The 61,058-nt window shown below is 37.9% G+C and overlaps 2 protein-coding genes across 4 annotated transcripts in view; both read left to right on the forward strand.

The window, feature by feature from the left end:
- CLCA2 (chloride channel accessory 2) overlaps positions 1-2,600 on the forward strand; it is a 39,081-nt gene extending 36,481 nt beyond the window's left edge. For all 3 annotated transcript variants that reach the window (XM_021690151.1, XM_021690152.1, XM_021690153.1), the window contains one exon: positions 2,065-2,600. In XM_021690151.1, coding sequence (XP_021545826.1) covers positions 2,065-2,507 — 443 coding nt within the window. In that variant the 3' untranslated portion in view covers positions 2,508-2,600. The remainder of the gene's footprint in view (positions 1-2,064) is intronic.
- Positions 2,601-17,118: 14,518 nt separating this feature from the next.
- Positions 17,119-46,837, forward strand: CLCA1 (chloride channel accessory 1). Its single transcript, XM_021690154.1, has 14 exons — positions 17,119-17,340; positions 22,299-22,439; positions 23,144-23,291; positions 25,683-25,788; positions 29,359-29,536; positions 32,358-32,576; positions 33,145-33,372; positions 36,209-36,383; positions 38,215-38,321; positions 40,289-40,504; positions 41,283-41,544; positions 42,595-42,765; positions 45,089-45,328; positions 46,402-46,837. Exons 1-14 carry the CDS (start codon positions 17,179-17,181, stop codon positions 46,788-46,790), a joined length of 2,742 nt encoding a protein of 913 aa, XP_021545829.1. The 5' UTR covers positions 17,119-17,178; the 3' UTR covers positions 46,791-46,837.
- Positions 46,838-61,058: the final 14,221 nt, after the last annotated feature.

Below are 61,058 nucleotides of genomic sequence, written 5' to 3' on the forward strand. Positions count from 1 at the left end.
TTCTTTCTTTCTTTCTTTCTTTCTTTCTTTCTTTCTTTCTTTCTTTCCTTCCTTCCTTCCTTCCTTCCTTCTTCTTTCTTTTCCCTTCAGAGAGAAAGAGAGAGAGAGCACATGAGAGTGGAGGAAGGGGCAGAGGGAGAAGATAGCCCTATGAGGGACTTGATCCCAGGACCCTGAGATCATGACCTGGGCCAAAGGCAGATGCTCAACTGACTGAGGTAGCCAGGCACCCCGAGAGTTTTGAAATTTTTTAAATACATAGTTTGGTTCACCTTGATTTTGAGGAGGCTTGGTTTTACTTTTGCCTAGGGTTCGTCTATTTCAGTTTTGCTCTTAATCCAGGGCATATCCCTTAATTCTGAAACCCAATCTTTATTCTTAAAGCATGGCTCTTTCAGTGTTTTAGTGGCTATCTTCAGATATTTACCATGATCCTCTAACTTAACAAGACTCACACTCCAAACTCTATACCCTTGGTGAGCATTAGCATAAAACTCTGCTCAGTTTTTCAGCCTTCTAGTTGCTGTTTGTCCCTTAAGCTCTTAATGTTTCACCCATACATGAATAATTAGAAGTCTTCCAATGGTTTGAAAAAAGTTAATGCATAGATTTGGGGTTGGTCCCTCTTTGGCTCCCTCAACTTTTAGCTACTCGGGCAATCCCATACTGTCTTCTGATTTTTCAGATCCAGAAGGTAGTTGGCTTTCCATTCCAGCTATCATATCTGTACAGGAGAGGGAAGTGCTTTAAGAGGAAAAGCTAGGGGCACCTGCGTGGCTCAGTCATTAAGGGTCTGCCTTCAGCTCAGGTCATGATCCCAGGGTCCTGGGATCGAGCCCCACATCGGGTTCCCTGCTCAGTGGAAAGCCTGCTTCTCCCTCTCCCACTCCCCCTGCTTGTGTTCCCTCTCTCACTGTGTCTCTCTCTGTCAAATACATAAATAAAATCTTTAAAAAAAAGTAAGAGGAAAAGCTGTACAAACATGAATCATTCCTACTCTGATTTCCTTCTTTTAAGGATTGTAATGCCTCTGTTTTCTGCCTATTTTTATCTGAATCCAGTGCTTCAATAGCTTTGTGGGTTTTTTGTTGTTTTGTTTTTTGCTTTCTTCGGAGTTCATACATGTTATCTTCTAGAGAGTTAGTCTAAGCCATGTAGCCATTACCAGAACTCAGAACTAAACTTTTACCTTTGACTTAAGTAATGCATATTTTTGTCACTTAACATTTATGCTTATGTCTTACTTAAGAAGCTATTTTCCATGTAGAAGTTTTTCATTTTATGTACTTAAATTTTTTGTTTATGGCTTCTGAATTTTGAGTCTTAATTAGAAGGGCCTTTCCTACTTCAAGGCTATACTGGAATTTATCTATTGTTTCCTACTAAATACTTAATATTTTAATTTTTTACATCAAACTTTTTGATCATTGTGGAGTTTATCTTGAAAAAAATGTTTGTGATATGGATCCAGTTTTATTTTTTACATCATTTTATCCAATTGTCACAACATCATTTATCAAGAAATTTGTATTTTCTCCCATTAATTTTAATTCTACTTCTATCATATACCAAATTCCTGGATGTATTGTGGCCTATTTTTAGGTATTAGTTTATTCATGCACCAGTACTGCAATTTTTAGTTACAGAAGCATTACAGTGTTTTTATATCTGATAGGTTTAGTCCTTCCACATTGCTATTTTTTAGTCTTTATATGGCCAAGCTTGATTATTTATTTTCCATTTAGCTTTACAATAAGCTTGTTAAAATAGAAACTAGAGGCACTTTTAATAGAATTATGTAAAATTTATAAAATAGCTTAGGGAAAAATAACATCTTTATTATGCTGAATCTTCCTATTCAAAAAACAAATAAGTTTTTCCTCTTGTCCAGGTTTCAATATGAGTTCTTACATAGTGTTTTAAAGTTTTGTTCATATGCAATTTTTTGTTATGTTTATTTCTAGGTATTTTGACTTTTTGTTGCTATTCTCATTAGTCATTTCTAATAAACTAGAAAACCTCCCCAAGGGACTTAACCTTTCCATTTATATTTTTTAATTTCAGCTAACAGCTATGAAATAAGAATCAGTAAAAGTTTACAGAATATTCAAGATGACTTTAACAATGCCATTTTAGTGAATGCATCAAAGCTAAATCCTCAGCAAGCTGGCACCAAGGAGGTATTTACATTCTCACCAAGGCTTTTCACAAATGGACCTGACCACCAACCTGATGGAGAGACACAAGAAAGCCACAGAATTTATGTGGCAATACGAGCAATAGATAGGAACTCCTTAAAGTCTGCTGTATCTAACATTGCCCAAGCATCTCTGTTTATTCCCCCAAATTCTGCTCTTATACTTGACAGAGACAATCTTATATTGAAAGGAGTTTTGACAGCAGTGGGTTTGATAGGAATCATTTGCCTCACTATAGTTGTAACACACTGTATTTTAAACAGGAAAAAGAGAGCAGACAAGAAAAAGAATGGAACAAAATTAATATGAACAAATGTACAGGGTACCTTCCTACTTAGATATAAGATCCATGGCCTTTACACTTTACAAAAACATACCAATAAAGTCAAATTAACATCAGAACTATTAAAAATGCTTTGAGTTTTTGTATAAGACAGATCAGATTTTTACATGGTAAACAGACAAAAAAATCTTTTATAATACTCATTTTTGGAAGGAAGTTAGGAAACCCTTAAGCTTTGGTTATGGACAAAATAATAAAAATTATTCTCCAAGATAATTTCTTTAAAAGCAAAGCAAGGGCAAGGGTGAACCAGAGTCAAGAAAAGCTTGTTTTACTGTAGAGGAAAAATAGCCCCAGGTAGAGGAAAGGAGATTGGTATAACTGTCTATATGAAGCAATTGCTTAGTTACTTTGATTAATTTTTATTTCCCCTTATCTTTTCAGAATAGGTTGCTTTCTTATGACTAAAGATCAAGCTGCATTTTATATATGAAGCCCCTATTGTAAAGTTCTTCACCTCTTGCCATTTGGTTAACTATACTACAGATCAAATCCCACTGCTAGTGCTCAAAGAGATCTTTGTTCACTGTAAGAGGTAGCATTAAAATGTGGGTATTATTCTTGTCCCCTGACATTAGTTTTGTAACAGAGGTCTATTGAATTTATTGCATATGCGATTGTATTCTCATCAAAGCAGCTTTCCAAGTTATTGCCTTGGGTGTTATTCAATAAAAATGGTTATAACTCTCCTAAGGCTTTAAGTAAAGAACGAAAGACATAGTTCTGAGCTTATTTTAATATATACACAGGCTATATAGTTTTATTTGATTTCAACCAAAGAAGAGGCCATGGGGGACCCAAGGGGGAGGGAGAAACTGACCTTTGGAAATGATTAACTGATACTATCTTTTGTTTAAAGAAGATTCTGGGAATCCTTTCTCCATCAAAGGTATTTACCTATGGGGGTGGGGGGTGACTAGAGTGAAGCACAGTTCACAAGGAAATAAAAACCATCTTTCATCCAATTTTACTATCCTTATTTTTTAAAGATTATTCAGCAATAGAATAATTTGCCTTGTATATTAGAGAACTTTAAACTTTATTGGATAAATATAAATAATAGTGTGGAATAGAATTTTAAAACCAGGACCAATTAAGAATGAAAATTTGATTAAATTCTGGAGATGCAGGGAGGGAATTGTGGGAAATTGGGACAAGAGGAAAGAGAAAGAAGCATAGAGCTTGAGTCAGAGACTCAGTGCAGTGCTGAGGAGTAAAATGACCAGCAAATCTCTGTACCCAGGGTGCCTCCTTGCAGCTTAGACTACATCCCAGGTCTGACCTGTTATATTCTAAGTCTCACAGTGCCTAAATTTTTGCTGATGCACACTTGAAGTCCCTAGGCAGTCAGTCCCTCCTCCCTCTATTGCCATTATGCCTGCTAGCCTGGGATTTGCTTCTCTGTAGCTTCAGTGAGCTGATACTATATAGTACTGAGATGGGGTGTGGTGGGTTTTAAGCCTTTGAATGTTGTCCTAATTTTATAGATAGGAAAATTAAATGGTTAAGGGAGCAATGCAAAGCACTGTGCTGGTTAACAGCAGAGGTATATAGGAGTAGAGCCAGGTTCTCATACTACTCCTTCACTCCTGTTTATTTAAGAAGGTGTGGGAAGATAGTGGGGATTATGCCTAGAAATATTTAACTCTTTCAAGGCTCACGTCCCCAGACTGAAGTTATGCCCTAGAACAAGAACAAAACTGAAATAGATCGCTCTGACAAAGCCTAAAACCAAGTCTCCACAAAATCAAGATGATTCACCAATAATTAAACTACTGCTAGAACATAACTCAGAAAAAGAAAACATATACAGAGTCTCTACAAAACATCATGCAGTATCTAATAAAAAATCAAAAGACATGCCAACAAGCAGGAAATGTGTCCCATAATTAATAAGAATAAAAATCTGTCAACAGAAGATGCAAAATTGATCCAGATTTGGAATTAGCAGACAATAAGCTGGCAATACTATTATAAATATGGTAAAGAAATTATAGGAAATGGTAGGTATAAGTAACGAATAGAGAAGAAATTTCAAGAAAGATGCCAAAATTCTTTAAAAAGAAGCAAATGAAATTACTAAAACAGAAAAATACAATGTATAAAAGAAGATTTTTGTAATGGATTAACAATAGACTGGTACTACAGAAGAAAGGATCGGATGACTTGAAGACAGGAAAACAGAAATCATGCAAACTGAAGCATTTCATTTTTAAAAAATGAAGAAGTCAAAATGACCTGTGGAACATTATCAAGTAGTTTAACATACATATAAATGAGTCCCAGAAGTAGAAGGAGGAAAAATGAAGCACAAAAATATTCAAAGAAATACTAGTTGAAGTTTTCCTAATTTGACTTAAACTATCAACCCATGGGTCTAAGATGCTCAGTAAACCTAACATAGGATCTGTGCAAAGAAAATAACACCTCAGTATATCATAGGAATAATGACTGATTACTCATCAGAAACAACTGAGGCCTGAAGACAACAAAATGACATCTTTGAGTGCCAAAAGAAAAATCTGTCAATGCATAACTCTATAATGAGCAAAAATACCTTTCAAAATGAAGGCAGAGAAATAAAAGCTGAAATCATGTTCATCAGCAAGAAATACCAAAGTAATTTCTTTAATCTAAAGGAAAATGATATCTGGTGAAAATACAGAGCTACAGTATGGAATGAAGATCACTGGAAATTATAAAATGGTAAATGTAATATATTGTTGGTTTTCTTTACTTTCAATTCCTTTAAAAGCCAATTAATTGTTTAAAGTAAAAATAAAAACAATGTATTATTTTATTAATAACATAATTCAGTAAGATATATGACAGCAAAAGCAGAACAGACAGGTGACAGATGGACTTATACTGTTAAAAGGTACTTACATTACACTTGAAGTTGTATATTCAAGTAGACTGGGATAAATTAAGGATGCATTTATAAACCCCTTGCCACCCATTAATAATAGAGAACTATATATCTAAAAAGCTAATAAATGGGATAAATTGGAGCACTAAAACTAACCAGTTAACACAAAACAGGTAAAGTAGAATAAAGGAACACAGAACAGAGGGAAATAAGAGAAAGCAAATAGGAAGATGGTAGACTTAAAGCCAACTAAATTAATAATTATATTAATATAAGTGGACTAAACACTTCAACTAAAAAGCAGAGATTTTCAGACTTGATTAAAAAAAGCAGACTCAACTATATGGAATTTACAACAGGTGCATTTTATTTATTTATTTTTTTAAAGATTTTATTTATTTATCTGAGAGAGAGAATGGGAGACAGAGAGCATGAGAGGGAGGAGGATCAGAGGGAGAAGCAGACTCCCTGCCGAGCAGGGAGCCCGATGCGGGACTCGATCCCAGGACTCTAGGATCATGACCTGAGCCGAAGGCAGTTGCTTAACCAATTGAGCCACCCAGGCGCCCCTGACCAACTGATTTTAATGACTGTTTTACATTTGGCTTTATATTCCTTTAAAAAAATTCATGAGTTTAAAAACAATTCAACATAATTTGTTAATTAACTTGCAAAAATACAGGTGATATGCTAGTTACGGATATAAAATACCATTTTATCATTTACATACTATGTTGCAAAGTGTAAATCTTGATGTAAGTGCTCTATAAACTCATCAATCCTCATCAACAGCCCTATAATGAGCACTGCACCCATATTATAGAAAAAGAAAACTAGGACACAGAGTGGTTAAGAAACTGGCCCAAGGTCATATATCTAGCAAGTCAGTTCCATACCAAAGTCTACCTTGTTAATTGCTGTGCTATGCTGCCTTTTTACCATTTAAAAACCTTGTAAACAACTATACTAGACTCTGCATGTATGCATACTTACATATGTAACAGTATAATCACACACAAATATGTATATGTATGCATATTAGTCCTTAAAATAACATCTTGAGACAGATACTATCCACATTTTACACATCAGAAAACAGGCAAAGTCACACAGTTACTAGCTGAGATTCAAATTCAAAAAAAGTTTCTATTGTAACTGAATTCCCCACATTGTAATAAGCTGCTCCAAAAGCTGATTTTATAGGTGACATATTTTTTTTTTAATTTTATCTATTTGACAGAGAGAGAGAGACAGCTAGAGAGGGGATAGGGCCAGAGGGAGAAGCAGACTCCCCGCCGAGCAGGGAGCCCGATGTGGGACTCGATCCCAGGACTCCGGGATCATGACCTGAGCTGAAGGCAGTCGCTTAACCAACTGAACCACCCAGGTGCCCAACAGGTGCATTTTAAATATAAAGACATAGAAGTCAAAAATGACACAAGGAAATGGTATATTATGCAAATGCTAAGTATAAGATAGCTGGTGTTAATATATTACTATAAGACAAAACAGGCCTTGAGAAAGGAAAGAGTATTGTTTTATAATGATAAAAAATAAATTCACTAAGAAGATATAGCAATCCTACATGTGCATGTACCTATTAACAGAGCTTCAAAATACCAGAAACAAAAATTGGCAAAACTAAAGGAGAAATAGACAAACCAACAATCAACCTTGGAGATATAAATCTCTCATTGTCAAAAATTGTGGCAACTAGATTGAAAAACTCAAAACGAATGGAACATTATTCAACAATGGAATAAGAATTTGAACAACATTATAAACTAATTTAACCTTGACATTTATAAAACACTGCAACCAACTAGTGCACAGTACACATTCTTTTTAAGTGCTCATGTAACAGTCACCAAATGAGATCATGAGCTAGGCCATAAAACATATCCCAGGATATAGAGTCCAGAAACAGACCTACACACATATGGTCAATAGATTTTCTACAAAGGCATGTGGGGAAGGCAAATGGGGGAAGGCAATTCAATGGATAAAGGAGAGTTCTTTTCAATAAATGATGTTGGAATAACTAAACATATGTTTGGGAAAATAATTTTACTCCTACCTTTTATAAAAATATGAATTCATGATGAATCATAGATATAAAAATGAACTAAGATATAAACTTCTAGAAAAAATATAATGTCTTCACAACTATAATGTAGAAAGATTTCTTAGAACAGAGAAAACACTAAGCATAAAAGAAAAAAATAAGTTGGACTGCATCAAAACTAAATATTTGTGCTCATGAAAGGACACGGTTAATAATAAAAAGGCAAGCTAGAGTGGAAGAAATATTCACAACACATATATCTGACAAAGAAGTCTTATCTAGAATATGTAAGAATTGTTATAAATAAAATACATATTTTATAAATTATAAATAATATATTAAAAATACTGTTATAAATCAGTAATAAAAAGGTAAAGAACCTAATTAAATGGGCAAAAGATTTAAACAGACACTTGACAAAAAGGATATATAAATGGCCAATAAGCACATACATAGAAAGGCTATCAACACCATCAGTTATCAACAAATGAAAATAATAAATATGAAATACCTCTTCATTCACACCAGAACAACTAAAGAATAAAGATTGACAATAAGAAATGTCAACAAAGATATGGAGCAATTGGAAGTTTCCTACACTGGTGAGTATGCAACCACTTTGGAATACTGCTTAGCAGTTTCTTAAAAGTTATGCATGTATCTAACCTTTGACCCAGCAATTCCACTTCCAAAGAGATGAAAAGATGTCCACCAAAAGACTTCCTCAAGAATTTTTATAGCCACTTTAGGGGCGCCTGGGTGACTCAGTCAGTTAGGCATTTGCCTTCGGCTCAGGTCGTGATCCCAGGGTCCTGGGATGGAGCCCCACGTCAGGCTCCCTGCTCATCAGGGAGTCTGCTTCTCTTCCTCCCTCTGCTGCTCCCCCTACTTGTGCTCTCTCTCTGTCAAATAGATAGATAAAGTCTTTAAAAAAAAAAAAAGAATTTTTATAGCCACTTTATTCATAATAACCCCAAACAGGAAACAATCAAGTTTCTATTAATAGAATGGATAAAACAAATGTTGCTATATGCCTGACTTCACAAGGGAATACCATTCAGCAACAAAAAGAAACAAACAACTGATACATGCAACAATGTACATGAATCTCAAAAGCATTATCTTGAGCTAAAGAAGTCAGACTCAAAGGAACACACACTGTATATGATTCCACTTAAAAAAGTTCAAGGACAATAATATTCTCTGTACACTGAAATCTAATAGCGGTTGGTTGTCTCAGAGCAGAAGTGTTGGAGTTGACTGGAAGGGGCACAAGGAGGCTTTCTGAAGCAATGAAATTTTATATACATTGGATTGGGATGGTGGTTTACATGGGTGTATACATTTGTCAGCATTCATTTATCTGTGCACATTTGGTTTCTGCATTTTATTGTATATAAATTTTACCTCAAAAGAAACAACATGAATGAACTTATTACATCCTTACCTTTATAGCAATGGTTCTCAACCAGAGGTGATTTTACCCTTTCAGGGGACATTTGGCAATATCTGTCAACATTTTTTATTTCACAGGCAAGGGACTTCTCTAGTGAGTAGAGGCCAAGGATGTGGCTAAATATCCTACAATGCATAGGACAGCCCCCACAACAAAGAATTACTCAGCCAAAAATGTCAATAGTTCCAAGATTGAGAAACCTTGCTTTATAGAGGGGAAGTGAAAGGGGTCATTTGTAAGGATACACAAAGGGGACACAAAACTGTGAGGCAGATTTAAGTGAGGTTGAGAAGAGAAGAATGAAGAGAAAAAACATTTTAAATAAAATAAAGAGGGTCCATGTTAGAGGATCCAGATTCAAAATGCTGATAGAAAATCTAACTGATGAAAAAATTAAAAAGGGGGAATGAATATAAAGTTGGGGGATGGTGCATTACATATTAAGATCTGTGTGATGATTTATGAATTTAAAATATAGGGAAATGAGGAATAGAAGCAGAGGGAAAGTCAGATGAGAAGTGGGCTCTGACGAAATGAGAATCTGATCTGTGTATCTTAGGATGTAGAAAAAGCACAGATCAGGCACAAAGAGAGAGACAAAATAACATGAAAGTTAAGGGTACTGATTATAGAGTACATGATGATAGAGAAGCACTCAAGGATACAGAAACACGTGCTCATATCCATGGAGGTAATTAGAGACTGACTCCAAAGCTCAAAAGGAATGCCTCCCTCCATAAATCCCTCTTGCACTTAGAAAATCTAACTCTTATCAGCAAGATGGTTCCTGGGTTGGGTGGAGAGTGACCCAGATGGTGGCCAATTTTATTCCCCACTCTCTCTTATCTACAGGCTAAGAGTCTTATCAAAAATGCTGCTTTCTGGGGCGCCTGGGTGGCTCAGTCGTTAAGCATCTGCCTTCGGCTCAGGTCATGATCCCAGGGTCCTGGGATCGAGCCCCACATCGGGGTCCCTGCTCTGCGGGAAGCCTGCTTCTCCCTCTCCCACTCCCCCTGCTTGTGTTCCCTCTCTCGCTGTGTCTCTCTCTGTCAAATAAATAAATAAAATCTTTAAAAAAAAAAATGCTGCTTTCTGAGAACAACTGCCTCAAGGGCACAAGAAAGAGGAAGCTATCCAGGGCAGTGGGCAATTGCTTTCTACCTCCCTGGCTCGAGGTGCAGAAGCAATATAAATTAACAAGCGTCCAAAAGGAACTTTTTTAAAATTGACATGATCTCACTTCACACCAATATAGGAAAGAAGCAAGAACATGGAGAAGATAAAAGGAAAAAAAGAGAGTGGAATAGAAAAATAAAGAAAAAAATGAGAAATTTAGGGTAGAGAAGACAGGACTCTTGTGTCAACATGTTAGGATTTTAAAATAATAGTCTTTAATGCAAAATTTTTATTTTTATGTATAAATTTGTTCCAATTAAAAAAGTAATACATGCTATTATAAAAATACAGATGGTTAAGTAGGATGTGATAAATAAAATAGATGTGAAATAAATAAGCTTATTTATTCCTTTATTAAAGGACATTTGAGTAATTCAGTTTCTTGCTATTATAAAGTAGGCTTTAAGGGACAAATTATATTACCCTTGTACATATAATCTTATGCACCTGTGTGAGTATATCTGTAGGGTAAATTCCTAGGAGTGGAATTGCTATGTTAAAAGACATACACACATAAATTTTGGTGAACATTTCCCTTCAAAGCATTTGTACCAATTTTTCTACCATCAATAGTGTATGAATGCCTGTTTCTTAATGGCCATTACTAAAAGAGGTAATGAACTGGGAGGTGGAAGCAGGAGTCATATTGGGGTACTACATGGCAATAGCTTAAAATTGACTCTGAGGTATCCATGTCTTTAAAACATATCCTAGTCATTCTTCATACAATCTAATATAAAGCCCCAGCTTTCTCCAACTTTTTGGTTTCTCTCCTATCTCTCCCCATAAAGCTAAGGTTTGGGTAAGTGGAAGAGAAGGGGAAGTATATTATTTGTTTGTTAAATAGGGTTTTTTTTATTTATTAAATGTTTGTTTTTGTTTTTATTTTATTTTTTTGTTTATTAAATAAATTCTATGTGCCAGGCATTGTGCTGGCTGGTGTTGTGTTTATTTTGCTTTATTTTTTCAATATTTAAATACCAGTATACCACAGCTAATGTCATATAAAAAGTAGATTTGATGCAAGAAATAATATTAGAGAAAATATAGGTACTTTAGAAAAGACATTTTATAATGACAATGATATAACAATCCTAAATTTGTATTCAGCAAATAACATAGCTTTAAAATACATGAAGCAAAAGTTGACAGAACTAAAAAAATAGAAAGAAGAAAAAAAAGAAATAAACAAATTCACAATCATAGTTGGAGATCTTAGCACAACTCTATCAGTAACTGAAAGAACAAACAGACAAGAAATTGATAAGAATAAAGAAAATCTGAATAATGTGATTAACCAACTTGGCCTAATATATATAGAACACTGTTCTTAACAACTATAGCATGCCCATTTTTCTCAAAAGCACATGGTCTATCAAAATAGATTCAAAAAGCAAGTCTCAACAAATTTCAAAGTATTTAAATTTCAGAGTATGTTTTCTGATTATAGTGAAATTAAACTAGAAATCTATAATAACTTAAAGTACCCCCAAATGTCTGGGAAATTAAGCAACATACTTCTATATGGCTCATATATTAAAAAAAGAACTTGAAAGTTAGAAAATACTTGGAACTGAATGATAATTAAAATGTGACATATCAAAATTTCTTACATGATGAAACTAAAGCAAGAGTCAAAAGGAATTTTAAGAAAGAAGTAATATCTGTTTCAGGCACACTGTTCCAGAGAATAGAAAAAAGAGGAAATTCTTCCAACTCATTTTTTGATACTAAGGATATTACATGAAAGGAAAAGTACAGACCAATCTTTCTCATGAACGTAGATGCAAAAATCCTAAACAAAGTATTAGCAAATTGAAAAGGATACTATATCATGATCAAATAGAATTTATGCTAGAAATGTAATATTGATTTAACATTGAAAAATCAGTGTAAGTCACATTACCAGAACAAAGAAGAAAAATCACACAATCATCTCAAAAAAAAGCATTTGATAAAATTCTGGGACACCTGGGTGTCTTAGTTGGTTAAGCATCTGCCTTTGGCTCACGTCATGATCCCAGGGGATTGAGTCCCCCATCGGGCTCCTTGCTCAGTGGGGAGCCTGCTTCTCCTTCTGCCTGCTCTGCCTTCCACTCTCCCTGCTTGTGCTCTCTCTCCCTCTGACAAATAAATAAAATCTTTAAAAACAAAAAAAATTTTAAAAAGCATTTGATAAAATTCAACACTTATTTATAACTTAAAAAAAGAAAACTCAGAGCAAACTAGGACTAGAAGGAGACTTTCTTAATCTGATAAAAGTATCTACAAAGTATCTCTAGATAATAGTATACTTAATGGTGAAATATAGAATGCTTTTCCACTCAGGATTGGGAACAAGAAAAAAGATATCCATTCTCTCCACCTGTATTCAACATTATACTGGAAATTCTAGCAAGTATAATAAGTGAAAGAAACAAAAGACGTAAGATTGGAAAGGAAGAAGTAAACAGGTTATTATTCACAGATGGCATAATTATATCCATACAAAATCCAAAAGAATCTAGAAACTACTAAAAATAATAGGAATTTAGCAAACTCACTGAATATAAGGTCAATACATAAAAACCTATTACATTTCTATATACCAGCAATAAACAATTAGGAAATAAAAATTTATAAAAATATCATTTATAATAGCACCCCTCCCCCAAAAAACTAGAAGTAAATCTAATGAAAGATCTCTACCCTGAATATGGTAAGACATAGTTGAGATCAATTAAATAAAACCTAAAATGAGATATATCATGTCCATGGATTGAAAGACTCAGTATTATAGAAGTGTCAACTCTCCTCAAACTGATACATAAATTCAATGCAATCCTATCAAACCCAGCAGATTTTTTTTTTTGGTAGAATTGAAAAGCTGATCCTAAATATTGTATTGAAATGCAAAGGACTTAAAATATCCCCAAATAATCTTGAAGAAAAACAAATCTGGAGTGATACCAGATGTCAAGACATACAAACCAGCAATAATTAAGACTCCATGCCACTGAGGTAAGGAGAGTCACACAAACTAATGAAACAGAAAAGAGTCTAGAAACAGACCCGCACATTGCAGCCACCTCATTCACAAAAAAGCACAACTGCAATTCAGTGGGAGAAAGTATGGTCTTTTCAATAAATGGTCTGGGCCTATTGGCCATCCATAAAGGAAAACAAAACAAGCCGACAAAAATCTTGAATCTTACCTTATACTATGTACAAAAACAACTTGAAATAGATCACAGACCTAAATATGAAAGGCAGAACAATACAGCAGAACAGAATACTGTTTATTTTCATGAACTTGAAAAAGCTGTCCTAAATATGATGCAAAAAACACTACCAGTAAAAAAAAAGATTAGACTCCCTCTACCTGCTGCTCCCCCTGCTATGTGCTCTCTCTCTCTCTCTGACAAATAAATAAATAAATAAATAAATAATCTTTTAAAAAAATTAAAATTGGGCAAAAAGATTTGAACAGGCACTTTACAACAGAGGACATCCAAATGACCAAAAGTATATGAAAAGGTGCTTAACAACATTAGTCTCAGGGAACATGCAAATTAAAACCACAGTACAATATGATTACATTCCCACTAGAGTAGCTAAAATCGTAAGGACTGACAGTACCGCATACTGGTAGAAATGTGCAACAACCAGTGAAACCACTTCGAAAAGTGTTTGGCAGATCAACTAAATAAAGCTAGACATATGTATACCCAGTACTCAGCAATTCCACTCTTGGTATACACCCAACTGAAATCAATGCTTATAGTTTTATTTACAATAGTCCCAAACAGGAAATAATCCAAATGTTCATCAACAGCAGCTGGTGAGCAAATTGTGCTATATTCTTAAAATGGAATACAATGGATAAAGAACATATTGCTGCTACATGCAACATGGCTGAATTTCACTCAGCAAATGTTATGTGAAAGTAGCCAGGTACAAGAGGATGTACTCTGTATTTCTATTTATATGAAGTTCAAAAACAGGTATAATTGATCTATGTGGCAATGGAGGTCAAAATAGTGATGACCATTTGGGGATTTCTGACTAGAAGGGAACACAAAAGAGATTTTTGTGATACTGGAAATACTTTACACCTTTGGCAAAAGTTTGCCACTCAGGTGTTAACTCCCTGCACCTCTGATTTGTGTCATCTGGCCCATCTGGGCTGCCTCTGACAAAACCAGATCCCACTTGGTATTGTACAATGCTTTCTCTGAGCCAAAGCCTCTGTGAATCTGTTTAGGCTGAACTTGGACACCAGAGAGAGAGGAGCTGCCACTCCAACTCAGCAGAGGCCATGCTAAACTAGGCCCTCTCTTTGGGGAGGCAGAGAAGACAAGACGAAGATGAGGAGATGAGGCAGTCATGGCAGCAGCTTGGACTCTCCACTGAGCAAGCAGCCAAGGCCCAGTCAGCAAGGAAGGCCAGGCAAATGTGGGGAAGCCCCTAAATTGGGTTGGTCACAGTTTTGTCATAGACAACTGCAGAAGCCACAATCCAAAGGGCAGGGCAGCTAAGGGCTCAGATCCTTCAGGAATGAAGGCTCTGGTTATACCAATAGGTAAACAAACAATACAGATCAGCCAAAATGCTGGCTAAAAGTGAGGGAAATTGGTGATAAAGGAAGGAGATAAATATCTATAATGGCTGTGAAAATTAATATAGGGCAACATCAATAAAGTGGAATCAGGAGGATAGGAGGGGAGGCTAGAAGGGGGAACCATACCATTCAACATCAATTACAGGAAGAATTGTCAGTTAGAGACCCCAACAGAGAATCATCAAAAGGAAAGAATCATCCATTACAGGTCTCAACTGGGAAAGATGTACATGGCATACATGTATGTATGAGAAATCAACTATCCCTACAACTCAGCCAATTTCCCCAATGGATGGACTTTCCTTCAAAACAACTTTTCCCAATTTCCTCAGATAATGTTTCCTTCCTTTTTTTTTTTTTTTTTGAGTTGCCATACCTTGCATGCCCCAAATTATAATTCTCTGTTACTCCTGAATAAACCCATTTTTGTTGGCAAAAGAACTGACTTTTATTTTAGGATTAACATGGTCTTGAGACCAGCTCTAGCAGCAGACTTGAATGTATTTCAGTGAGTCTCTGGCTTTAGGTATTTTGAGATTGCAATTGGCCACCACTTTGAAGGAGATTCTATGAATGACTGAACTTGCACCTTCTTTGAAAGAAAAAGCAAAATAGCTTGTGCTCACACACAAAAAATGTAAACTTTATAATATTGGAGCTAAATATTATGGAAGGACAAGAGTGGATCTGAGCAGTTGAAGGGGTAAATTGTGTTGGATTAATCTTACAGAACCCCCTTAGATTTTCTCAGCCCCATCTATGCACTGGACCCTCAGTTACTCACTCCCCCTCAGTCCCTACCTCCTCCTTGAGGGCCCAAGTGGCTCCACTGCCAGAGGCCAACCATTCACCACTTGAAATGCATCTCCTTCAACACAACACGGCATGGGATCTCTCTTCCCAAGCCGCTGCTAAAGGGGCTGGACAACACAGCCAGGAAGTTCAGGGGAGCTGATCACCTATAGGAGATGAGAAGCCAAACACTTCCCCTTCCTCCCTCCCACAGACTGTTCTAAGGCATGGTTTCTTTCCATAGCCCATTAGTAGACATCCCAAATGTCAGGGCAAATACAGTGGTCAACTTTAATAACATTTCACCTTTCATTGCTTCCCAGCCATCCCTATTTTCCCCTTTCCCTCACTCTCACTGCTCTGGGATTAAATTCTCCAATTATTTGCACATAAGCTTGCCTTAGGCTCTGTTTTTTAGGGAGGCCAGGAAAGACATATATAGTTGGGGGTGTGAGATGTTTTAGACATAAATTTTTATGTATAATAAATGCATACGTTTATTCAATAAACATTGAGTAAGTCATTTTTGTATAAAAGCGTATTTAGATCATCTGAACAACCACTTTATAATTATTTCCACTCTGCTTCAATGCTTCACTTTGGATTAAAGATTATGTACTTAAGCAGTAAGTTCTATTTATTAGCTATAAATACTAATCTAATTTTTATAAGCCAATGTCAAAGAAAGGAGGTGATCAAGGTGAATTGATTACTACAATGTGAAGGCCAAATGAAGTCACAGGATGAAGGGATATTTCAAGTAATCTGAATACAGTAAAATGGTGGGCCGATTTGAGTTTCCATCTGAGGTTCAGCAAACTTAAAAGTGTCTATGCAGTAGCTGGCAATCCATAATTCATGTTCTGAGAGATATGTAGTTTCAATAAAATAATTCAATGTTGTTAATGTTATGTATTGACCAATGGGAGCTATGGAATAGAGAAATAGAAGTCTGATGAGGAAACTGGAGGGAGTTTGCTTTGCATGGTGATATGTAAATTTTATCTTTTCTCTCCATTATAAAATATTCAATAATATTCTATGTTGCTTTCTAACGTTTTTTGGTGCAAGTGGATTCTGTAAGGGAGTACCAAGAGGTGATGAGGCTATGTCAAGATCAACGAGGGTTACAAAAAAAAAAAAAAAGTGGCCACCATGGAAGGATAACTGGATATATGGTTTATACTTAACAAATGCTGACTGAATATGCAGAACAGTCAGGCCTCCATGGGCAGGTGAGGGTTGGAGGGTGGTGTTGGGTGGGTCAGTGTCCCTGGTTGGCAAACATTTGTACTAAGTAAACATCTTTCAATGACCAAGCTGCTTGTCACCTGTGAGTCCCTCCAGGGAACCGGATGTGGGCTCCCCACCCTCATTCCCAGCATCTGGCACAGGTGAAGGCAAGGGTAATAATCCTTTCAAAATGAAATATTTGAAAGTACACAGAATTGGAGACTAAGCCATAGTTCCTTATAAAGGAGACAAATGCAATAGTGAAAGAATTTTGGGTCAAAGGGTTAAATACTTTGATAAACCATCTCTGATAGCTTGGGAAAAATGTGTGTCTATATATTCATGTGTATAAATATATATATATAGAGAGAGAGAGAGAGAGAGGTAAAGAAGACCTCTAAAAGCATCATTCTCCAAAGAGAGAAATCAAAGTGTGATGTACAACAATGGGGTCATTTAAGAGTTCTGTTTTCTTCTTGGTCCTTTATCTCCTGGAAGGGGCCCTGAGCAATTCACTCATTCAGCTGAATAATAATGGCTATGAAGGCATTGTCATTGCAATTGACCCTAATGTGCCAGAAGATGAAACACTCATTCAACATATAAAGGTAAGTTCAAAATGGTAATTATCCATGCTTTAAAAAAAAAAAAATTAAGTGTAATGTTGTGATAGAGCAAACGCGAGTTCTCTAACTCCAGCTGTGTGATACAGGCAAATTATTTTCATATCTGAGCCTGTTTCTTCAGCTGTAAAATGGCAATAATACTACTAAACTACTAGGATTCTTGTGATAATAAATGCAGTGCACATAACTCAGAGTTTGATACATTGTTGATGCTTAATAAATGACTGGTTACAGACGATTTCATTGAAAACTATTTAGTTTCACACTAAGGAAGGACCAGCATCATTTGACAGAGATTGTGAGATACGGGGAGGATAATTCCTTTGCTTCATTTTACCATTGGCTTATATCAGATTCTCCTTTTATGGTCCTAATTGTAACCCCCTTGTCTGTTATCCTAATACAGGAGCCCAGGAGGCAAATCTCTGATTTTAGAACAATCCCGACCCTTCCAATGAGAGGAAACTGCATTTTACCAGCCCCGATGCCAGGAACCCTCTCAGGGCTGCTGGGCAGTCTCACCTCACTCGTTATTTCTCCTATGGGGGAAGGAAAAACTAGGGAAAAAGACTCTTTCTGTTCTGGCAGAGGCATCTAACTGCTGTAAGGTGGAGGGATTAGAGAGGTCGTGTGCAACAGAAAACAGCTAAGAATCAGAAGGAAATGCCTTATAAAAAGGCTGTAGCACATCCAGAGGCACTATTGTATAATGAGCAGAAGTATTAGTCTGTCAAATGGGAATAATAATGAGTACCTTCCTCAAAGGACTTTGTGAGGATTCAATGTAACAATGCGTGAATACAAGGGGAGCGGGGTGAAAAGTATATGGGAACTCTGTACAATTTTTGCATGTCTTCTATAAGCCTAAAATTATCTCAAAAATTAGGGAAAAAAACTTCAAAAACGTATGCATAGTGCCTGGTACATAGTAAGAGCTCAATAAATGGTAGGCACAGTCATCAATCACCAGTCCCACTTTTAATCGATCTAGATCGAGAAAGAGTTCCTCCCTCTTAACCAAGCCAAAGGGACTGAAGCTTTTTTCTAGGCAAAGTTCCTGAATGTGAGCTCAGAAGTTAGTAGTGCAAGGGCTCCAAAGTTCGCCCCCAAACGTTCTTTGCTGTCAGCAGAAGCAAGGCTAGAAAGATGGAGTTTGGAGAGAGAACCATCTCTATCACCAATAGCAGTTTAGGGTTGGAGAAGTGGAGCAGTTGATGGGGTTGCTGGGAGCTTACCTGTTGAACTGGAAGACTATCAGGTTTACCACCAATTGGTGAAAGAGAAATTCACACCCTTTGAAATCTCTCAATATCAGAAACCTTGGGTAAGTTTTTGATTACCTCTAAATTTAAAAATAGCATGAGCAAAAATGAAGTAGCCACTTGGAGCAACAAAGTGTGGAAGAAAAATGGGGCCAGCGATGTTTCTGTCTGTGGCTGGACAGTCACTAGGGCTCAGGAATTGCCAGAAGGAGGACACAGATGCCTTATTTTGAATGACAAAGGTCATTTGTATTTATATGGTGCTTTAGAGCTTTCAAAGTGCTTTCACCTAATATCTTTGGGGGGTTTTCCTCCTGAAAAAAATGTACTTCTCACTACAATTATTAAATCAACTTTCTGGTAGGAGTCCTAAATGTGTTCGCTATAAGATAAGTTGGTTTCCACATCTTCTCTACAAAAGGAACACTTGTAAGGGCAGTAAGTGTGCTCAGTGTCCCTGAGTAGTTAATAAAAGTGGTTTCCTCCCTATTTGATGTTCCAGATCTACAAAGTTGAGGGAGGTCACTGTGGGCTTTGCTGCCGTTCCTGGCCATCCCTCGCTCTGCTTTCTGAGGGGATTTTCTCCCTCCTGCCCTTGTGGGGACAGAAGCCTCTAAGTCAGCTCTTAAATACCAGCTTCAGCTAGCCTTCCCCAACATTTTTCCACCTACAAGACCGGCAGATGGAGCTGCAGCAGTTCTATCCACTGCACCTACACTCTACCCAGTATCAGGGAAGCAATAGGAGCACATTCACAAGATGAGGGAATGAGAGTCAGGGAGAAACTCACTCTCTGTGTGTCTTCTCTCTCTCTCTGTCACACACACACACACACACACACACACAATACACAGTTGTAGTAGTTTGGGGTCTCCTCAATGCATGGGAGCCCAGGTACCTCCTGACTTGGCACTCCTGCACAATTTACAGCTCATCATAACCACTTCATTCATTCATTCATTTGTTCATTCATCCAACAAATATTTACAGAGCATTTACATTATGTTGGCACCAGGAATCCAGTGATGAACAATATGCTATCCTTGTCCTTAAGGAATAACCAGCCCATCCTATAAACTGTTATCCTCAACTTTCTCCAAACCTCAATACTTTAAATGTGTATTTGGATATGAGGTCATCTTCTCAAAACCTAGAACAGATGCTGAAGCGAAGCTCCCTAATTAATGGTTCTATTAAAACATGGAAGGGGTGCCTGGGTGGCTCAGTTGGTTAAGCGACTGCCTTCGGCTCAGGTCATGATCCTGGAGTCCCGGGATCGAGTCCCACGACGGGCTCCCTGCTCAGCAGGGAGTCTGCCTCTCTCTCTGACCCTCCCCCCTCTCATGCTCTCTATCTCATTCTCTCTCTCAAATAAATAAATAAAATCTTTAAAAAAAAAAAAAACATGGAAGACAAGAGCATTTCATGCTGCTTATTCTTCCGGGGGAGACTGAAAATTCACATTTCACAAGTCAAATTGTGATACAATACTTTAATGTCGGAAGGTTTATACCGACTTTTCAACTTTTTTGTGATCTTGACTCAGTGTTTTATTGTAATGGTTATGCAAACCATTACAAGAACTTCTTTAAAAATATCCAGGCAGCCATTATTATTATCTCTATCTGAAAGGAGGGGAAACCGAGGCTCTTAGAGATAAAATAAATTCCCCAAGTTTATCCAGTTAGGAAGTGGCAGAGCAGGAGTCACTCCTGCATCGATGCACGACTACTGCTTCCCCATGTAATGATGAACTGTTTTTGCCCCTCAGGCCAGCCCCATCAGGCACTGGAGTCTATCTAGTCACTCTGGTCCACTCCAGCAAGAACTCTGCTCCAGCAAGAACTTTGCTCCTGCAACAATCCCTTTTTCTCTTACATTATCTGTTTTTTTTCCATTAGCGTATACATATGTTATAATAGTTTCCATTTTTAAAAAACAAATAAACAAAACAAAACCCCCTTGCCCTGGGGGCGCCTGGGTGGCTCAGTTGTTAAGTGTCTGCCTTCGGCTCAGGTCATGATCCCAGGGTCCTAGAATCGAGCCCCACATGGGGTTCCCGGCTCCACAGGAAGCCTGCTTCTCCCTCTCCCACTCCCCCTGCTTGTGTTCCTGCTCTCGCTATCGCTCTCTTTGTCAAATGAATAAGTAAAATCTCTAAAAAAAAACAAAAACCCAAAAAAACAAAAAAACAAAGAAAAACAAAAACCCTTGCCCTGAAGTCCTTCTTCAGCTACTTCTTCATTTCTCCATTCCTCTTTAATTTATAGAAAAACTTCTTGACCTGTTGTCTGTATTCATCACCTCTGCTTCCTCATCTATTCTTTTGGACTCACTCATTTGGAGCTATCATCTCTATTCCACTAAAATGGATCATTCAGGTTGCTAAATCCATTGCTTAGTTCTTAGTCCTCACCATACTTGATTGCTCAGTAGTATTAGACACCGACAAGCACTCTCTCCTTCCCGAAACATTCTCACCCCAGTGCCTTCTGATTTCCTCCCCGTGCACCTGCCGCTCCCTGAGTCTCGTTTGCTGGCTCCTCCTCACCACACCTCTAAATGCTGGGGGCCTCAGGGTTCAGTCTTCAGCCCTCTTTTCTCTTTTATCTATACTTGCTTTGGTGCTTTTCAGTGGTTTTGGTCCTAGTAGACCCAATGCCCCTTTGTATAATAAATCTCTTATAATACCCTCTGTACTGTCTTGTCAGGAAGCAGCTCAGGGAATCTGCAGAGGCATTTACAATTTAACACCAAGGCTCTTTCATTTTAGAGAAATAAAGTTAGGTGTAACTTGAAGATAAATTAATTATGCCACTTCCTTATATTGAACACTTGGTACTATACTAATAATAAATGCTCTCATAACATTTAGTTAACCCCAAAATTATTATAGTGATGTCAGCAGGGCTGAAGTCATACTCATTTTGAGTTTCTCTCCCAGTACTACTTAGTGCGTGACTTTGAGACCTATACTCTCTAATTGTCAGTTTCCCCCTTAAAGGTTTATTGATCCTCAAAAGAGCAAATGAAATGAAACCAATAGCTAACATTTTTTTTTAAGATTTTATTTATTTATTTGACAGAGAGAGAGCCCAAGCAGGGGGGAGCGGCAGGCAGAGGGAGAGGGAGAAGCAAACTCCCTGCCGAGCAGGAAGCCCAATGCAGGGCTTGATTCCAGGACCCTGGGATCATGACCTGAGCCGAAGGCAGCTGCTTAACCAACTGAGCACCCAGACACCCCAATAGCTAACATTTCATAAGCACTTGTGCTAAGTAAACATGGTCCGAAGTGCTTTCTTGACTTCCCTTAATCCTCACAACAACTTTATGAGCTAGTCACTAGAATATTTTCCACTCTATACATGGAAAAACTGAGGTTCAGGAGAGCTTGAGGAAATTGCCTGATGTCCTAATGTAAGTGGTGGATCCAGAATTAGTGTCTGCCTTTGGGGTCTGCATTGTCAACCATTACTCTGTGACACACAGCATGTGGTAAGTGCTCAGAAAAAGTTAACTATTATTATTAATAAAAGGTAATTCAACATTTCCCCTTCCCATCTTAATAAATAACTAGTCTTTGGAAATGTGAAATACAGGTGTAAATTTGAATGATTGGCAACTTTGCCTATTTTCTGTCATAATTGTGCTGGTTATATATGTTTTCTTTTTTCCCAGGACATGGTGACCCAGGCATCTCCATATCTGTTTGAAGCTACAGAAAAAAGATTCTACTTCAAGAATGTTGCCATTTTGATTCCTGAAAAATGGAAGACAAAACCTGAGTATGTGAGACCAAAACTCGAGACCTACAAAAATGTGAGAATATCAAGTTCTTTTTTTCAAATTCAATCTCCTTCTCTGACTCAGATTTTTTTCATCAAAATATTCTAGAATCAAATGAAGTTGTTTCAAAATCCTCCTATGTGAATAAGGTCAATTTATTTGCTGATGTTGATGTGGGAAACAAAGGCAGACGAAAAATTACAATTACTAAATTTCCTTTCTACCTACAGCCCATTGACAAGTCCTTAAAGCAGGCAGAATGACATTCCTCTAGGGATCAACTGCCTCCATGTTGATACTTTGCTAAAGGCAAAAGGCAACCTTAGCCCAACTTCCAGGACCCCCTAAGTCTACTTTAACATATAAAAATTCCTTTGGAAACTTCCTTTATCTCTACCCCCCAAGATACATGTAGGCAATCATCCCCCAAGCATATGACCTACCAATATACATCTGAAGGGTCTCATGATTGAGTTTTTACTAAACAGTAATAAATGACCTTTCCTAACAATAGCTAGCCCCCTCAGGATCCTGGAAACCTTGTTTCCAAAATACTGGGGAGGCTTATACTACCCCTAACCCCCTCCTTCTGCCCATGGGTCCTGTCCCGGTGCTTTAATTAAACTGCCTTTTTGAACCAAAGATGTCTCAACAATTCTTTCTTGACCATTGGCTTCGAAACCTAATGTCTTTCCTACACCAATATTTTGTAATAATGACTTTTTATTAAATTTAAGGCTGATGTTCTAGTTGCTGAACCAAATCCTGCAGGTAATGATGAACCATACACGGAGCAGATGGGAAACTGTGGAGAAAAAGGCGAAAGGATTCATTTCACTCCTGACTTCCTAGCAGGAAAAAAGTCAAATATATACGGATCACAAGGTAGGGGTAGAGATAAAATATTCTGCTATATTTCTCAGAATTTAATAATTTTATGTTCAAAGTAGATCAGCAATCAACATGATCTGAGTAAGCACATATAAGCAAAATAAACTATTGTAACTTTCACTTAAAATAGGGAATCAGAATAGTGCATTTTTCAGTTAAAATTTAATTTCTTCATATTTAGGATACATGTGTAAATGCAGTATTTTTAATTTTTAGAGATTGTTATCGGGTAATATTAGTATGATATAATAACTGTAAGATAGTTTAATATGTATTATTAGGTTTCTATGGATCTGTGGTGGGGGTGGGAAACATCCAAACAAATTAAACCTCCTGCCTGCAATTCAGGTAGTAGCCACCAGATGGCAGAGATGCACAGTGCTAAATGGATTGTTAAACTGCAGATGCTGTTGAGTAGGTGTGGGATGGGACTCAAGAACATGCATTTTTAATAAGCTCCCAGATGATGCTGATACTGTGAGGCCATGCACCCCACTTTGAGTACCAGACAGAATATCTTGGATTTCAGCTCTCAAAAACCCGTGACTAAAGAAAAAGTCCAATTTTCCTTCACAAAATAAACTATCATTCCCATATGAGCTATTTAGAGCAAATTTTGAAGAAAATATTAAAAGAAACAAGCAATGGAGTACACATAATATGTGCTTTCCAAGTATAATCAAATATGATTAGCTTTAGATAATTAACTAATTATCTAATTAACTAATTAACTAATAACTAGCACTAGGTTTCTTCACTATCTTGAAAAGATTAGAACCAGTTTGATTTTCTTCATTTAAATGGGCAAGGCAGAGAAAACAAACAAAAGAGTGCTAGCACCTCCATACCCCACCCCCAAATACACTAGAACACTGACAGACCTTATCAGAAAGAGGTGTCAAACAAATGTACCTCTTTGTTGTTCTTTTACAACACTCCATCTCAACTCCATAACAAATAGAAAATTTCCAACATATGGCTCAATATGTATTGAACTGATTTACCTAACTGCCCCCTCCTACTCCTGAGCCCACCTTAGCCATCATGGTCACCACATAAAATGTCATTCCTTTATAATCTTTCCTTTCTGTATTGTGACTCCATGCCTGCTCCCCAACAACCTACTCTTCCCTTTAAGAGGGCATCAGCTATTCCCCAGCACTGATAGAACAGTCTAAATCTTCAATGTGATATACTAGGTCTTTCTGAGCATGTACCCTCTCATTTAACCTTCCAAATTCAGCCTACCTAGGAATTTACATTCCAGAAAAACTGAGCTGAATATAAGTCACTGAGGTTCATGCAAATTTAACAAATACTCACTGAGTAACTATTAAGTTCTAGGAACTGTTGCCAAGGCAAGACAATGAAGAAGTCATGGTGTCTGTTCTTATGGAGACAAGTGTCTAGTGCAAGAGACTAGCATGTAAGCAGCAATGAAAATATAACATGATAAGTTCAATAATGGAATATAATGAAAGTGCACAGGAGGGGTATTTGGACTAGTTTGAGGATGTCAGAGGCTTCTAGGTGTCTATAAGCCTGATTTTGAAAGAAAAGTAGGACTTATCCAGACAGAGAGAGGGAGAGAGTATTCTGAGCCAGAGGAAAAATACGTGAAAAGAACCAGAGATGAGCAAGAGCATGGTGTGACTCTAGAAAGTAAAAGGAGTTTAGGGATTCACTGTGATTTGGAGTTTTGGAAGTGGCTTAAGAACAGCAAGAAATATGGCTACAGAGAGGAGCAGGGTCTGGATCATCAGGAACCTTGTATGCCACGTTGAGAAATTGGATTTAACCTGAGCACCATAGTGGTGCCACTGAAGACTAGCAATATGGAGGCCAGGGAGTGGCTATTGCAGTGATTCAGGATTAGGAGCAGTAAGACTGGAAAGATGAGACTAGGTCAAAGCAAAAAGGCTGTGGTGTAGTAGGCAGGCCTTGAGAGTTAACCAGATACGAGCCATGAGGGAGAAGGACGTTTTGGGGATGCTGCCCAGGTTGTGAATGCCTCTGGCTCCCACAGCAGCCTGCACTGACTTCCATCATGACACTTACACCACTTGGGATTTAGTTATCTGGTCATCTGTGTCATCTGCTAGACCATGAGCTGTGTAAGGACAAGCCAGTTGTTTCATCTTTGTATGAGTAACTGCCTGGCATTTACTAGCATCTAATTAACATCTGATGAGCCAAAATAAGTAGTTACATTTTAAAGAAATGTGCAGTCGTTATTTAATTTTTTCTAAGGAAATCAAACCTTTAGTTGAAAAAAAATTAACACAGCAAAGCATAATGATGTTCGGAAAAATTACTTTCTCCCAGTGTGAGAAAATAATTTTGCCATTCTTACTGTAATTGGGTGTTTAAAATATTTTCTTACAGAAAGGGTCTTTGTCCATGAATGGGCTCATCTACGATGGGGGGTATATGATGAGTACAGTAATAATGAGAAATTCTATTTATTCAATGGAAGAAGAGAAGCAGTAAGGTATGTATACTTTGATTTAACTTTTCCCAAACTATTTTAAATTGCAACAAATTTTTTCAGGAATTGATGATTTTAAAAATATCAGTTATTTCATCTTATTTTTGATCTCTCATTCTTAGTGCCTTCTTTTTCAGCTTCCCAAAAAACTACTTTTGTTCACTTTATAAGTGCTTCAATTAGTTGAATTCTCTACTCTGCAGCTACAAATCATTTGCCTCTTCGTGTGTTTGTGTGTGTACGTGTGCAACTATAAGAAATCTGCAGGTGCTACGTTGAGTGTCTCCATCTTCCTGCATCAGAATCAGGGACATAAACAAATCTAATGTGATTCTTCAGTGACTTCAGGGCAGAATGATATCTATGTGGATTTCATCAGTATGAATGGGCCTGGGAGGGACTGTAGAACTTAAAAGAATGACAATCCAAATATTAAAACAAAACAGAATTTATCCCAGTTAAAAAAAATTTTTTTTTAATTCAAGAGAGAGAGAGAGTGAGAGCATGAGCAGGGGGGAGGGGCAGAGGCAGAGGGAGAAGCAGACTCTCCACTGAGCAGGGAGCCCGATGCAGGACTCAATCCCAGGACTCCAGGGTCATGACCTGAGCGGAAGGCAGACGCTTAACTGACTGAGTCACCTGGATGTCTCCATCCCAATTTAAATTAAACTTTCTGTGGTGTCAATAGAAAGCAAACTGAATACTTGTAAAGTACTCTTGGCTGCCATCATTTTATGAGTGAGCTCAATTTCAGTGAATATAAACTTCTTTAGCACAAACAGGAAAGACAGGGAACTTCCTAATTTACTTTAAAGAGCTAGCATAACTCAGATACTAAAACCTGACGGGGGGGGCACCTGGTTGACTTTTTAGATGAATGGTAAAGAAAATGTGGTATATATATTATATATTCCATTATACATATAATATATTCATATTCCATTCAAACTTTGTTATATGGAATGGAATCATATATTCCATCATATATAATATAATGTTAATATAATATATATAAAATGGAATATATATATACACACACACACATATACATATAATGGAATACTACTATTCAGCCATAAAAAAGGAAATCTTGTCATTTGCAACCACATGAATGGAGTATAATGCTAAGTGAAATAAGACAGAGAAAGACAAATGCTATATGATTTCATTCATATGTAGAATTTAAAAAACAAAACAAATGAGCAAAGGAGAAAAAAAGAGTGATAGAGAGACAAACCAAGAAAGAGACTCTTAACTAACTAACTAAATTCATGGTTACCAGAGGAGGTGTGGGTGGGGGAATGGGTGAAATAGGTGATGGGGATTAAGAAGTGCATTTGTCATGATAAGCACCAGGTAATTAAAATAAATAAATAAAATTAAATTTAAAAAATTTTAAAGTAGGGGAAACTCTAAGCAATGTGAAAATCAACATGAAGAAAACAATAGAATCCTTCTAAAAGGGTTTAAAGGAATATCAAGATAAATTGGGAGACCTTCAATTCATGGAAGATGTAAATTCAACCCACATTAATATACAGGTTTTATGAAACTATTTAAAATGCTAACAAGATTTTTAAAAAGAATAATAGTAATAATAAAGGGAAATTCTACTTATTGAATTTTAAATATACACTAACACTACATTAATTAAAACAATGCGGACTGACAGACACATATATAATAATTTATTATTTAATACAGCTAGAATTACAAAGCTATGAGGAAAGGCAGAATTTCTTAAGATATCAGGACAATTTTTAAATGTGTGGGGAAAAAATTAATAGACTCTCCTTCAATTGGATAGACTCATTATATATATAGAATAGGAAAAACTAGAAGAATATTAACTCTTTTGTGGTGAAGGTCTTTGTATGCATTCAAGAGTTGGAAAAAGACATAACTAAAAGAATAACAAATTTGGCAACCTAAGAATTAAAATTGTTGTTGTAAACAAATCAAACAAACTAAATAAAAAGGTAAAAACAGAACAAAGTATTAGAAAAATTAAGAAACCAGGCTTTTAAGAGCTGAGTATTGTAACTCGTAATGAACTTTCAAAAACCATAAGGAAAACAGGAACACTCTAACAGAAAAATGGACGCTGGAGAAGAATAAATAATTCACCAAAGAAATAAAAATGGCTGATAAACATATAATAAATGTTCAGACTTACTAGTAATCAAAGAGGCACAAATTTGACAAAGAGGAAAATCTCAGTGGGATGAGCACTCCCACAGATGGCTGTTAGAGGCATGAATTGGCTGTTAGAGGCATGAATTGGCTGTTAGAGGCATGAATTTCCTGGAAAGCAATTTGATGACACATATCAAATCTGTGAAATTTTTCTTATTCTTTGATCCAGTAATTTCATGTTTAAAAATCCATTTTAAGGGGTGCCTGGATGGCTCAGTTGATTAAGCATCTGCCTTCAGGTCAGGTCATGACCCCAGGGTCCCGAGATCAAGTCCGGAGTCAGGCTCTCTGCTCAGCGGGGAGCCTGCTTCTCCCTCTCCCTCTACCTTCTGCTCCCCCTGCTTGTGCTCTCCCTCTCTCTTTCTGTCAAATAAATACATACATACAGACATAATAAAATCTTTTTAAAAATCCATTTTTTTAGTGTATCAACAGACTTTAAAATGTTCAAACTTTTACTCTGGGAATCAATTCTGCAGCAAACTTGGAAACTGTCAAAACTTCATGTGAATTTTTATTTATTCATTGAAGTTTTACTTTTAGTACTGACAAATTGGGGAGAAAGCAAATAAATAAGTTAGACTAGATTTATATTATAGTATCAAAACACACAGCTATTAAAATCACATTTAAAAAAAATATTATGAATTATAATAATATATTAAAATCTTAAATATGCTAATACACCAAGTTTTTTAAAGCAGGAAGCAAAGTTATATGTGCAATGTTATGCTGATACATAGAGAAGAAAATACTTCAACATGTTAACAGTAGCTTATTTCTGATGGTGGGACATGATTTTTTCCTTTTCTTCTTTATACTCTTGCTATTTTACAAATTTCCTATAGTGTTCATATATTGTTTATATACTCAAAAAATAAAATGTTGGGTAAAAGCAGTCCATTTATAATAGACACAAACTCATAAGCATATAAGGAAAAATCTAAAATACCTATGAACATATAAGAACTATGTAAAAATTGTACGATATAAACTAACTGGAAAAGAAAACCAGGGAATGTCTGCAAGCCTTTTAAGGGAAACAAAAGAGAGCTCCTGATTTTCTAGGAATGAGGGTCCTAGATGAGGAGGTGGCTAAGGTCTTGGATCCTTATTAATTCTGATGACAGTCATAAGCCAGACTTAGCTTTTCTGCTGCATAGAAACAAATTTGGATACCGTTTCAGGAACCCTTCAAATACTTTCGGGCAAACAAAAATGACACTGATGTGGATTTAATAATTTTGTCATTTAAGGTGATATATTTGTTCATTGAAATACAAGAGGAAGTTGCAGACATCAGAACAACCTGACCACAGAGTCTAACCCTCTGAAATGATTACAGCACCTAAACATCTAATCTTAATATATTCTCAGATGTTCAACAGGTATTACTGGTAAATATGGAGTACAACACTGTCAGGGAGGCAGCTGTACCACCAGACCATGCAGAATCGACACAGCAACAGGGCTGTACAAAGAAGGGTGTGAGTTCCTACCTTCTAGATACCAGACTGAGAAGGCTTCCATAATGTTTTCGCCAAGTATTGGTTCTGTAAGTACCCTGTTCTTCTTTTTCTTTCTTGGCACTTATGAATTTAGTGAGGTTCTTATCCCTGATTGCTGCAAGAAAGGATCAAATTTTAGGAAATCACCAGTGAGCAGCTGATTCTCTGTGGGACAAGCTGGGAGTACAAAATCAGGGATAAATTCATATCTTCCCCCTCTGCCTTCCTTAGGTCCATTCTTGCAGCTCCATTATCTCCCTCCCACAAGCTTGGAGTTTCAGTGCTTAGAATTACTTCAAATATCCTTAAAGGCAGACAAGCACAAAAATTTTTAGTTAAATAAGAAATATACCCAAGAGGATCAGACACTTCTTTTTATTTCTTAACAAGAACATGATCAGTAGCCTTAAATTTAACTTACAGAGATCTTTTCAGCCTGCATATTTGCTTTTGGTTGGTTAACTGAAATTTTCTATATTTTTAAGAGCATTGGTGAAGGAGCTTGTAAGGAGTCTGTACGTAATTTTAATAGGTTTAAGTAGTTTTAAAATACTTTCTAATGTTTTGGGTTTTTTTTAATGACCAACGGGTCATAAAATAAACTTGACAAATTATCCTTATTAGTGCTAAATATACATTTTGGCAAATCTGCACAAACTAAACCTAAATGCATCAGTTAATCACTGACTAAAGTCAGTGGAGAGACTTTGTGGGGAGTCTCTCATCTTTCAACCTCTTCTATAAAATTATGTTTTCCTTTTGGAATAGAGGGTGAAGTAACTTGTAAGAGTTACTGGTGGCATAAGTTTTTAAAATGTGATGTGCCATGGTTCAAAAGGCCCATCCTTCAGTCTGGCTTTGCAGTCCATTTCTAGACTTAATCAGAAATTATCAAGAGGGGGATGCCTGGGTGGCCCAGTTGATTAAGTGTCTGCATTCTGCTCAGGTCATGATCCCAGCGTCCTGGGATTGAGTCCCGCATCAGACTCCTTGTTCAGTGGGGAGTCTGCTTCTCCCTCTGCCTGCCACTCCCCCTGCTTGTGCTCTCTCTGACAAATAAATAAATAATCTTTTAAAAAATTTTAAAAATAAATGTATTTGTTAAAAAAATAAAAAGAAAGACACTTTCAAGAGGGGGCCCAGATTTTGTGTTTTAAATTAACCACAAAATTAAATTTGATGTACAGTCAGGTTTGGGAACCTCTGCAAGTTTTTCAGATCCCCTGCTAAAATAGAGCCTTATGATATCATGGAAACACAACCAAAATGACCTGGGACATGCAAATAAAGAGGAAAATAAGTGTTTTACAGCTAATGATTACTTTCTAAATTACTAGAATCTTGGATATTTAGTCTTTTTAATTGAATGATAATACTGTGAATAGTAATCTGAGAGGAGGAATGAGGTTATATATTCTTTGCATACTGTGGCTCTTTTTTTAATCCCCCAAATGCTAAGATATAAATGCTTAATGAAAGGGGAGGAAACTATCATTTATCGGCTGTGTTCGTATGGACCCTATTCCATATGTTCTCATGTAATTCTTGCATAATAACTATTGTCCTTCTGTAGATTAAAAAAAAAAAAACCTGACATGCAGATTTTAGGGTTACTTAAAAAACAACAAACTTATATTAATGAGCTTTTATTATGTGTCAGACACTAAACCAAGTTTTGAGGAAGCAAAATTTAATGAGACAATTTTCTGCCATAGATGGGTTTATAGCCCAATAAGTGTACTAACAATGTTAAAGGGGTCTTACTGAAGTATCTCTAGGGTACTGTGAAGCCACAGGGCTGAGTGAAAATTCTTTGGAGGGGTAGGAAATGAGAAAACATTTTGAAAATGACCTTTTGGCTGGAACATGAGGGTAAAGTTCACAATGCAGAAGACAGAGGAAGAGGAATTCCTTGACAAAGTGGGAAACCATGAGCAAAGGCAAGTTTGAGAATTTACGGATTACAGTAGGGGGAAATTAGAGACTTGGAATGTACAGCCAGAGTGAGGCTGGAGAGTGAAGCAAAATCTAAACCATGGAGATTGCTACTTGCTATGTGAAAAAGTCCAGAAATAGTGTGTGAGCAATGAGGAGCCACCAAAGGGTCTTGAGCAAGGGGTAAGAAAGAAGCTGTTCTTGGAAACTATGGAGTGGACCAATTGGAGGGCAAACAAGATGGAAAAGTCAGATAGGAGACCAAAATAGTCTGATACAGGGACCATGAGGATTTGAATGACAGAGATTCCAACGGAGAAGGAGAAAGATGATGAACTGGAGAGATAGTGAAATAGATGGCTCTTGGTTATTTTGTAGAGGGAAGAAGATAGGATTTCCTGATGTAGGTGCCTGGGTGGATAGTGGTGACATCAAGTTAGAAAATACATGAGGAGGAGGAGCAGAGTTAAAGGAAAGGTGGTAAGTTCAATTATGAACACATGAAGGTTGAGGAGCCGGTGGGACATCTTAGTGGAAAGAGCTGGAATGCAGGGTGTTGGTAAGTGAGTGGGAAGTAAGGAAGTGAGTGGGACGTAAAAGGATAGAGAAATAAGATGGTACTAGCAGAGAAATGTTAAGAAGTGGGTGGTTTGAAGACAGTGGCAACAGCTTGAAATGACAAATTTGAGAAGTAGGAAGGAAGCCAGGAGCAGATAAATAGATTGCTGAGTAGTACTAAGGGTCCAATGAGGTTGAAGATGTGGTATGAGATAGGAAGTCTGAATTATGACTGTGAATTTCCCCAGCAGTGCCCTGCAGCGATTGTGGGATTAAGCCAAATTTACAGGTTAGCAGGGCAGACTAGGAAGGAGGACAAGGGATTTAAATATCCTTCTCTACTGTTTATCTCTATAATTTTATTGACAATTTCAGGTGGTTGAATTCTGTACAGAAAAAAACCACAATAAAGATGCCCCAAACCCGCAAAACCAAAAATGCAATCTCCGAAGCACCTGGGAAGTGATTAAGGATTCTGAGGACTTTAAGAAAACCACTCCTATGACAACACAGCCACCTGCACCCACATTCTCATTGCTGCAGATTGGACAAAGAATTGTGTGTTTAGTCCTTGATAAGTCTGGAAGCATGTCGGTACGCTCACTGGGTCTTGGTCGTCAGGATGCTGCTCTCACATTTGTGTATGATAGGATCTGGACCACAATTTGTAACAGGCTGGGAATAAACGCAACCCTGAGTCAGAACAGTCACCACAATGACATTACCACCAGAAACACCCACTTCAACTCTATTCAACAGAAATTCAGCAGCAAGTGTCTCATTTGCCAAATTAAATTAGCTTTCAATTTATGAGCAAGATCTGCTGAAGTACATAGCCTTGACATTTTTTAATGTTTCACTGACAATATGTATGTTTATAGAACTATTATCAAAGCAGTAATAATCTAACTAAAGCCTAATCTGGCTTGATCTTTTAGGGCTATTCAAACAAAGGCCCTAAAATTCTACCCAAAGATGCTACTAATCATAAAGGACAAATTTAATATGGAAATTTAATTTAATATAAAGGCCCTTGAATAAGCTTCTAGTCATTTACTCGAAGTTAAGGCAGCCACTTCCAAATTTCCTCTCTACCCTGTTTTGTTATTAGTCTGCTCATCTAAACTCAACCTGACTGCTTTTCTTCTACTTCTCCATTCAGAATGGTGACCGCCTTAAACGACTGAATCAAGCTGGCAAACTTTTCCTTCTGCAGATAGTTGAGCAAGGGTCCTGGGTTGGGATGGTGACATTTGACAGTGCTGCCTATGTACAAAGTGAACTCGTACAGATAAACAGTGCCGCAGAAAGGGATGCGCTCACCAAAAGCTTACCGACAGTGGCCACAGGAGGAACGTCCATCTGCACCGGGCTTCGATCAGCATTTGCTGTAAGACAAGTTCCCCCGTCATTTGTCAATGTTTACAATTTCTGTTTCCCTAAACTTATCTCCGTTTTCAACAAAATTAAGTCAAGTTTTCTCTAATATTTAAGTTCTTTCATAATAGAGCGCCTACCTACCTTTCTAGGTTCCCGTACCAGGGACTCTCTTCCAGGTGTCCTATGTCTCAGCAACTTGGATCGCTTGTCCTTCGGCGCTTCCACACCTTTGCCAGGCTCCCCACTTAGAATACTTTCTCCTGCCTCTTCTGTCCTTCAAATCACATTGATTCTTCAAAGATTCATCTCAGACATCACCTACTTCTGGACATCTTTCCTGATTCTTTCAACTGTACAGAATCACTCTTTCTACATCCTGTGAACTTTAACAAAAAATTTCTTATGACTTCTAGGCTCTTATGTATGATTTTCTAATCACACGCTTCACTCAAGCAAAATTTCATTAGGGATAGGATTTATCTCTTTACCTCCCAGGCTGCTGCACAGTATCTTTTATACGGAAGGTTCTCAATAAAATTGAATTATTTGAAAGCACCTGATGCTTATTTGCTCCAAATACATAATCCAATATTCCATAGTTATTTAGAAGATATTTACCCCATGAAAAAAGAATAAGAGACTGAAAAAAACTGGCTGATTAAGGTCTCAGAATCTCTGTGGCATCTTGGGCAGGTCAGCCTTCTGCCTGATAGGGGGCACAACACGTCCATGCGGCTGTTCCAGATTCCCAAGCAGCAGCAGGAACATTTAGTTTCCAGCTCACACTATTGCATGTGGACAACAGACAACCATTTCCTCAAATTCAGTTTGTCCCCTGAGACCTTTTATTCCACCTTGAAATTCAGTTCCCTAAAATTGATTTCCACTGTATGCACAGTCGGCTGCAGAACCCTTGTCCAGATGCCTGTGTGCATCTGGATTCTCTTGCCTCTGCCACTTGCCCAAGCTTTGATTAAAGAAGCAAATGAGGGAGGGAAACGGACAGTGAAATCGCTGACATGTTATACTAAATTCCTGCTAAGCAAAACCTTAGGGGAGATGAGTAATGCCAGATGGCCTGGTGGTGAAGAGAGAACTTCTGGTTCTGCATTTTCCACTTAGATGGGTGAGAGACAGTGTGAGAGATACAACTGGAATTTAGATGCTCCTCCTGCCCAACGGAGTCCAGATGTGGGATGGGAGGAGCTTGTGTGTGATGAGGGAAAAGAGCCTTGAGTACTAAACTGTCTCAAGTTCTCCGCTGGTTCCTGCTGCAGAGCCCCTGTCAGGTCTGTTCTGGGCTCCTGTGTCTGCTGAGGGGCCCACTGGACTTTGTTCTCTGGGCTTGATCAGGGCCCAGTCCTCTTTCCTGGCTGACTCAGCCCCACCCTGGCTCTCACTATTGGAGCAGAGCCCAAACACTCCCTTGTCCTCCATCCAGCCCCTGAGCAGACTGAACACCCCTTAGCCTGTATAGTGAGATGACCTGTTCTCTTGTCTGCGGACTTCTGTCTTTCCTGTGGGATATGTGGGAATTTCTACACATTTTCTACAACACATAGCAGTGATCGGGAGTAGGACAACGGAATCCAAATTAAGCCCTTTCCCTGGCCTCTCAGCTTGGTCAGATCAAGGCCATGGCCATGGTTGAGAGGATCCTGGGCTCTGGGCTCTTCAGTCTCTTCCCTTATGTGGCAGCCCCTCTCAGAGTTCAAATAGAGTGCAGCACAAGTCCCCTATGCTCTTAGCTTTCCTTTCAACCTACTTAAGATGCTTTCCTTTTCTGACAGTCTGGTCCAGAGAAGAGAGGTTACTTAGGCTTGATTGCTAGTTTTCCCTTCTTCTGGGTCTCTCTTTCTACTCTTTTTAGGGGAAGAGTGGACTCTTGCCTTCCACTTCTGAAACGAGTAACACTATTTTTTGAATCTAATTTTCCTTCTATCATAATCTTATCCAACATTGGTAAAAGGTGTGTGCTTTCTACACAATGTAAAAAACTATAATCTGTGTTAATCAGGAATAGTTGAAACATAGATGTCATAGGACAATAGGGGCTGGGGTTAATAGGAACAAAATTATTTGTTAATCAGAGGGAATATTAAAAATTTTAATATCTCATGTGACCTAGGTACTTACCGGTCAGAACCAATGCCAACCATAAACAACTGGTATGGTCAGATGGTGAATATCAAATGGTGAATATCATATAAGCTAAATCTACCCTGCGTCTAATATCTCCCAAATATTATACCTATTCAATGAGGGTGGTTTCTGAAGGCATCTGGGAACCTCCAAAATCCTGTCAAGGAGAGAACATATGAAGAAAACTAGAAAAACCTCCTTTGCTGCTTCCCCAGTGCTGTCTATCCCTGGAACTACCCTGTATCCTTCTTTACAGAGCCCGCTCTGCAGTAGGGTAACCAAGAGAAAAGACTACTGTCAAGTTCCATGAATGTTGCTGATTTAAAATTTTATCATTTCGGGCGCCTGGGTGGCTCAGTTGGTTAAGCGACTGCCTTCGGCTCAGATCATGATCCTGGAGTCCCAGGATCGAGTCCCGCATCGGGCTCCCTGCTTGGCGGGGAGTCTGCTTCTCCCTCTGAGCCTCCTCCCTCTCATGCTCTCTGTCTCTCATTCTCTCTCTCTCTCAAATAAATAAGTAAAATCTTTTAAAAAAATAAAAATAAATAAATAAAATTTTATCATTTCAAGACAGAGAGATATTTGACCATTCTCAGGCACTTTTGTTCATTCCCTCTGGGATTTCTCTTCTCATTCCCTTTAAATGCAGTTCTCCCAAACCCCTTGGCCACCCTGATAACTCATGCCCTGCATTATGTTCTTAGGTTATTAGGAAGAAATTCTCAACAGATGGATCTGAAATCGTGCTGCTGACCGATGGGGAGGACAACACTATAAGCTCGTGCTTCAACGAGGTGAAACAAAGTGGAGCTGTCATCCACACGGTTGCCCTGGGACCCTCTGCAGCAAAAGAACTAGAGGAGCTGTCTAAAATGACAGGTGAAAGGTGGTCTGCTGCTGTTGTGTCCCACTGAATTATCTCTTCCACTGGACTGTGAGCTCCAGTGAACTGGGGAGAAGGGGAAGGGTGGGACATATAGAGAGAGGGGTAATCTTATTAACCAACTACCTGCCTTTATCTCTAAATGACCATTAGAATTGACTCTACCCATTTCTTTTAAGGCCTCCATTCTAAGATTATGGCAGTCTGAAGGAAGATGGGATCAGCACAGCACTCTAGTTAGGACTCAGGTCTCTCTTCCCAGACACTTTGTAAGGACTGCAAAGAATCTAACAGGTTAGCCAGGAACCGCTCTCTTGCAGTTGGCAGCTGGCTTAGAGACCCAGGGAGACAGGTGACAAGCCACTAACTATATAACACCACGATACAAGTGCTCTATTAACAGTAGAAAGCACAGCAGAATAGAAAGTCTTTGACTTTATTAAGGGGAGGAGAAGGTCCAGAAAGGTGACATCTAAGTCGACACTTTAATAAGGAGTAGCAGGGGAAGAGCAAAGGGCCTGCTGAACCACACACAAGGTCACTCTGAAAATGTAGAAAACAATGCAGTTTCTCCATAAAACATTAATATATTAAGCTTCTAACTATCATACACAAATGGTTAAAATAGATTCCATATGTGCCTGGCTTCTTTAGCAGAGTAGGTGGGCACAATTTTTTTTAACTTAGGGCCAGTATTATGGATATAAATTATTATGCTGAGTTGCCTCCTGAGGCAGCTAAAATGACAGGACTGCTTGTTTCTAATACTACCTGCTTTAGGCTGGGTTTCCTAGAAGTAGAGCCTGAGACAGGGATTTGGGCGCATGTGATTTATAGAGGGAGAGCTCTCAGGAGAACAGGAGAAAGGGAAGTAGGACAAGACAGGGGAAGGACCCAAGCACAGAAGTGGACTTAGAGTCTAGCTGAAGCCTACCCCTACAGGGGGCTCTCAATCTGGAACTGCATCACACACCTGGTACAATCTTGAGGCAAAAGGGCTGACCTTTTGTACCACTGTGTCTTTCAGTCAGTGGCTGTGGACAGTCAAGGCAAGGTGGAGGTGAGGGAGCATGTTATTTCTCCAGCAAGCATAGCCTCTTTTGGTAAGGCAATTCTCCGGGAAAAGGGGCAGTTATACGCCATTAGCAGCTAACACTTAGAGCAGCTGGGGAGAGATTCTCTTGCTTAGGTAAGGGTAGCTGGGTGGGGCCCCAAGAGAATTACCAAAGTACTTACCTTAAACTTTGGATGGCATTAATAGTTTAAAAGTGCTTTCACATCAACTATCTTAGTTACACATGTTCTAAATAGCCCGAGACTGAGAGACCTGGTGTATAATCTATTTTTTACTACATATTATACTTTTCTATAACTGTCCCTTGTCAGCTGTTATTTCTTGCTGTTGTTACATACACATGTTTTATGATTTAGGAGAAAACCCAAAAGTCAAGCTTGTTAAGATTATGTCTAAAATAAGAATAAATCAATAGGCTTGGAATAAGGCTTAATGAATTCTCTTTCTGAAGTGTATGACCTTTAAAACATGAAATTTTATGCTATTAGTTTTGACTAATCAGAGATTCATGGCTGCTTTGCAGATAATTGACATAGCTGGGCAACTGAGATGTTGTTGAAGCTATTATTTAGTAGGATTAAAAACTTAGTATCGACTTCTGAATTAATCTGGATGCCTATTTGATGTTGATTGATACTTTTAAAATGCAATAGAATATTTATGTCACATATTCTGCTATCTTAACAATAGCTAAAATGGTGCAAATACTTGATTTCTAGAAAATAACTTCTGATAATATAATTGCATTTCAGGAGGTTTACAGACATATGCTTCAGATCAGGTTCAGAACAATGGCCTCATTGACGCTTTTGGGGCCCTTTCATCTGGGAATGGAGCTGTCTCCCAGCGTGCTATCCAGGTCAGAATTTTTACTCTTTGGTTTTTCATGTTTATAAATAATCATAACCAAGAGGGAGAGTTTAATGGTTAAAATTTTTAAGTACTACATTCTTCCAGTAGTAAGTTAAAACTAAAAATAGAAGTTTCAGTCTGATATTGGACAGTATTCCTAGAATGCAACACTACTGTTTTAAGCAAAGCAATTAGTGTTTACTTGTTTGAAAACAATACTGTCTTCTCCACAGAAACCAGCAATATACAATATTGGGTCCAAAAATTCTTTTTTAACATCTGTTAACAAGCACCCATAGCAATATAATTGGCTCAAAATTTTCTTCACAGTAGATCATCTTAACACAAATTTTCTGGGACAAGTAAGCGTTCAGGGATTACTTGCTCTATTTTTCTATTACCTCAAATGTCTGATATTTGTCAAGATTTCCTTATAATGGATGAAAAGTGTTTTGCTCTGTGAAAAGCCCATGATGTCAGTCAAGACACCTGGGCCTAAAAAAAAAGACACCTGGGCCTGCCATTAACTCTAACTGTGGGTTAAGAACTTCACCTTTCTGGGCCTTGGTTTCTCAGCCAGATATGAACCAGAAAACATCCATGGATTCTTCTGGTTCTAAAATTTCAAGAAAACCAAATTTTCTTTCAAAAATCTTGGGACTATTCATTAAGAAAAGGACAAATGTATTTTAAATGTTCTTCTTGAAGTTTCAAAAGCTACTCATATGAATTTTTAAGCTAGAGAGTAAACAATCAGAACTCACATCTGTGTGAATTATGATTTTTATTGTGATAACTTTATTGTGAAAGTTTGGCTGAAAATAAAAGAACAATGTCATGTCAAAGAAAATAATGACAGATTTGGAAACAATAGTTTTCTGATCTACCTGTTTAGCATTTATTCAATCAAAGAAGACGGCAGTTTTACTCATTTGGGTTACCCTAGCTCAGATTTAGAAAATTAAACTCAAGAGTCCAGTCTGGAAATTGGAGGAATGTGTCTGAAAAAAAGTGATTAAACTGATGAAAGGAAAAGTTCACAGTCAGGCAGTTTCTGCCCATTACTTTTGTATTTAAGAAGCCTAACAGTGAGAGACAGAAATGAGCAGAACTCATTGACCCACCCACCTTAGGAATCAGATATAAGAGCTCTTCACTTGTTCCACATCCAAGATCAAATCTACCTATGAAATTAGAAAATCTGATTCTATGACCCAGCCACCCTATCTTCTCTTAGGTATCAGTTTAAGGACAAGAAATAATTACCTAGTAGACAATCCCCACGGTCACATTCTCTGTAAAATTCCTGTTAACCCTTCCCCACCTCAGTCGCTGCTCTAACCACTCCTTCATTCTGCTCCAAACAACAAATCAGCCTTAGTCCTTGACTTACTTCATTTATTTTCACGGGGACTACAATAACACTTGACCTAGCATTGGTTATTTGCAAAAAGTCCCAGTCAGACCCCTTAAGAGTTTATAGTCTAGTAAACAGGATGAGGTATAAACACTACTAGGTATAAAGCAAAACACACTGTGAGAATATCAAAGGAGTGACAGAATCACGATTCTGTGGGAACTCACAGGAGGGAGAGATTATTCTCAGTCAGTAAGTGAGATGGACATTAGAGCAAGTGCCATTTGAACCGAATATTGAAGGATTGGTAAGGCTTAGACAAATGGAGATGACTGTATAGACTTTCAGGAAAAGCAGAGAGTATGATAGAGCCAGGGATTCATGACTGTCATTTGGGGAAGTGGTCTGGTTTGGGTGTCGGAATAAACATTGTGGAAGCTAAGGCTGGAAGAAAGGTAATTTAGAACTGGATAATGATAAGACCTAAATACCAAACCAAGGACTCAGGCATCACTGAAGGCTTTTAACGGGGCAACTAAGAATTGGAGGCAGAATGGAAGAGACTGTGTGATGGGGGCTGTATTCTCCAGAATGTAAAGAGTTGTTTTTCTTCACAGCTTGAGAGTAGAGGCTTAACCCTCCAGAACAATCAGTGGATGAATGGCACAGTGCTTGTGGACAGCACTGTGGGAAATGACACTTTATTTCTCATCACTTGGACAACACAGCAGCCCCAAATCCTTCTCCACGATCCTAGTGGAAAGAAACAAGATGGCTTTATAGTGGACACAAACACCAAAATGGCCTACCTCCAAATCCCAGGCACTGCAAAGGTATGGGCTCAGATTTTATCTTTCCCACAATTTGACAAGATAAATTAAAGTTTTTACAAAATAATCATAGCTTTTTAAATGTGGGTGGTTGCTAAAAGGAGAGTTAGTATTGAATGAAAGAAAGAACAAGGAAAATTCTCCATCCAATTCTCTATCTCATTAGTATGACAGTAAGTCAAGGGAAAGGAAATTGGTGGTATTTTCTCCAGGTACTAAAGGGAGAACTTTCAAATTACATAGAAGTCAAGATGCAAAATGGTCCTTGAAACTTCGGGATCATGAAAAGTATTTCCTCTACCTCAGGAACCCATTGATTTGATACTGCTTTTTAGAAACCAAGGAAATAATAAGGACACAGCTTCCTGACCTCATTTTCCCCAATTAGGATTTTCTTTTTTTTATTTTTAAAGATTTTATTTATTTGACAGAGAGAGCACAAGCAGAGGGAGAGAGAGGGAGAAGCAGGCTCCCCGCTGAGCAAGGAGCCCGATGTGGGACTTGATCCTAGGACCCTGGGATCATGACCCGGGCCGAAGGCAGCCGCTTAACCGACTGAGCCACCCAGGCGTCCCCCCAATTAGGATTTTCTTGACAGTAAGAACCATGTAGTTAATCCAAATGTACCAAAATTTCCCTTGGCTGACAGAATATAAGAGATCTTCTTAGATATGCTTGTAACATACTTGTATCAGATAAGCCCTTCCTATAGATGGTATTAAAGTCAGGTCTGTCTCACCTCCAGTTATTAATTGGAAATGACTCCATTTGTTTTGGTCAGGTTGGCACTTGGAGTTACAGTCTGCAAGCAAGCTCACAAACCCTGACTCTGACTGTCACCTCCCGTGCTTCAAGTGCTACTTTGCCTCCAATAACAGTGACCTCTAAAATGAACAAAGACACAGGCAAATTCCCTAGCCCTATGGCAGTTTATGCAAAGATTCATCAAGGATCCTCACCAATCCTCAGGGCCACTGTCACAGCTGTAATAGAATCAGTGAATGGTAAAACAGTTACCCTGGAATTATTGGACTATGGAGCAGGTAACCATTCAAAAAATTGGAAAACACATCTTTCTTTTCCAAAAAGCAACCAAGGAACAGAAGGAGGGCATGATCTGGTGAGGACGTTAGAATCAGGGAGTCCACTACTGGGGGTCTGGTTGGGAGAGCTCCCTGCTTCCCCACAATTCCTATATTTTAAAAATGTTGGAAAACATGAATAAGGGCCTACCTTTAGCTTCTGCAAAGACCAAACACATTAGTGGCTCAAGTTCAATACACTCAGATACTCCAGGGAGTTGTCAGAGGGTATTCCACTCTCCCCAAAAAGGGAAGGAGGAAAATTAATAACTATCTTATGTTATCTTCATTTTTATCTTTACCACACACTTTTGAGATATTATTATCCCCACATTACAGATGAAGAAACTGAGGCTTTCACATTTAGAAAGCAGCAGAGATAAATTCAAATGCAGTTATATATGCCTGCTATATGTATGTAGACTCTGTATTATCTTGCCCCCAAAATGAAAATCCTGCCCATTATTTTTAAAATAAATCTAACAGGGAGCGAGAGAAAGAGAATTCTACATTTCTTTTTAGAAGGAACATGACTGTTTACTCTGATGCAAGTAACTTTATTAGAACAAATTCTGTAAATGAATTTCCTACCCAAATCTACCCTGGTGAGAAGTCATAAGTTTAAAAAAAATAATCATATAACATTTTTTCTCCATAGTAATGTACAACAATTCAACTCAGTTAAACAGATATTTAATGAATAGTTACCTTGCGCTATGTTGGATATAGCAGACATGTGGCATGACCTCTGATTTCAAAAAGAAAGACAACAATTCAGGAAGATAAAATATACACATATGAAGCTAAACACACACAGAGACATATACACATGTGTGCGTGTGCACATAAGAGAAAAAGTAGATTTCATCTTTAACACAAATCCTAAACTATCTTAGAGATAGCGCAAGATTATCTTTGCTTCGAAAATTTTTAACCCAAATATGAGTTAGAAATATACAAATGCCCATCTGCCTTTCAGATATTCATTAATTCCTTCATTTTCCTGTCAAGGTGCTGATGCTACTAAGGATGATGGTATCTATTCAAGGTATTTTACGGCTTATGATACAAATGGCAGATACAGTGTGAAAGTGTGGGCTCTGGGAGGAATAAATGCAGCCGGACAGAGGGTGACACCCCAGCAGAATGGAGCCATGTACGTGCCTGGCTGGATTGAGAATGGTAAGTAATCTGTAATAACACACCTGGCTTGAGTAAAAGGTTTGGGATCAAGAGAAAACCAATAAGCCTGTGGGGAGAATGGTGTGATTTAATATCAGGGTTTCTCTGCCTGAACACTACTGACATTGTGGGCCACATAATTCTTTGTTGTGGGGGCTGTCCTGTGCATTGTAGGATGTTTACTAGCATTCCTGGCCTCTACTCACTAGTTATCAGAAGCATCCCCCACAGTCATGACAATCAAAAATGTCTCCAGACATCATCCACTGTCCTCTAGGAGGCAAAATAACCCTCAGTTGAAAACCAGTAGATTGAAAGTAGCTTTCTACTGCCTGGGTTCACATTCCAGCCCTCTACCAAAGTATTTTAGGTAATCTCTTTGTGCTTCACTTTCCTCAGTTGTAAAATAGGAATAATAATGGTAACTACCTAATAAGATAGTTATGAGGAATGAACAAGGAAATACATCTAATAAGCTGTTGCTGGTAAACAGTAATGTTCAATAAATGTTTGCTATTATTTTTAATAAATTTTAAAATATTTTGTAATAAAGCTCTTTCCACTGATAGTGGCATTTCCATAGAATAAGGGAATTCAGGGCTTATTATATACATCAGTATCACAAGCCCCACTGTCTCCTTTCTCTTGCTCAGAGCAGGGAGAATAGTAGATGAACCTAATACCAGCCAGTACACTGAGCCCACATGTAAGCATGTGGGAAAATTGTGCTCCAAGAAATAGGCAGTCCTATACCACTCTTGGTCATAAACACTTGCCCTGGATTAGAGTTGGAATTGGGACCAGGACTAGTCCTGATGGGTTCCAGGACTTGTTTTCCATCAATCTCTACTGTCTTGGGTAGGTCTTTTCCTAGCACCTGGTGTATTGTAAGAACAGCTCCTCCAAGAAGCTTCCCACTGTCCTATTTACTTGGGTGTGTGCCCAGTAAAAGGAGGATTCTAGGACATGTGGTGTTTCATGCAAAGGCGATCACGGGAAAAAAATGCTTTAAAGACATTGCTTCCAAAGCTCTTTCACGTATTTCAGCTTAGTTTATCTTCATTTGTTCTTTCTGAGTTAGGGGGAAAAGGCAGGAGTTTAGCCTTCTTGGTTTAGCGGCCATATCTAGCCTCATGCACAGTGTTTTACTCACATTAGGACATTACATTCTTCTAATTATCCCATTTTACAGACAGAGAAACAGAGGCTAGAGAGGTTTTTGGTCTAACTGTGATAGGACTAACCATGATAGGACCTGGCTTGGCATTAGAGAACCATGTTTTTTCCCCTCTATCCCTTGATGAGCCTGAATACCAAGAGAGATGGTCTCTATTGCTGAATTGAATACTAACTCTGAACCTGCTACAGTATCCACTTTATCTTTGCCCAAGACCAGATTGATGGGTATGAAGATCAATCTGTCTTTATAGACAAAAATTTTAAAGGCTAAAGAAGTAGAGTTTATGAGAGAGTAAATTATGTGTAATGCCATATTAGGGTATTATGGAATATTTTTATTGAAATGAGAGTCTGAGAACCCTACTGATTGAGCAGGCCAGGGTATTTTTTGAATTCCAGGATTACTTTTATACAACCTTTCAGCAAGAATGTGAAGAAAATTGAGATTGCTACAAGCACTAAGTTCCTATGCATTCAATGAGAAAATCAGAAGTCTTCCAAAAGCATAAAATTTTAGAACCCCTAACACAAAACAGTTTATGAGAAGCTGCAATCTAATAAGAAAGATAAAACACAAACATAGAGAAAGAGGGGGGAAAATGCATGGAAGGAATAATTAAGGTAATTCTTGATGGTCCAGATGATTAATTACCAAATAAATAGGAAAAATAATAAAACCAACAGTATTATCTAGGTGAAAGAGATTTCTTGAGGCAGTCTAAGAAGGCTTAAAACAGAGGCAGGATTTAAGCTGAAAAATCAGGATAGGCAAAAAGATGGGAAGAGAAACAATTCTAGGACAAATGTCACGAAAATAAATTATGAGAATTGTTATTCCAGAAAACATCCAGAAAATATCTGTAAGATAAAAAACTGTGATTCTCTCTTTGTTTTTTTTCCTCTGATGCAACCTGATTTGGGATCTTTACACCAAATAGTTAAAATTAATTTTTTGTGTGGGAGGAAAGAAGGCAAAGGCGAGAGCAGGAAGAGGGCAATCTGATAACAAAACAGAAGGAAGTATACTCATATAGTTGCTTACAATGTAATGAAATGTAATGTAATGCAATGCAAGGTAATATAATGTAATGTAATGTAATATAATGTGATGTGATGTGATGTGATGTGATGTGATGTGATGCAGGTGAAATAAAATGGAATCCACCAAGACCTGAAATTAGTAAGAATGATCTTCAAGGCAACCAAGTGTGTTTCAGCAGAACATCCTCGGGAGGTTCATTTGTGGCCTCTGGTGTCCCACAGGCTCCCATACCTGATCTCTTCCCACCTTGTCAAATCACTGACCTTAAGGCAAAAATCCGTGGGGACAAATTTATTAATCTGACTTGGACAGCTCCTGGGGATGATTATGATCACGGAAGAGGTAAGCTGAATGTGGTGTGGACCCTGTAAAGGAGTTTACCAGCCAACAGAGGTGCAGAAGGAGGTGAGGCAGGCAGGCATGTTGTGATGCATGGGGAAGGCAGAAGGCAAGAGGGATCTTGAATGTCCTCTGAAATAAAAGGTTAGAATTTTTAAATAGGAGAGGTTTAGAACCTGAAAAACTGGCCCACTTTAAGTTTTAAGAGGTTTCAACCAGTAACAGGCAATCTAGGTTTTTTTGAAATCTTGCCAAGCTGTCCTTTAATAAACCCCATTTTTAGCAATGACTCCTGGAAAGGATTGGGAATAGAGCATAGATATCTATGGAGTAGAGCTGACTTTTGGAAGAAACCTCAGGTCCTACTAGATTTTTGTCTCAAAGTATAGTCTTCAGATTGCAGCATGGGCATCACATGAATGCTTGTTAGAAATGTAGAACCCCAGTCGCCAACCAGATCTACCAAAACAAGAATCTGTATTTTAAGATCCCTGGGTATTTTGTATGCACATGAAAGTTTGAGAAGCACTGGTACCCAAAACTCCTCTATAAATAATAAAGCAATAAGCAGTAATTTAAAGGCTTCCTCTCTCAGCCAGATGCATGCAAAAAATACTGACCAAGGCTTTAGGTCATGCCTGCACAGTTTTTTATTTATTTATTTATTTTATTTTTTTGAGAGAGAGAGCATATGCATGCACATGAAGGGGAAGGGTGGGGGCGGGTTAAGGGGTGGGGAGAGAGGGAGAGGGAGAGAGAATCTTAAGCCGGCTCTATGCCCAGAGTGGAGCCCGACACAGGGCTCAATCTCACCACCCTGAGATCATGACCTGAGCTGAAATCAAGAGTCGGATGCTTAACCAACTGAGCCACCCAGGCACCCCCTGATCCAGTTTTATATTCATCACTCTGTTTAGATACACAAATAAGAATGTAAAAAGAATACTAATAAATATGGACCATCAATTACATTTATTCACTGGAAATTTATGGAATGGTGATATAGTTTCTAATAGACTTTAAAACTTCTTTAACACTTGAGAATTACAATCACAACTTTTTTTTTTCCTTTTTAGCTCACAAGTATATCATTAGAATAAGTACAAGTGTTCTTGATCTCAGAGACAAGTTCAATGAATCACTTCAAGTGAACACATCTGATCTCTTCCCGAAGGAGGCCAACTCTAAGGAAGTCTTTGTGTTTACACCAGAAAACATCCCTTTTGAAAATGGCACGGATCTCTTCATTGCAGTTCAGGCTGTTGATAAGTCCAACCTAAAGTCAGAAATCTCTAATATTGTAGGAGTGTCTCTATTTATTCCCCCAGAGGCTCCTCCAGAGATACCTACTCCTTCTCCTCCTTGTCCTGATATTAATGTCAACAGCACCATTCCTGGCCTTCACATTTTAAAAATTATGTGGAAGTGGCTAGGGGAATTGCAGCTGTCAGTAGCCTTGGGCTGAGTTTTCATGAGATGAATAAATCATCTATCCTTCTTTTGATTATAAAATTCTCCAAAATATATTTTAAACTTCCCTGTAGAGGGCGATATAATGAAATAAAATGCTAAACAACTGGCTACATATGTATAAAGACTATCATTGAAATACAAGAGTTTAATCATCGCACAGGCATTTATTAATGATTTTTTTTATTTTTTTAAAGATTTTATTTATTTATTTGCGAGAGAGAATGAGAGACAGAGAGCACGAGAGGGAGGAGGGTCAGAGGGAGAAGCAGACTCCCCGCTGAGCAGGGAGCCCGATGCGGGACTCGATCCCGGGACTCCAGGATCATGACCTGAGCCGAAGGCAGTCGCTTAACCGACTGAGCCACCCAGGCGCCCTATTAATGATTTTTAAAGAAGAGGTGCTTGCATTGATAAATGAAAGTATGTTTTAATTCCTTTTAAGGAGCTTTGCCAATTAAAAAGAACATGTAATTGCATGTGAAAGGTGCCAGATGCCCAACTAGGTCAAACTATTTAAATATAAAAGGCATGGCTTGTTATTTGTATCAACATTACCAGGAGTATGGATTCTCTTCTCTAAATTTGCAAGGATTATGCATTTCAGGAAGAGATTGCATTGCAGAAAGAAACAGTAGCATGAAGTCTCCTTAGGCATAGAAATGTATGTTATGTGCATAAAATTACAAGTCAGTGATGCTTAAAGCCACAGTGGTGGGAGATGAGGTGGGAAAGGTAGGTTCAAGCCAGATGTGAAGGGGAAGTGATTGAGAAATAAACGTTTTTTGTGTACTTTGTGCTAAATGCTCTACTAATGCCTTATGTGCATTATCTTATGTAATACAATTCAGTTCATTCAACAAATGTTCATCAGCTGCCTATTATATTCCAGGCCCATGGTAGGTCCTGAGTACGAAAAGGTAAGAGTTGGCCTTTCTCCTGTAGGCAATAAAGAATATCCGAGGATTTTTTTTTTTTAATCAAGAGATAGATCTTATCAGAGCTGTGCTTCAGAAGAGATGCTTCGAGGACCACGTGAAGAACTGAATAAAGGTGGGAGAGGTGTGACAGATTAAAGGAGAAGGAGAAGAAAAGGAAAAAAGGAGCCAAATAAACTTAGCAGTATGGCAGTCCCCAAAGGGACTAATCACAAATTGCAGGGCCTCCCAGGAGAAGTATTCCTGTAAAAGATGTTTCAAGTTCTCAGTTCATTAGCATAATGAGTTCAAGATGTGAGTGGCTCTCTGACTGAAAATAAACTATTTTCAATAAGAGATTTTTCTACATAGGCCCCAAATTTATTTCTACATAGATCTTCCTTATTTCAAAACAGGATTTCAGGTACCTTAGAGATACATTTAATAAACACAATAAAAAAATTAAGAAAATTTAAAAATGAAGTGAAATAAGTATGTACTAAAAATAAAAGGAAGGTTCAATACATCCAATGCCTTATAATATAATGTTCTGTACAGTTGCTACAGCCCAGTCACACATTTCATTTTGAGCTTCCAAGCAGGCAGAAGAAAGACATACAGAGTAACAAAATTAACAGAGTCTACAGTGAATAACACACCAGAGGCTCAGGAGGAGCCATGTGAAGTTTTATCCATGGATCCTTAATAAATTAGGGTACTGTGATATTAAGGGCTGCAGCCTCAGTGGCATCCACATAATAATCACAACAGCAAGTTTAACATAGTGCTGATCACCACATCACTTCACTGTGATGTTACGATGGAGTGATATCCCAGCATTGTTTAGGAAAGACAATTATACAGGGGAAAGTCAAGCTCTTGAGTTTGCTCTAAAGATAAATTTTGGAGTAATGGATTGCCTGTCCTTCAGCACATTTTCTATGCCAAACTTCCATTATAGCAAGTTTGTTATAATAATTGAACGGGCAGAGAGTTCTGAGGCTAGGAAAACACTGATGTTCTAAAATTCAGTATTTCTTATTAAGGACATATCCAGGTACTCTGCCAACCAAATGGACAGAAGGTCAAATCGAAGTCTTCTGAAAGTTACAAAACCAAACTGAGGCACATGCATGACCAGAGGGCCACTCACAGAGCCATGTGGAAAAATGGACCTGAGGTCTCCAATTCAGCCCCATAGAACATGTCTGCTATGGGTTTCACTTGGAAAATGTCTAAATCACTCACTGAGATTTTAATTTCCCATTTGGGCAAACTCAGTGGAATGTACCATGGGATAAAGGCAGGAACTGCATAGGGATGTATAGTGTTAGTTCAGAGAAAAGATAAATGTCAGCATGTAAATAAGAAAGTAGAGAATGGCAAAGAAAAACATTTTTATGTACTCTGGGATGTAGAGAAGCTTGTTGCAAAATGAATCTGGAGTCATACGTGGTAAAAAAAAAACAAACAAACAAAAAAAAACTTTTGCCTTATGCCATTACTACCCCACAACAACCTTAGTTTTTTTAGTTTCTCCTAAGCCACTTAAGTGAGTGGGTAAATCTTGTGAATATATCTAAGACATTAGTAACTCAAGACTTTCAAATAAAGGCCTATGTCCTATGTGTTGTTTTTTTTTTTATAAAGCCTTTATCCTATATCACTGATCTATGTCATCCTCCATCTGTTCTCTTCACTGTCATCTACCAATCTCACCTAAGACGGGCACCTGGGTAACAATGTTTGCCCCTTGCCTCCTAAAATCACTCTGCCTAGTATCAGAATCTATATGAATGAGTCCATCAATATCTTAGCCTCAAAATTCTTTAATCTTCACCCCATCTCCACTAAACTTTAGCAAACTATTGGACTGAATCATGAAAGTGCCTTTATATATATATATATATGTACATATAATATATATGTAATGTAATATTATATAAATATATAATATATATATTAAGATTTAATTTATTTATTTGACAGAGAGAGAGACAGCGAGAGAGGGAACACAAGCAGGGGGCGTGGGAGAGGGAGAAGCAGGCTCCCAGCTGATCAGGGAGCCCAATGTGGGGCTCGATCCCAGGACCCCAGGATCATGACCTGAGCCGAAGGCAGACGTTTAACGACTGAGCCACCCAAGTGCCCCAAAAGTGCCTTTTTATAAGTAAAAAAAAAAGAGAGAATATTGGCAATTCCACATGGTTTGACCTAATACTTCTTTTTTTTTTAAAGATTTTATTTATTTATTTGAGAGAGCGTGCACACATGAGTGTGGGGTGGGGGGAGGAGCAGAGGGAGAGGGAGAAGCAGGATCTCCACTGAGCAGGAACAGGATGCAGGACTCGATCCCCTAATACTTCTAAGGCTCAATCTGGACCTAATAATGGTATAGAATGACCTCACCTATGAAACCTTAAAATCCAATAGCCTATTCTGGCCACAACCTCTTAACCTCTGAGTTGTTCACTTCCTAACCCACTAAACTGGCTTTGCAATTTTATGATGACCTCTCATCACTTGATTGCCTCTATTGCCCAGCCCATTCTCTCTTCTGCTGTACGCCTGATATGTTGTATCACTTCAAGTCCTCCCTTGACAACCCCTTCAATTCCCTCATCTACTTCTACTTAACTTGTTACCACACCTTCCCTGAAAGTCCCTAGCTTTGCATTAAGGGCATTGTCTGTGTGCTAGAGGCATTCATTTATCCATTCAACATTTTTTTTTTTTTTTAAATACCGACATTGTGTCCCAAGTACTGTGTTAGATGCCGAGGATACAATAGGTGAACAAGTCAGGTATGGTTTCTGCTCTCAAGGAGTTTATAGCCAGCTGGCAATAAACAAGCAAGCAGGCAAGTAACAATGCACCATATGTAGGTGCTATTTTGGGGGAAGCATCTATTTTAAGAACCCATGATTTGGTAGCCAGTCCACATGTGGTGTCTGCCAAAGGAAGTGATACTTAATGTCATAATGTCTGGCTATAAGTATAAAAACTAAGAGAAGGAAAAGAAGCAAAATGATCCTAATCAAACTTCTATTTCTCCAAATATTACTACATCTTTCCAGTTGGGCAAAATCTACTGCCAGATGCAAGCTGGAGTGACTCTGAGATCAAGTTCTTTTCATCCAGTCAATGATTATCTGGTGAGCAACATCAGCAAAAGAATGAGAAAGAAAATATAAGCCATGTTTTTAAAATTATACTTTTAAAAACTACCTGCATGTGAACCCAATGAATTCTACATGCTCCCAAATAATTCTACACGGTTTCAGACTTTTGAAAAAAATGTCAAAATCTTTCCAAAGAACATGCTGTCTAACTATGTTAGAGTGATTCATTAAAACAGAAGACAAATCAATGAAACAGTGTTCAAGGAAGCTTACAGTAAAATTTCACCAAAATAGCCAAAGATAACAATCCAGGTAAGAACTAAATAATGAGGGCAGGAAATTCATTGAATTAGAAAGCCTAAGCAGTGCATAGTTATTGTAACTGAGAAAAATCTATTTAACCCAGTCCGGGCACCCAGTGTGAAAACGCAAACATGTTAAATCGTTCTTCTTAGCCTATTTAATTGTTACTAAAGATAAATCTTTTCCTAAATATCAAAAGTAATCCCAAATCCATTAGAAAAAACAACAACAACAACAAAACATAGGTGATGAGCTGCAGAATGGATAGCACAATACATACTGTAGAGGGCATAGCAAGCTCATGCATGATTCCAGCAGGAACAGGACTGTAGCTAATCCTACTCACAGGGCATAGCTGTGAGACCCAGAGCAATGCTTTAAGGAACCAGACAACCAGTCTACTTAGAGGAAGGCTTATTTAGTATCTGGGGGGTTGGAAAGCACAATACTACCGTGACCACCATCACCCCACTTACTTAGGGGTGGGGAAGAGGTGTTGGTGGAGGGAGAGGTGAGCAGGGTTTCAGGGCCTTAACTACAAGAAGAGAAAGGTGTTACATTATCATCATCATTTGCTATGTTACCTGATATTGATAACAGCCATCATTTACTGGGATTTTACTAAGTGCTAGGCACTAAGTGCTTTTCATACTCACATCCAGGCCCTCCCCTAATATTTGAGGGGCCTGGGGCAAAAGTACAAAAGGGGAACCACCTAAAATATGTCTAAATATGCAAACATTATAAATCAGGCTAACAAGCTGTTAAAAATGTGTTTATCTCCTATCTTCACAAATATACCTTCACTATGACTTGGAAACCCAGATTCAAATTTAAAATTCTTGGACTTCTCTATGGGGCACTTGGGTGGCTCAGTCAGTTAAGCATTCAACTCTTGATCTCAGCTCAGGTCTCAGGATCATGAGTTCAAGCCCCATGCTGGGGTTTGAAAAATAAAAATAAAATAAAATCCTTGGACCCCTCTCAATGTCATGCTGGAATATAGCAGGTCAGGAACAGATGGGCCATGGAGCACCCTCTTTTCTTCCTACTCTTCCCAACTCCAGTCCTCACTCTGAGGGACCTCATATTCATGGGCGTGGCCCCTTCAAGCCAACGTACAAATCAACAGCTGCCCTTTGTCCATTTCTCCAGCCTGGAAATGCACACACCTCTGATGCAATCTCTGCCCTAGGGAGAACTGATCCTGGCACCCAAATCAGTTCTGGGCCATATAGACCATGGTAGGAGGGTCATTAACTAATCAGGGAATTTCAGGTTTCAGGCATGAGTTGTGTGTTCTAGAAGTGGGGAGGAGGGTCATTCACTGGAAGGGTATAATTCCTTAGCCCTCTGGACTCCTTACCCCATAGAAATAGGATAGGGCCAGTTACATAATGATGGGAACCTAGCACAAAATGAAAATGCAGGACCCCTTGTTCAAGCAGCAGTAAATAATGTTATTAAAGCTACTAAAATACAAAGCTCTTTCCTTTCTTCTGTGGTCTTTCTCAGCTTGTCCTGGTGTTTTCATTATTTAAAGTTGTTCTAAAAAAAGATAAATTACAATTTTAAAGTGCTTATATGACTTTACTATTCATCTTTATATGTACAATGGGAGTCCTAAATGCAAATGTAAGAACACCTAGCTTGTATGTGGAACACACGATCTGTATTTTGTAGCTTATACATGCATGTATATTTCATTCTTGCCAGCATGAAACACAGTGTGCAAAACCAACCAAGTTTTTTTATTTCACATCTTGTTATGTGTTTTCTACATTTGGCTTCCCTGTGAGTAAGGAGGACTGAAAGAAAAAGGGTGGCCCTATTTTTCCCTTTCCTTCTATATCACCATTTTCAACATAAGTAGTTGGCTAACAAAGGGAAGTAACAAAAATAAGAAAAAATACAATAAAATTTCTTGGTTGTTTGTATTTCATAGAATATCATTGCCTTCTTTCTTGTTCAAAGAAAGTTCTGGGTTGAACTGAAAGCTCGGCCTCCCAGAGCTGTCAGGGAGACACCTACTCAATTGTAGACATAACATGTTCACCTGGTACTCACTTTGAGTCTCACTGAACTCCAATGCATTGTGGGTCCACCCGAATTCTGTGCTTATGGGACATCATGAATGCTTTATGCAAACGGAGTTGCAAGGAATGGCGGATGCACATACTACATGTATTTCCTCTACTTAAATGCATGACTTCATTTACAAAACACAAGCTCAAAGACAAAATTAATAAGAATTCCAAGACAACTACAGCAAAACATTAAACCAAGCACAGGACATTTCTGAGTAGAGGGTCATATGTGACTACACAGATCACATCTGTGAAGCCAGACCTGGGAAAACACAAACATCAAAGAACCAGAGCAGGGCCTTCTAAAGGAAAAAAATGTCATGCCAAAAGGCATATAGGGGCGCCTGAGTGGCTCAGTCAGTTGGGCATCTGATTCTTGATTCCAGCTCGGGTCATGATCTCAGGGTCATGATACAGAGCTCTGTGTTGGGCTCCATGCTGGGGATGCTTAAGATTCTCTCTCTCCCTTTTCCTCTACCCCTCTTCCCTCCACCCCACTCACACACTCTCTCTCTTAAAAAAAAAAGAAAGACAGAATAAAGAAAAGCTATATGGATGGGCAAATAAGGCTTGGAGTTAAGTAAGTTGCCTGCAACAATTGGTAAGTGACTTCGGTAGTACTTAAGCTCAGTTAGTTGAAATCTGGACACCAACCTCTTTAATTAATTTACCTTAGTCCCTCATGAAACAGAAGCTTAGTTGTGTGAACTGGATCAACACTGTACAAGCCTCATATTTTCAGATGTTCTTTTCCCCATAGCCAAGAACTTCCAGGCTGATTCATTGGCAGACTGGCTCCAGCAACATAGTTGCCATGATACTACTGCTGTGCATCAAACATTAGCTTGATGAAGAGAGAGGAGGCAAGTGACTTCTTAGTAGTAATAATTAGAATACACAGAATAATAAAAATAACAAGAATACTTATTATTATTTATTAGTAATAAGGAGAATAGCAAACATTTATTTAGCACTTACTATGTGCCAGGTACCGTTCTAAGAGCTTCTGCTCTGTTATCTCATTGTTCTTCGCAGAAACTTCATGAGGTTGGTAATATTATTATCCACACTCTACAAATGAGGACGCAGAGGCAAAGAGTGCTCCAACAAATTGAGTATGGTCACACAGCTAGTTAGTGACAAAGTGGGCATTTTGAACCCAGGCAGTTCTGCTACTTTGAATCATCTTTCTCTTTTCATAGATCCATCTCTATATTAGTGAAGTCTGTTTGCAGACAGGTGTAACTAAAGCAACTGACCCAGACAAGATGATCAGTAAATATTTCTAGAATAATAGTACAATGAACTTTAACAGCCTTTTATCTGACATAACTAAAATCTCATGTTAAGCAGTTTTTCATGCATTTTATTTTTCAGAAAATAATTTTTAACTGTTTCCTTTATAGACCTAATTTTTTAATCATGTAGCCAAGGCTCCATAAGGAAACACATTTTATTTTTAATTCAATGTCCTGTGTACCTTCCTTATCTATACTTACATTATATCCAGGAACCAGAAAATAAGAGGAAAACCCTGCAGACTCACAGAACTATTACAAGAAACTGTTCTCAACATAGCTATTAACTTTAGAATTGAGTGTCAATCAAATTTGCTAACTTAACGTACAGAGGTCATTGCCTATGTTGTTTCTTTGTTTTGTTTTTCTGTTTTAACACTGGTTAGTATGTGGATCAAATTTTCTAATATAACACAACCTAGTTACTGTCCAGTAGTTTGTACTATTGCTCTGTTTTACTACAGGACAGGACTGGGTATATGTGGGAACTCATGTATCAAATGTGCATATCTGGTCCTGAGCTGGCAGTTCTGAATAATGAGCTGTGACAAAGGTAACCAAGAATAACAAAGGTCCTAAGCACCAGGATTGATTGTTTTATTCAATTTCCTCAACTGGAAATAAGGGTATGTTCTAGCCCTAATTTTCTGTGTGCTATGAGTAAACCCATTGATTGGTAACAACAAAATCCATACTACTAAATTAAAAATATATATGTAACACTATTTTTACTTTTCAAACTAACAAGATATCTTTAAATGTTAATATTTATAAAGTGCAATGAGGTGTATACTCTCACATACTATCCTGTGAATTTTAAGTTATAAATGGGCACTGTCTTTCTAGAAAGCAATTAGCAATGTCAAAGGCCATAATTATCTTCACCCCTTGACACATCAGTTTATGTCCAGATATCTATCATGAGGAAATAACTAAAATTGCCAACAAAGATGTTTATAGCAGCATTATCTGAATGATACCCAAATTGGAAAACAATTCCAATGTCTAACAATAATAATAAAGTATGATGTATTCATGTGGTGAAATTCTACTCATTTTAAGTGAGATTTATAAAATATTTTATTGACATAAGAAAATGAATGGCAATTTAAATATATGTATATAACCACTCACTAGTTATGGAATATTGGGCAAGTTACTTATCTCTCTGTACTATAGCTTCTTTATCTGTAATGTGGGAATAATAAGTCCTATCACAGGATTGGTGTGAAGATTAATTGAACAAATATAAGTAGAGTGGGTAGACCAGGGCCTGGCACAGAGGAATCACTAAGTCAATATTAGTTACCTCATCACCTCCATCATCGTCTTCATCCTCATTCCAAATACCACCAGCATTTTTCATAGAGCTAGAACAAACAATTCTAAAATTTGTATGGAACCACAAAAGACCCTGAATAGACAAAGCAATCCTGAAAAAGAAAAGCAAAGCTGGAAGCATCATGATTCCAGACTTTAAGCTGTATTACAGAGCTGTAGGCATCAAGACAGTATGGTATTGACAAAAACAGACACATAGATCAATGGAACAGAATAGAAAACCCAAAATAATCTTTTGGTAGAATGCTTATAGTATGTTGTTTTTAAATGTTTACAAAATTGAATATACAGTATAGTCTTAATAGTTTAACAAAAAAAGTGTATAGGTATATATAAAATAGTAGATAATTAAAATTTCCTTCTTTAAGCCTTGTAATTTTTTCCAATTTTTTAATAATAAATATTTATAATCAGAACAAAGATTTTACACATAAAAAAGAAACAACCTACATAGTACAAAAGCCAAAACATGTTGAGAAACAAAAAACAGAATTCTGAGTGATCCCAGAAATTCAAAATGGCAACAAAGAATGAGCACTGGGAAGACAGAACAAAACCAGAAATGAGGAAAATGGAGAATTTACAGCTCTGCAGCATAAGGACAACATCTCAGCAGTGCCTTCAGGGCCACTGTTCCATGTTAAAGATACATGGGACACCACACACCTCTACAGAGATTAGCAAACTTCCAAGAACATTGTATTAGTTTCCAGAGGAGACTCCAAAGGTTGATTTAGAGAATGATGATCCCAAGTTTGCACTGAACAAATCCTAACATTAATTAGAAGATGCCACGGGGAGGCAAGCCCAAGAAACACTCAGAGAAGATGCCAAGGAAATGAGCTTTCTCCACTCCTTTGCCCCATCACTGATTACCATATGAATTTATTTAATATTGCTTACCAAAAATAACTGAAAATATGTCACTTCCCTCTGTGAAAATATGTGTGTGCCTCAATAAAATCTGTTCCTTTGGATGAAGACTTATCCTGGTGCCACTGGAGGGCATTCATAAAGACTGTTGCCACATGCATTCACTCAGGTCTCATTACATTACCTAAGTTATTTTTAATACATCCTACTCAATGTATTCTCTTTTAGAAAGATAGGCATGAAAATAGTTAAAACTAAGTTTTCAAACTATATGAATTAGGCATCAGTTATCTGGAAATTTCAATGACTTTATTCCTTATCCATTATAGACAATCAAGGCTATCATATACCCTACAAATAATAACAAGGAATATCAGATTGGCTGACACTGCCTACACCACAGCCTAATGCATCTGCCAACCAGGGTGTTTTCCATTCCAGATTTTAGGAAATCATCCCCCAGATAGTTTCAGAATCTGATCTGGATTGAAAAAGTTGCCAGCAAAACTAATTACACATTGGTTCCTTAATCTGTATCGCATTTTGCACTTTACAAGTTATTAGTCCTGCATTATCCTTAATCTGAAGTCCGGCTGGTTCCGAGTTCTCTCAGGGACTTAGTTCCTGAGCAAGAAATGATTCAGTTGCTTTTCAGTAAATATTTGGATCAAATGGAGAGGGCTCTTGGCTACTCTAGTTTCATTATAAATCAAATGGAGAGTTGCTGCTTTGGAAATCATACAACCATGTGTTCAGAAAACAAAAGAGAAATGATTCAATATAGGACAAACCATATTACTTAAAATTACTGTACCAGTGGAATAATCCAGGTCAGTGAGATTTCAGGTCACATATATAATTCAATCAAGCTCAATGGTACCTATTTCTTCAGTCTGTCTATTGCAATATGGTTCCTTTATCTTTCACTTCTTCTCTCTATGAAGTGTCCTATAAATCATAGATTCAATGGCACACAAATAATAAAAACAGTATCATTTGGGACACATCCAACAGTACTGGATGGCCTTCCACAGGTTTGAACGATGTCTCCCTGAAGTGGCACAGAGCATTTGGTTGTTGTATGGGCAATTGTACAGGGCAGGAAAACTGGAGAAGGCAGATACAAAATTGCTCATTTGCCACAGTGCATAAACCTATTTTGTTATCCAGAAAAACTCTCAATTCCCCATTTATCTTTGTATATAAATGAATCCCCTCAAAAGTCTGCATTTAAAACTAATTAACCTATTCCCCTCCTGCCACTCCATAAACAGTTATTAAATAAAGTTATCTTAATAGATATGATTCTTGGGGCACCTGGCTGGCTTAGTCAGTTAAACATCGGATTCTCGGTTTCTGCTCAGCTTATGATCTCACAGTCGTGAGATCAAACCCCACGTGGGGCTCCATGCTAGGGATGGAGGCTTGATTAAAATATTCTCTCTCTCTCTTCCTCTGCTCCTCCCCCCCAACTCATGTGCCCTCTCTCTTTTTCTCTCCTCTTTCTCTCTCAAAAAAAATAGATATAATTCTTAAATCAGGAGACCTAGCATCTTGCTAAATCCTTATCCACCATGAGCTAGCTGGTTGGAAAGCCTAATGAGTCTGAATCAGAATCCTGAAAATGGTTTTGGATACTTTACATTCTTAAGAGTTCTCTGCTTGAAAAGCAAAAAATTCACCATCTAAAATGATTTAAATCATCAACTAAAAAAGTAGGTCTAATAGAAAAAAAAATCTATCATATTTTGATTAAATTCATTGATAATAAGTGACATAAATAACTCTATGTAAAAAGTCAGTGTTCCTCTGGAATTGTCCTTAAGTATTTGGGAACTTGTAATTGATGCTTATTTTGACTAGTATCCAAGACACAATCTGATTTTTTTAAAAGTCCTGACATGCAGAGAAGATAAAGAAAATGGTTGATTCCTAGAAATGTTTCTTGTTCCACCCAAAGAACAAATTCTTTGTTCAAAAAGCATTTTTTAGACTTTATCTGGAACCATTAGAATATTGGTAAATTCAACAAGCTGTTATTAGCTTGATGTACAAAAGAATTCTTCCCTTTTATTCCTCCCAGAAGGAGCTTCTACATCATTAGACACAGCCCCAAGGACTCACACTTGTTGACTGGTTGACATAGGTCACTGTTATACAAGCCCAGAAAGTGTATTGATACCACCACAGGACCACTCTAGGAGTTACCATGGTCAATGTCCAAACTGCTTAATCAGGACCATGGGGAAAAACATAGTAAGAGTGGGGCCCAAGGAGAAAACAGGTCGCTGGTATAGAAAATAGGATTTTCAGGAGCCAGTAATTAGTCTTCAGGCTGTAAGATAAGAGTAGGTAAGTTTGCTATAAAAATGATGGAACAGTAAAGGAAACTGAAATGTCTATTTCTTTGCCTATGTGATAAACTATCCCAGAGAAAAATAGTGAATACTATTTCTCTGTAAAATATGCCCCTCAAAAAGAAAAGTCCAAAACTTTTCAAAATAGGGGGGTGGGGGGATGGGGTAGCCCGGTGATGGGTATTAAGGAGGGCACATGTTGCAATGAGCACTGGGTGTTATACGCAAATAATGAATCATGGAACGCTACATCAGAAACTATGATGTAATGTATGGTGACTAACAACATAATAAAAAAAAATTTTATTTTATTTTATTTTATTTTTTGTAGTTTTTATTATGTTATGTTAGTCACCATACAATACATCATTAGTTTTTGATGTAGTGATCCACGATCCATTGTTTTCGTATAACACCCAGTGCTCCATGCAGTATGTGCCCGCCTTAATACCCATCACCGGGCTAACCAATCCCCCCTCCCCCCTCCCCTCTAGAACCCTGTTTGTTTCTCAGAGTCCATAGTCTCTCATGGTTCATCTCTCCCTCCAATTCCCCCCGCCCATTTTTCCCTTCCTTCTCCTAATGTCTTCCATGTTATTCCTTATGTTCCACAAATAAGTGAAACCATATGATAATTAACTTTCTCTGCTCGACTTATTTCACTTAGCATAATCTCCTCCAGTCCCATCCATGTTGATGTAAAAGTTGGGTATTCATCTTTTCTGGTGGCTGAGTAATATTCCATTGTATATATGGACCACATCTTCTTTATCCATTCATCTGTTGAAGGGCATCTCGGCTCTTTCCACAATTTGGCTATTGCGGACATTGCTGCTATGAACATTGGGGTGCATATGGCCCTTCTTTTCACTACATCTGTGTCTTTGGGGTAAATACCCAGTAGTGCAATTGCTAGGTCATAGGGTAGCTCTACTTTTAAATTTTTGAGGCACCTCCACACTGTTTTCCAAAGTGGCTGTACCAACTTGCATTCCCACCAACAGTGTAAGAGGGTTCCCCTTTCTCCACAACCTCTCCAACATTTGTTGTTTCTTTCCCTGTCCATTTTGGCCATTCTAACTGGTGTAAGGTGGTATCTCAGTGTGGTTTTGATTTGGATTTCCCTGATGGCTAATGATGATGAACATTTTTTCATGTGTCTGTTAGCTATTCATATGTCTTCTTCAGAGAAGTGTCTGTTCATCTCTTCTGCCCACTTTGACTTGATTATTTGTTTTTTGGGTGTTAAGTTTGAGAAGTTCTTTATAGATTTTGGATACCAGCCCTTTAACTGTAGTGTCATTTGCAAATATCTTCTCCCATTCTGTGGGGTGCCTCTTTGTTTTGTTGACTGTTTCCTTTGCTGTGCAGAAGCTTTTTATCTTGATGAAGTCCCAAAAGTTCATTTTTGCTTTTGTTTCACTAGCTTTTGGAGATGTATCTTGAAAGAAGTTGCTGTGGCCGATGTCAAAGAGGTTACTGCCTGTGTTCTCCTCTAGGATTTTGATGGATTCCTGTCTCACATTGAGGTCTTTCATCCACTTTGAGTTTATCTTTGTGAGTGGTGTTAGAGAATGGTCGAGTTTCATTCTTCTGCATGTGGCTGTCCAATTTTCCCAGCACCATTTATTGAAGAGACTGTCTTTTTTCCATTGCATGTTTTTTCCTGCTTTGTCAAAGATTATTTGACCATAGAGTTGAGGGTCCATATCTGGGTTCTCTATTCTGTTCCATTGGTCTATATGTCTGTTTTTGTGCCAGTACCATGCTGTCTTGGTGATCACTGCTTTGTAATATAGCTTGAAATCAGGCAACGTGATGCCCCCAGCTTTGTTTTTCTTTTTCAACATCTCCTTGGCGATTCGGGGTCTTTTCTGATTCCATACAAATTTTAGGATTGTTTGTTCCAGCACTTTGAAAAATGTCATTGGAATTTTGATCAGGATGGCATTGAAGGTATAGATT

The sequence above is a fragment of the Neomonachus schauinslandi genome, chromosome 4 (genome assembly GCF_002201575.2).
Source record: "Neomonachus schauinslandi chromosome 4, ASM220157v2, whole genome shotgun sequence".
NCBI lineage: Eukaryota > Metazoa > Chordata > Mammalia > Carnivora > Phocidae > Neomonachus > Neomonachus schauinslandi.

What these genes read in the sequence shown, in the direction of transcription:
- CLCA1 (XM_021690154.1), top strand. Translation starts at nt 17,179, where the DNA reads ATGGGGTCATTTAAGAGTTCTGTTTTCTTCTTGGTCCTTTATCTCCTG. An exon ending in AACTCGAGACCTACAAAAAT is followed by an intron (nt 22,440 to 23,143) that starts GTGAGAATATCA and finishes ATTAAATTTAAG; the next exon opens with GCTGATGTTCTAGTTGCTGA. An exon ending in GCCTGGCTGGATTGAGAATG is followed by an intron (nt 42,766 to 45,088) that starts GTAAGTAATCTG and finishes GATGTGATGCAG; the next exon opens with GTGAAATAAAATGGAATCCA.